Here is a 71,710-nt window from a genome sequence, read left to right on the forward strand (position 1 = left end):
CTGGAGCTAACCCTACACTTGGACTTTGTCCACATTCTCCTGCTGCCTGGCTCACAATGGAAGGGAACAGGTCTGTTTCCCTCTGCTGCTCTGCCAGTGATGAATGTCTACATCCCCGTGCCAAGCTCAACTAGTTTCATTAGCATACTGTTCACAATTACATCAGTTACACAGAGACCAAAGTAGTCTTGATTCAGATTTACAAAGAACTTTTATTTACTTTCAGTTCTAATGGGGTCTTACCACATATTCCATTACTGCACCTGAGGTTATTCCATTGACTTGGACAGTGATTATCACAAAAACAAAATTATTGCCTACTATAAATAGCCTGGGTGGGATTGGATCTTTGATGCTTAGTGACAGTCAGTGGAACAGGGACTGTGTGGAGGATACTGTGGATCAGTTTCCGTCTTTCTTTAATGAAGAGCACAACCAGAGGACAAATAACAGTGATAATTTCAACACTCTGATGGGACATAGAACAGTAGGCTGTAATGTGTCCATGTTACATCAATCAAACCAACTCCTGGGGTTACTAAAGTAGGCTCCAAATGTTACATTAGTTCTAGTGATGTAATAGAAAACAAATCAACCTGCTATATACACTATACAATATGGAGACAATGGATGGATATGTGAGCTATTCCCATGGATTCTTGGCATAACAATACATATTGTGTTTCAGATAATTATTTTCCTGTCCACAAGGGGGCAGCGATTCCCTATATTTCAACACCTCTGCTTAACATTGTCAAATGCTTGGAGACAGAAACGATGCAATATACTGTGGCAGCAATGTAATGGTTACATCCTCCATAAAAAGGGCCAATCAGTAGTTGAAACAAACATAAAATGTCTCCCCGCCACTGTTTCGTTAAAAGGCTGAGAGATGGGGCTGGAGAAATGTAACCAGTCTAAAATTCTACGGATGCAAGGACTGACCATCCATGGAATCAAAATGATAGTTTTAACCATGTTTTGATGCTTTACAGTGTTAATTTACATTTACTTTGTTTACAAACATTGGAGTAAAACAAGCTTATATTTGGGGTTGTGATGGGGAACAACAGTTGAACTAAGCTCCAGGGTTGGGGTCCATTCCATTTCAATTCCAGTCAACTCAGAAAGCAAACCAAATTCCAGTTCCAACTTTTCCTCATTAAAAAACATTGGAGAAAACTGGAACTGGAATGTCATTGGAATTCCTGAATTGACTGGAACTGGAATGTCATTGGAATTCCTGAATTGACTGGAACTGGAATGTCATTGGAATTCCTGAATTGACTGGAACTGGAATGTCATTGGAATTCCTGAATTGACTGGAACTGGAATGTCATTGGAATTCCTGAATTGACTGGAACGTCATTGGAATTCCTGAATTGACTGGAACTAGAATGTCATTGGAATTTCTGAATTGACTGGAATTTTTATGTAATTGACCCCAACCCTGCTAAACTAGGTACTTATAAAGTTATATTCTTACAGAATTAATGGGGACATCCAAAATGTATGTAGCAACTGCTGATTCCCCTTTTTAAAGAGATTCTCTGGTACTTTTGTATACACCTTTGTAGCCAGTAGTGTAGGTGTAACCAGTGGTGTAGGTGTAACCAGTAGTGTAGGTGTAACCAGTAGTGTAGGTGTAGCCAGTAGTGTAGGTGTAACCAGTAGTGTAGGTGTAACCAGTAGTGTAGGTGTAACCAGTAGTGTAGGTGTAACCAGTAGTGTAGGTGTGGCCAGTAGTGTAGGTGTAACCAGTAGTGTAGGTGTAACCAGTGGTGTAGGTGTAACCAGTGGTGTAGGTGTAACCAGTAGTGTAGGTGTAGCCAGTAGTGTAGGTGTAACCAGTAGTGTAGGTGTAACCAGTAGTGTAGGTGTAACCAGTAGTGTAGGTGTAGCCAGTAGTGTAGGTGTAACCAGTAGTGTAGGTGTAACCAGTAGTGTAGGTGTAACCAGTAGTGTAGGTGTAACCAGTAGTGTAGGTGTGGCCAGTAGTGTAGGTGTGGCCAGTAGTGTAGGTGTGGCCAGTAGTGTAGGTGTAGCCAGTAGTGTAGGTGTAACCAGTAGTGTAGGTGTAACCAGTGGTGTAGGTGTAACCAGTAGTGTAGGTGTGGCCAGTAGTGTAGGTGTGGCCAGTAGTGTAGGTGTGGCCAGTAGTGTAGGTGTAGCCAGTAGTGTAGGTGTAACCAGTAGTGTAGGTGTAACCAGTAGTGTAGGTGTAGCCAGTGGTGTAGGTGTAGCCAGTAGTGTAGGTGTAGCCAGTAGTTCTGAAAGTAGCACTCACAAGCCAAAAGTCTCAGAAAATTGACTACTACATCACAAATGTGCAGCTATGTGCACCACATCATTGCTCTCTCTCTCTCTACTGTGTGCACATCTTGCTAGCAATCACTTTCAAACTATGGATTTTGTGGCTAATTGAGGTAAGACAGTAATTCTTCTGATAGATGCATGTATGAACTACACATTGACACATCCAGCACAAAACCGGAGGTTGAAAAAAATACTAGTCACCAAAGTACCTGAGCATGTCTTTAATATTTCACTGGGGGGAAGGAAGTTTGAGGTTGCAGTAATAATGAAAGGAAAATGGTGTGGGCTTCAAGTAGTTTTTATTGCTGTTCTACAAATGCCATAAAGTTAACAAAGTTCTGAAATGTGAAGGCCCTGCAAATTGTTATGATTCCTGACATGTCATAATAACACTGCATTGTTGTGAAGGTGTTTTTTGGGCATCAGTCAGGGGGAAACTATACCTCCCACAAGAGGTTGGTGGCACTTTAATTGGGAGGACGGGCTCGTGGTAATGGCTGGAGCGGAATCAGTGGAATGGTATCAGATACATCAAACACATGGTTTCCATGTGTTTGATGCCATTCCATTTGCTCCCGCCATTATTATGAGCTCTCCTCCCCTCAGCAGCCTCCACTGATAACACCCTATGGCACAATCAGAGAGTAATGGACAAAGGGTAAACATGAACAAAGCCGGTCCCAATACACTCCCTAGCCCTTCTCCTTGGCGATATCCCTGCGATTGCAGGTCTGTCAGGTGGAAGCTCCAACACTACACATAATACCTATCACCCTTCAGATCTGCAAACACATAAGGTTTAATATGGCAAAGGGGAAGGCATGGGGACCCAATTGGGATTGGCTATGTGTGTTGCAATGTATAAAGGGAGTTGTCCTCACACCTTTACTCAATCCCATTGGCTGAACTGATGTTTTGTTATAGGTCACCATGGTGATCTTCCAGAAAGAGCCAATCAGAGCTTGTCTCTATTCTGGTTTACGTCACAGCACTGAGTGAAGAGTGTGTCCTGGCAGTGGTAGGCCATGGTAAGAGAGGTAACACGTTTCCCTTTTCCCCTCATGGTCAATCAAAAGGAAAATGTAGCGATGGAACATAACCTCCGCAACAATTTACAGGTGTACGATAATGTACATTACATACATCATTTGACACCACCATGCCAATTGAAAAACAGAGAACAACTAAGCAGATCTATTCTAGGATTACAGTGAGCAATCATAGCAAATATAGAAAGTACTATGCAAGCTATCAACATTCTTACATCTCATTGAGGCTTTGTTCAGTGCTAGGCTAGCCTGGTTCCAGATCTGTTTGTGCAGTCTTGCCAACTCTTATGGTCACAGATCTGTGACCATGCTAGTGATAGGCTTCCTCAACTTCCATTATGTAAAAGGTAAACAACACTCTCTCAAGGACACAGGTGCTGTAGAGAAACATAATATTATCATATAAATGTACATTTCAAAAACAAAGGAAGGCAGTGTGTGTCGAGTCAACCAAGGCCACATTGATCACTTTGGTACCAAACCAGAGGGCAAAACTGGGCAAAAGGTTCTGGCTGTAATAACGTCAACCCATTTCAACCGGTTTTGCCCACTGGGAAGTGATTCTAACTTTCCTACCCTCTTACATAGTCTCCAAGCCAATTCATTTGGACTTGTCTCTGCAGTCAAGCAACCGTTTTACTTTCCTCGCCATGAAGACTGCTATACAGACACAGACCACCTGCGTGGCTCCATACTGAACCAGATAGATAGTGGCTGCTGCTCCTCTCTCTCCGTGTAGCTGTGTGTAGAGTGGCCGTCGGCCCAGGTAGTCCAGGTGAGAGGCCTGGATCTGACAGAGGGTACAGATCACCAGGAAGACGTGGAACAGCTGGTGGCCCTGTCCCAGGAAATCACAGTGGCCTGGGAACAGACGCTCTGGGAGGGGGTTGGTGAAGAAGAACGCACTGGACAGGAAGAAGGCTACCTGGCCCCCATGGAAGGATATAGCCGGGTCACCGACTACGCCACTGGCCGCGGCAGTGATGTCATCACTGTGCGACGTGGGCCAGAGGAGGAGGCGGTGGAACACCGGGCTAGTATCCCAGGCATAGGCCATAGCCGAGGGAACCACCTGCCCCACCTTCCGGACCCAGACCCGTAGGCTGTGGTTGCGATACTTCCCATAGCAGCAGCCCAGGCAAGACAGGCAGCAGAGGAAGGTGGCAGTGGGCATGAAGACCGAGGAGACCCACTGGTGGTAATCTGGTTCCACAGCATAGTAGAAGTGAGCCACGGCGCTGCCATACTGATACTGAGCCACTCCTACATAATCCAGGAAGAAGAAGCAGTAGTGGTAGAACTCTGATTTGGCGGCCAGGAGGTGGGCTACAGTGCTGCAGGCCATGTAGGCCAGGGAGGACAGGAGGAGGATGAGGAGGGGCCAGGCGTGGGCATCATGGATGAAGTCTACCGTCTCAGCCAGCTGGAGGAACTTGACCAGGACAAGGAGAGACCCCAGCAGGTGGGTCCACACGTTGATGGTCTCGTTGTGACGCTGGAACAGCGAAAGGAAGTAGTACCTGTATCGATAAGGAGACGGGACACCGTTATGTTAGCTTCAGAGATGGGACACCTTTATGTTAGCTTCAGAGACGGGACACCGTTATGTTAGCTTCAGCGACATCGTTATGTTAGCTTCAGCGACGGGACACCGTTATGTTAGCTTCAGCGACGGGACACCGTTATGTTAGCTTCAGCAACGGGACACCGTTATGTTAGCTTCAGCGACGGGACACCGTTATGTTAGCTTCAGCGACGGGACACCGTTATGTTAGCTTCAGCGACGGGACACCGTTATGTTAGCTTCAGCGACGGGACACCGTTATGTTAGCTTCAGCGACGGGACACCGTTATGTTAGCTTCAGAGACGGGACACCGTTATGTTAGCTTCAGAGACGTCTTTAGTATAATAAAACCGGATGTTCTACATGGCATTGTGGGTATTGTAGTACATCCTGTTACAGTACCTCCAGCCCTGGTGGAGCGGTCGGTAGCCGGCGTGGATGTAGCGCTCTCTGAAGAACCCGGGAACTTCGGTGTCCCGTAGCGTGCCGGGCATGGAGGGGGCGACCTCTGTCAGCATCTGAGGCACCGCCCTTACCTGCTGGAGGTTGATGAACAGACGCCCAATCCTATCCATGACAATCGTTGCCATGAGGGATGGTCTGATGGATGGTGGGACCGTTGTTGTTGCTGGCTGGATAGTTTCAGGAGACTGGCAACTGAAAAAGGAGAGCACCATTAGGAAAGCATTTAGCATTCAGAGCTGGTCTACCCTAACACCTAAAAGCCTTCAAAACAATAACTCGGTATAAAAAGAGGTTTCAAATTACTTCATTTATTTTAAAACTGCAGAGCAAGTAAAACTATTTGAAGTAAAAACATCACCTTTGTTGGAGGACTCCCCAAACACATCTGACACACAGGTTAAAAAGACAAGTTTCTTCAATAAATAGAAGCACATCACACTACGTGCTTCAGCAGTCAAATTACTTCAGAATGAGTCTCCAGTCCAAGTGTACGTCTCTCCTTCACAGTTTACCTATAAACTCCTGCCACCTCAGAAGAGAGGACTAGCCTGGTGAGTGAGTGTTCAGTCTGGTTTAACCAGGCAATCAGAGGACATCCTTCATGCTGGCCCTACCTGGCTGGGCAACCAAGGCCCCAGGGACAGGAGGCCAGATTACACCAGACCTGTTCTGACTCCTGCAGCAGACCTGACAATTTATTAGCAGTAGTTAGCCTTAATCTGCAGTTAACCTTGCAGATTAGGCTACTATACTGTCTATGGACCTTGCCCGGAACTTCTAATGCTCCATGTCTGATCCAGTCCCTCTCTCTGTAGTTTTCACTCTAAACAGTGCTAGGCGGGAAAGGAGCGGTGCTATAGGGGATGGGGAGGGAGAACATGAACACTTCAACCTTGAAGATGAAAAGATAAGGATATCATTGTAAGCAGTGTGGTGTATGAACTTTACCCTAATTGCTCCTGTAAATCACTCTGGATAAGAGTGTCTGCTAAATGAATAATATGTCAATGTAATGGGGGTCTAATAACCAAAACACACATCTGATTCAAATGTATACATTCAAGTCACACTTGAAATGCATTTCTAACGCAAGTTTGAATTCATAATACACTCGCCTTCCTCAGGGTGAAAACTCAAACATTGTTCTCTCCTCTCTCTCTCTCTCCATGTTCTTCTGATCATAAGATGCAAGCAAGTTTTTTTATCAAGTAATACAATGTTCCTTTCCTGAACTGGTGAAAGAATGCATTTTCAGATACAGACATACTGTCAGACATGTTTACACAGTAACTTCAACTTTATTATTAGATATTGGCCACATGCCCACATCTGATAAAACAGAGTTGCGAATGAACAGAAATGTAGCTCCACCTTCAAAACGGGATCCTTACATGATAACAAGGCAAATTCAGTCAAATCTCAGCAACACCTATTTCCTATTGTCAACCCTGTCAAGTGTTTGCCTATGGCTAATGTGACTGAGGAATTTACACGGTGGCACCCACTGACTAAATATCGTTGACACAATAATAATTCAATCAAGACCTCACATAAATCTACAGTATAAATCTCTCCCTCCAGCCTCTCCCATATTTGAGTGACAAAGGCTGTGGAGAGAGGCAGGCAGAGCAATCAGTGCGAAATTAATTTCTGACATTGCTCTCTTCCAAAAACCAGAACCTATTTCAAGCCCATCAAATAAACATGTTGACATTCATTCAATTTAATTTTGTATAGGCTATACTTGTGCTCTTTTTTCGTACACTGTTTCACGTGATAAGTAAAAAGTTAGAGAATATTGCACAAGAATAGAGAGGAAATACCAATGCATGTGGGCGTTCTTCTTCCTCTTCAAGGCTACTACTACTGTAGGCGTACTTTATTAGCCTACATCAGACAGCTCCGGAACACTCAGCGCAGCAGGACCCTCCGCGGGATCTTTCACCTTCAGATGTGATGATCGTCCGACTGTGTCCGTCCATGTCCCCCTCGGACAGTAATCGGTCGGTCACGCCTCCCCGACCGGTGACAGCCTTGCCAACCACTCAGATACTGGAGTGCAACAGATGCGCGTCTTAAATGAACATGAGGTGTCCAATGGCAAGTAAGTAGGCGGTCGTTCCAAGCAGAGGGGGGAGAGAGAGAGAGAGAGAGAGAGAGAGTAGAAATGTGGTATTTACCTTGGCTACAGGAAACTTTGGCATGGATGTCTGATCGACTGCGAACTGTCCCTCATACCTTTAGGACTAGTCACCGTGCAACTGTTTCTAGTCAACGTTGGATTTCCCTCTGTTGTTTCACATGACGGTGAAATTGATTAATGAGTTGATACAGTATCAAGGGATGAATACTGAGAGAATAAATAACAATATTTCATTGAAAAACCGCACCTTATTAAACTGGGATATGAAAAAAGTGAGAACTCCAAGAAGTTTCAACACATCAAAAACGAAGTATCCTAGAGTTTAGCCTGCTAAAAAGCTTCTACGTGGAGTCTAAATCATGTAAAATGTCATTTAAGTCCCAATGGTATAAAACGCTACAAATACAACAACAAAACAAACAGAACGTGGGCGGCATTAGGAACATTCTTTTGCATGGATGTGTCCAGAACTTGGTATCAAGGAACGAAGCATTGCACAATCTCAATCTCCTTTGGAAAACTTTCCTTCCTGTGTGTTTAACCGGTTTCAGACAGGGAGAAGCTATGTCAATGGCATAGCATTGACATCATTATTCAAATGTTTGGGGCTTATACAGTATGTGGGTCTCAGTTCCTTTTAAATTAGAAATATTTTATAATCTAGCATTATCAGCGAATTTGATGTACACAATCAGTTTTTAAAAAACTGCCCTATCCAATTTGAATTGCCTGCCTATTAAACCAGATTGGAAACCATGCCAGAGCATATACAACGTACCAAACTAAGAATGAACTGCTTCAGATGATCAACAAAGGTCTGCTTTGTAGCTTGAAAGCTCCCTTCAAAGGGTGCAGACAATTATATAATATGTTGACAGTGCCAATTTGGGCAGTATCCCATTGGCAGTACCCTACTCATTGGGTGTGGAGAAGGGGGGTATTCTCTTCTTCTAATGAAAGACCCACTTTAGGCTATTTTTGATCTATGATAAAGGGTAAAAGGAGTGTTTTTGGCAGCTCCAAGCGAGTTCTTAGAATTTGGTTGAGTTTTCCTTTTTCCCTGGGGTTCCAAGGTTTACTATTTTGCTTCATGGTATCCAGAATATACTGAAGTATCCCTTGAGGGATGTCGTAAAAACATGGGTGGTGAAGTCTAAACTCTGTAGGTAAGTAGGTATGTATACCCCAAAACACTCATCTAGCAGAACAGGTGGGTAAACCCCGAAATGCAAAATAGCATTGAAGGGATAGAGTTTCCTGACCCTGTAAGCAGTCTATGGACAAGGTATGACAGCAATCCATTCTTTGGTTTAGTTTCCCGGTCACTGTTTCCACATGCTAACATTAATCATTTGTGGCACAAAGCCTAAGTAATTGGACCGATATTATTTAATTTAAAAAATATTTATATTTATTCAAAACATACAATATACTTGCAGTGAAGCTGCTCAACAACTACATCATACCAGTCATCCAACAGATGTAAGGGATCTCGTCCTCTTCTGAGGAGGAGAAGCGAGAAGGATCGGAGGACCAAAACAGAGCGTGGTAATTGTCCATAATGTTTATTTTAAAACAAACTGAACACTACGAAATACAAAACAATAAACGTGAAAATGAACGAAACAGTGCCGTGTGGCGACAAACAGTGACACGGAAGACAAACACCCACAACCCAAAAGTGAAACCCAGGCTACCTAAGTATGATTCTCAATCAGGGACAGCAATTGACAGCTGCCTCTGATTGAGAACCATACTAGGCCGAACTCAAAAACCAACATAGAAAAACACACATAGACTGCCCACCCAACTCGCTTCCTGACCATACTAAAACAAAGATAAAATAACAGAACTAAGGTCAGAACGTGACAGTACCCCCCTCCAAAGGTGCGGACTCCAGCCGCAAAACCTAAACCTATAGGGGAGGGTCTGGGTGGGTGTCTGTCCGCGGTGGCTGCTCTGGCGTGGGACGTGGACCCCACTCCACCATAGTCCTTCTCCGCCTCTCTATTCGCCTCCGTGGCCTCTTAAAAGTGGTGACCCTCGCCGCCGACCTCGGACTGGGGACCCTCGCCACGGGTCCCGAATGGACGGGAGATTTCGGCAGCGTCGGACGGACGGGAGATTCCGGCAGCACCGGAGTGAAGGGCGATTCCGGCATAGCCGGCGTGACAGGCGGCTCTGCTAGCTCCTGGCTGACAGACGGGAGACTCTGGCAGCTCCTTGCTGACAGACGGTAGACTCTGGCAGCTCCTGGCTGACAGACGGGAGACTCTGGCAGCTCCTGGCTGACAGACGGGAGACTCTGGCAGCTCAGGACAGACGGGAGACTCTGGCAGCTCAGGACAGACGGGAGACTCTGGCAGCTCAAGACAGACGGGAGACTCTGGCAGCTCAGGACAGACGGTAGACTCTGGCAGCTCAGGACAGACGGTAGACTCTGGCAGCTCAGGACAGACGGGAGACTCTGGCAGCTCAGGACAGACGGGAGACTCTGGCAGCTCAGGACAGACGGGAGACTCTGGCAGCTAAAGACAGACGGGAGACTCTGGCAGCTCAGGACAGACGGGAGACTCTGGCAGCTCAGGACAGACGGGAGACTCTGGCAGCTCAGGACAGACGGGAGACTCTGGCAGCTCAAGACAGACAGGAGACTCTGGCAGCTCAGGACAGACGGGAGACTCTGGCAGCTCAGGACAGACGGTAGACTCTGGCAGCGCTGGAGAGGAGGAAGTCTCTGGTAGCGCTGGACAGGCGGGTGCACCTGTAGGGAGAAGACAGAGAGACAGCCTGGTGCGGGGGGCTGCCACCGGAGGGCTGGTGCTTGGAGGTGGCACCGGACAGACCGGACCGTGAAGGCGCACTGGAGGTCTCGAGCACCGATCCTGCCCAACCTTACCTGGTTGAATGCTCCTCGTAGCCAGGCCAGTGCGGCGAGGTGGAATAGCCCGCACTGGGCTGTGCTGGCGAACCGGGGACACCATGCGTAAGGCTGGTGCCATGTACACCGGCCCGAGGAGACGCATTGGAGACCAGATGCGCTGAGCCGGCTTCATGGCACCTGGCTCGATGCCCACTCTAGCCCGGCCGATACGAGGCGCTGGGATGTACTGCACCGGGGACACCGTGCGCAGGTCTCCTACCTGCCTTCGCCACACTCACAGTGTGCCCCCCCAATAAATGTTTGGGGCTGCCTCTCAGGCTTCCAGCCGCACTGCCGTGCTGCCTCCTCACACCACCGCCTCTTGGCTTTCGCTGCCTCCAGCTCAGTCTTGGGGCGGCGATATTCTCCATCCTGTGCCCATGGTCCCTTGCCGTCCAGAATCTCCTCCCAAGTCCATGAGTCCTGCGATCGCTGCTGCTGCCCGTTACCACGCTGCTTGAAAACATAGAAAAACAAACAGACTGCCCACCCAACTCACTTCCTGACCATACTAAAACAAAGATAAAATAACAGAACTAAGGTCAGAACGTGACAACAGATTCCCGTTCAGAGCGACACACAGAAACATCCAGGGTCAATGCCCTGCTCAAGGGCACGTTGACCGATCTACCACCAGGCCAAAAAACCTGAACCTGAACCCTCCAAGATCCCCCCACAGTTCCCCAATAGCTGTACCTCAACCATTCTAGACCCCTCCCACAGCTCTCCCCCCACGGAAGAAAAATTAAAAGTACAATAAATTCCATTCCCCTCCACCAAGAACCCCCCAATGCACCAACAACCAAGAAAACTAAAGAGAAAAAAGGAAAAGACAGAAGAAAACAGCCAACAACAATGCAAAAAAATTATAAAACAAAATAATACATTTAAAACAAAGGACATCAAGGACAACTAAAATAACAGCAATGCCTACTTTATATGTTTGTGTGCATGTCTGGCACTATTACATGTATGCGTGTGTTCTTGTATGTGTTTATTTGAATGAGAGTGTGTGTATAAGCATGTGTGCAAACACCTGCACGGCATCAGCCTCAGGCAAACCGGCATTAGTTGTAAAAACACTGCCACTTAGTGTCATTCAAATGTACTTTTATTATGTTTTATTTAGACTTTTTTTATTTTTTTATATTTTTTTAACTTTTATCTTTGACCATCATTCTATCTCCCACACAGCAACTCCACTCCCACTTGTCTCCAATACCACATACTAACCCTCAGCCCATTCCATCTATCTCTGCTGGTCACCCACTTCGTGTTTCTACGCAACACATATCTTTCAACTATGCTGTGATGTTTAACGTACAATTTGAATCTATCTAATCGAATAGAATCTACAGATTGCGTGTTGAAGATAAATACTTTTACTAAGAGTATCAGTATATTAGTAATTGACTGACCTGGTCTCTCCAGATCTCCTAACAGTACTATTTCTAGGGTCAATTTTAGATCAATGCTTTGCATTTTCAGCCATTCCTGAACCTGAGACCAGAAACAGGCTACCTGAGGACAATACCAAAATACATGGTCTATTGATTCTGTATCCTCACAACAAAATCTGCAGAGCTTTGATGATTTTATGCCCCAAATATTCAACGTTTTGTTGGTGGCAAGAATTCTACATAATATGTTTTGCTGAAAAGCACAAAGTCTTGAATCTTGCGTTGATTTATATATCAACTCATACACCGTGTGCCGTGGAATCGGTACATCAAAAATCTCTTCCCAACTATTTTGCAACCTGTATGGCACAGTTGTCAACATTATTGGACCGATATTAGCATTTTTTGTAAATCATGTCCAAATCATCTGCAAGGGTCTAAACAATTATTGTAAAACTCAACAAAGTCACTTAAAGATGTTTTGAACACGATAGCCTTAACCAAAATGTATTTTTCTAATTTGGGTGAATATGCCCCTATTTGGGTTCCTGAGTGACGCAGCGGTCTAAGGCACTGCATCTCAGTGCAATAGGCGTCCCTACAGTTCCTGGTTTGTATCCAGGCTGTATCACATTTGGCTGTGATTGAGAGTCCCAAAGGGCGGTGCACAATTGGCCCATCGCCGTCCGGGTTTGGCTGGGATAGGCCGTCATTGTAAATAAGAATTTGTTCTTAACTGATTTGCCTAGTTATATAAAAATCACAACATTAAAAAAAATCCCGTAAAAGGACTGCGTTTTTACTAGAATTTACCATCCATCTGCTTTCAAGGTATTTGTTAATGGTCAGCTGTCAGCAACCTAGAAAACAAACAGGTGTAGGTCACTGTTAGCCGACATTCAAGCTTTTCTGGTTCGCAATTGCTTGGGGCTTTTCAGTTGTTTTTCAGCCTTGTATTTAAGAATTGCGTTAAAATATCTTAAACACCCAAAGAATGAAATTGCATCTGGTCAGACACAAACGCTAACCTGCCCTACTGATTCTACAGTTACATAACTTTTAGGGACAGGTTCACAGATTCAGATTCTCCATTGAGCTTTTTAATCCAGGAGTTGTCTTAACATATGTGTGGAAAACCATTCCTCAGAATAGATTGCTGCATGTATTTTGTGCCAAATGTGAAATAATTAAAAATATATCCACTGTGTGGCACTGTTTCCTTTCACATTGATGTAGATTATGTACAGAAATGTAGGGAGCGCAGAGCCCACATATTTGTATCTCTTCATTTTCTTGGTTGTGAGATCACAATGGAGCTTTGACTCTATACAATGTTATAGAAATGTATGATCCAGATGTGCACAATGTACTCAATTTTTATTGAGCATCAATATTTCCAGCATCTTCTGCAGGGTTGTGCTTTGCTGTCATGAGTTGTAAAAAAAGAGCAGCATGTGGACATTAAAAAAACTATCCAATCAATTTGATCAGACCCCTTTTAATGCACCCCCCCCCCTTTTTGTTGTTGTTGTTGTTGTTGTTGTTGCATTGTTTTCATTTCTTACACTCATCTTTTCTTTTTTTAATGTTTTGCCATTATTTCTTATTTTTGAATATCATGTCAACAATTTATTTACCTGGTAATCAATCAATAACAACAATGTCAGCTAAGATGTTTGAGTCAGAGTGAGTGTAATGGCTATCCATTGTGTATCTACTTCTCAGATGGAAATACTCTATACTTTAACCTTCACTTCCACGAACATCTAGCTTTGTCCCCTTGAGCTTTGCTCTATGTATTCATCTTCCTGACATTACCATCCATGCAGTCACATTCATGACAAAACCTTTGGGACCTTATCAGTCAATATTCCTCATTATTGATGATGTTCAAAACCGTTGAGCTGGTCTGTATTGACAGCATCATCACAAAACGTCTGTCAGTTGTTATACATCATAGACTGTGTGACCTCTTTAGGTAGCCTAGTGGTTAGAGTGTTGAGCTGTTAATCAAAAGGGTGCTAGATCAAATCCCTGAGCTGACAAAGTGAAAATCTGTCATTTTGCTCCTGAAAAGGCAGTTAACCCACTGTTCCCCAGTAGGCATTCCTTGTAAATAAGAATTTGTTCTTAACTGACTTTCCTAGTTGAATGAAGGTTAAATAAAATAAATAAATACAAATTGCAGTGTAAACACAACAAATAGCTGAAGGAAATGAACCTTCCATTCACCCAACTGTGAGGATACTGTGGTCTCTAAGGATTGCTTTGTACTGTCTATTTTCCTATTTCACCGTGTGATATATACAATATGGGTTGTGGTTTCCTTGTGATGTCTATAGGTGTCAACTAGGTAACCTCGTCCCCAGGTTAATTGCCAACAAGCCTTTGCTGGTGGACAAGACTAGGGGTTGGGTGACAGCGGTTGTGTGTCTGATACCTAAACTGAATGATTCATTGTGATTGCCAAAAGCCTCAGTCACTGTCTTATAAAGGTTCAAAGCTCCATGTGCCGTTTATTGGCCAACACATAATCAATATCTCCAACTGAGACAAAAGACAGCAAATCCAATGATGAGTGGGTTTAGTTATGGACGTTGAATGAGATTTGGTTGCAGGGACTCACATATTGCAGGATCCGATGTAAGTGGGGTGGCAGGTAGCCTAGTGGCTAGTGGTGTTGGGCCAGTAATCAAAAGGTCGACAGATCAAATCCCTGACAAAGTAAAAAACCTGTTGTTCTGACCCTGAACAAGGCTGTAGACCCACTGTTCCTAGGCTCACTATAAATAAGAATTTGTTCTTAACTGACTTGCCTAGTTTTAAAAAAATACAGTGATGTTTTCAGATGAGATGAGAGATTTTTTGCCTATGGAGAATTTGCATAAGTTAACTCCACATGCACTCCTGCACAGATGCACAGACACACACACACACATTATACAGACGCACACACATGCTGAAGAGGCTATTGTGAAGTTAACACCAAAGCCTTAATGATTCTTCTCTACATTCTCCCTCAAATCGTTGTCTTTCTTCTATTGGCTTAAAACACATCCCCTAGCCTTCTCTTTAATAATCCCTTCCTGTTCCTCCCCTTCTGAAAGACTTTAAGGCCATTTCAGGGGAATCTTTAAAGCTGGACAGTGTATTAAAATAGAACCTCACCAAACATATTTCTCCAACCAGCTAAACAGGGCTCATCTGGAAAATAGACTTTGGTCTCGGCATTGACTCTCAGTCAAAATGAAGGTGAATTTAAAAAAATGTAAAGGTAATTACAGATAAGAGGGTTGGGAGGATGATAAGTTCACACATTGACATTAAACATCTCAAACCTTTTGACTTGAAAAGGAACCTCAAGCTGCCATGAAGTTCCATCCGGTGCTAGGCTCGACATCACGGGGCCTAATTGGGTAGTAGGGTTGAGGACCAGTGCTCGCTGGATATTGAGGTGGCATTTTGCTGGAGAATTCCCCTGGTTCTGCTAGGACCAGCCCGCTGTTCCTTCCTTCATTTTTCAACGTCTGCCTGCTTTTGCTGAGTAATTTGTTTTGCCCTTCACACAGTATATCACCTGTCATGTCTAATAGAAGGCTGCATGGAGTACACTGAACCCAGCCACGTCCCATGGGTTCCTCTCTGCTTCCAGTTCCACCTATGCATCGCCACAGATATAGATAGATAGCTTCTTTAACAGCTGCGTCTGCCCCTGCTTCTGCCTTCAACCTGCACCCCCACCCCACCTCAGAGTACTTCTCCTCTCTTTGCCTACACTATTTGTGTAATATAGAAAGAGCAAATGTTGATGTATTTGAAGTCCTACTAAACCACCTGAAAGCCATGATTTAGCTGAACTTTAGGGAAATGCTAGTCAGTGCATCACTGGCACTTGATTTCGGCAATGAGCAAAAATATAAACACAACATGTAAAGTTTAGATCCCAGAAATGTTCCATTTGCACAAATTTGTTTACATCCCTGTTGTGAGCATTTCTCCTTTGCCAAGATAATCCATCCACCTGACAGGTGTGGCATGTCAAGAAGCTGATTAAATAGCATAATTATTACACATGTGCACCTTATGCTGGGGACAATAAAAGACCACTCTAAAATGTGCAGTTTTGTCACACAACACAATGCCACAGATGTTTCAAGTATTAATGGTGCCAGAGAATTAAATGGTAATTTCTCTACCATAAGCCACCTCCAACGTCATTTTAGAGAATTTGGCAGTAGGTCCAACCGACCTCACAACCACAGACCATGTGTATGTCGTCGTGTGGGTGAGTGGTTTTCTGATGTCAACATGGTGAACAGAGTGCCCATGGTGATGGTGGGGTTATGATATTGGCAGGTATTAGGTACGGATGACTAACACAATCGCATTTTATCGATGACAATTTGAATGCACAGAGATACTGATGAGATCCTGAGATCATTCCATTCATCCACCACCATCACCTCATGTTTCAGCATGATAATGCACGGACCCATGCTGCAAGGATCTGTGCACAATTCCTGGAAGCTGAAAATGTCCCAGTTCTTCCATGGTCTGTATACCCACCAGACATGTCACCCATTGAGCATGTTTGGGATGCGCTTGATCGACGTGTACGACAGCATGATCCAGTTCCTGCCAATATCCAGCAACTTCTCACAGTCATTGAAGAGGAGTTGGACAACATTCCACAGGCCACAATCAACAGCTTGATCAACTCTATGCGCAGGGGATGTGGCGCTGCATGAAGCAAATAGTGGTCACACCAGATACTGACTGGTTTGCTGATCCATGCCTCTACTTGCTTTTTTTAAAGGTATCTGTGACCAATAGATGCATATCTGTATTCCCAGTCATGTGAACTCCATAGAATCGAGCCTAATGAATTTATTTCAATTGACTGATTTCCTAATGTGAACTCTAAATTAGTAAAATATTTGAATTTGTTGCATGTTGCATTACATTTTTTGTTCAGTATAATTACAAAGAGAAAATTGGGTTTTAGAGGCTGAACATTCAGCATTCTCTCTCCTGGCTGTCTGATTGTGATAGGGCGGATTGGGACCAAAATTTCAGCCCTAGATTTTTGCCACATCAGCCCACATCACTGTGTAATGTTTTGTCTGTATGCATATCTTTCTGCCAAGAAGTGACCAGAATTTCAGCGAATGAAATAGGAGGGAAATAGACAGGATTTTTCAACCTCCTGTGCCTTTGGCTATGTAATGTAACCAGACACCAGAGAGCTCATAAACTAAGACCCATTCGCTGGTTGAAGAGACAGATTCAGGAGTGAATAAACATTGCTATAACAATTAAAATACAGACAGTTCCCAAATGGACTTTTAACGGTGCCCCCCGCCTCCCCTGCAAGACGGTTGAGCTAACGTAGGCTAATGCAATTGAGGTTGTAAGTAACAAGAACATTTCCCAGGACATAGACATATCTGATATTGGCAGAAAGCTTACAATCTTATTAATCTAACTGCACTCTCCAATTTACAGTAGCTATTACAGTGAAATAATACCATGCTATTGTTTGGGGAGAGTGCAGTTATGAACTTGAAAATGCATTAATAAACCAATTAGGCACATTTGGGCAGTCTTGATACAAAATGTTGAAAAGAAATGCAATGGTTCATTGGATCAGTCTAAAACTTTGCACATACAACGCCTGGGCTGGAATAATACATTATGGCCTTACGCTTGCATTTCAAAGAAGAAGGTACAAAAAAATATGTTTTTTTTTCTTTCTATTATCATCCACGAGATCTATTGTGTCTCGTACATTCAATTCACATTTCCACAAACTTCTAACTGTTCCCTTTCAAATGGTATCAAGAATATGCATACAGTGGCTTGCAAAAGTATTCCCCCCCTTGGCATTTTTCCTATTTTGTTGCCTTACAACCTGGAATTAAAATAGATTTTTTTTGGGGGGGGGGGTTGTATCATTTGATTTACACAACATGCCTACCACTTTGAAGATGCTAAATATTTTTTATTGTGAAACAAACAAAAAAATAAGACAAAAAAATTGAAAGCTTGAGTGTTCATAACTATTCACTCCCCCAGCAAAAGTCAATACCTTGTAGAGCCACCTTTGCAGCAATTACAGCTGCAAGTATCTTGGGGTATGTCTCTATAAGCTTGGCACATCTAGCCACTGGGATTTCTGCCCATTCTTCAAGGCAAAACTGCTCCAGCTCCTTCATGTTGGTTGGGTTCCACTGCTGTACAGCAATCTTTATTAAACCACCCGAGTGTTGCTTTAGCAGTATAATTAGGGTCATTGTCCTGCTGGATGGTGAACCTCTGTCCCAGTATCAAATCTCTGGAAGACTGAAACAGATTTCCTTCAAGAATTTCCCTGTATTTAGCGCCATCCATCATTCCTTCAATTCTGACCAGTTTCCCAGTCCCTGCTGATGGTGTTCTCAGGGTGATGAGAGGTGTTGGGTTTGTGCCAGACATAGGGTTTTCCTTGATGGTCAAAAAGCTCCTTTTTAGTCTCATCTGACCAGAGTACCTTCTTCCATATGTTTGGGGAGTTTCCCACATGCCTTTTGGCAAACACCAAACGTGTTTGCTTATTTTTTTCTTTAAGCAATGGCTTTTTTTCTGGCCACTCTTCCGTAAAGCCCAGCTCTGTGGAGTGTGAGGCTTAAAGTGGTCCTATGGACAGATATTCAAATCTACGCTTTGGAGCTTTGCAGGTCGTTCAGAGTTATCTTTGTTGCCTCTCTGATTAATGCCCTCCTAGTCTGGTCCATGAGTTTTGGTGTGCGGCCCTCTCTTGGCAGGTTTGTTGTGGTGCCATATTCTTTCAATGTTTTAATAATGGATATAATGGTGCTCTGTGGGATGTTCAAAGTTTTGGGTATTTTTTTAACCCAACCCTGATCTGTACTTCTCCACAACTTTGTCCCTGACCTGTTTGGAGAGCTCCTTGGTCTTCATGGTGCCGCTTGCTTGACGGTGCCTCTTGCTTAGTGGTGTTGCAGACTCTGGGGCCTTTCAGAACAGATGTATTTTTACTGAGATCATGTGACAGATCTTGTAACACTTAGATTGCACACAAGTGGACTTTAACTAATTATGTGACTTCTGAAGGTGATTGGTTGCACCAGGTCTTATTTAGGGGCTTCATAGTAAAGGGGGTGAATACATATGCACACACCACTTTTCTGTTTTTTATTTTTGAGAATTTTTTGAAACAAGTTATTTTTTTCATTTCACTTCACCAATTTGGACTATTTTGTGTATGTCCATTACATGAAATCCAAATGAAATCAATTTAAAATGCAGGTTGTAATGCAACAAAATAGGAAAAACACCAAGGGGGATGAATACTTTTGCAAGGCACTGTATCCTTGCTTCAGGTCCTGAGCTACAGGCAGTTAGATTTTAGGTGAAAATTGGAAAAAAGGGTCTCATCCTTAAGAGGTTTTTAAGGAAAAACATTTAAATATCTTGGAATGGCCTAGTCAAAGCCTGGACCTCAATCCAATTGAGAATCTGTGCTATGACTTAAGAACAAATTATTTACAATGAAGGCCTACCCCGGCCAAACCCTAACCTGTACGACACTGGGCCAATTGGGATTCCCAGTCATGGCTGGTTGTGAGACAGCCTTGAATCAAACCAGGATCTGTAGTGACACCTCTAGCACTGAGATGCAGTGCCTTAGACCACTGCGCCTCTCAGGAGCCCAAAGGTAACCCATACAAGGTTATTTTGTGTCCCAAAAAAAACAAAAATATGTCCTGAGCTTTCTTAGAAATTCAGCAAAAAAAGAAACGTCCCTTTTTCAGGACCCTGTCTTTCAAAGATAATTTGTAAAAATCGAAATAACTTCACAGATCTTCATTGCAAAGGGATTTAACACTGTTTCCCATGCTTGTTCAATGACTCATAAACAATTAATGAACATGCACCTGTGCAACGGTTAAGGTCACAGTTATGAAAACTTAGGACACTAAAGAGGCCTTTCTACTGACTCTGAAAAACACCAAAAGAAAGATGCCCAGGGTCCCTGCTCATCTGCGTGAACATGCCTTAGGCACGCTGCAAGGAGGCATGAGGACTGCAGATGTGGCCAGGGTAATAAACTGCAATGTCTGTACTGTGAGACGCCTAAGACAGCGCTACAGGGAGACAGGACGGACAGCTGATCGTCCTCGCAGTGGCAGACCACGTGTAACAACACCTGCACAGGATCGGTACATCCTAACATCACACAGGTACAGGATGGCAACAACAACTGCCCGAGTTACACCAGGAATGCACAATCCCTCCATCAGTGCTCAGACTGTTCGCAATAGGCTGAGAAAGGTTGGACTTAGGGATTGTAGGCCTGTTGTAAGGCAGGTCCTCACCAGACATCAATGGCAACAACGTCGCCATCGCTGGACCAGACAGGAATGGCAAAAACTGCTCTTCACTAAGGAGTCACAGTTTTGTCTCATCAGGGATGGTTGAATTCGCGTTTATAGTCGAAGGAATGAGGGTTACACCAAGGCCTGTACTCTGGAGCGGGATCGATTTGGAGGTGGAGGGTCCGTCATGGTCTGGGGCAGTGTGTCACAGCATCCTCGGACTGAGCTTGTTGTCATAGCAGGCAATCTCAACGTTGTGCGTTACAGGGAAGACATCCTCCCTCATGTGGTACCCTTCCTTCAGGCTCATCCTGACATGACCCTCCAGCATGACAATGCCACCAGCCATACTGCTTGTTCTGTGCAGGGTAGCCTAGTGGTTAGAGCGTTGGACTAGTAACCGGAAGGTTGCAAGTTCAAATCCTCGAGCTGACAAGGTACAAATCTGTCGTTCTGCCCCTGAACAGGCAGTTAACCCACTGTTCCTAGGCCGTCATTGAAAATAAGAATTTGTTCTTAACTGACTTGCCTAGTTAAATAAAGGTAAAATACAAATAAAAATGATTTCCTGCAAGATAGGAATGTCAGTGTTCTGCCATGGCCAGCATGTCTGGGACCTGTTGGATCGTACAAGTGAGGGCTAGGGCCATTCCCCCCAGAAAAGTCCGGGAACTTGCAGGTGCCTTGGTGGAAGAGTGGGGTAACATCTCACAGCAAATTTGGTGCAGTCCATGAGGAGGAGATGCACTGCAGTTCTTAATGCAGCTGGTGGCCAAACCAGATACTGATACTGTCACATGTCTGTCGAACTTGTTCAGTTTATGTCTCAGTTGTTGAATCTTATGTTCATACAAATATTTACACATGTTAAGTTTGCTGAAATTAGACGCAGTTGACAGTGAGAGGAAATTTCTTTTTTGCTGAGTTTATCTCTTAGATATAGGACAGACACTTCAAAACCTTATTCCCTATGATGTATTTTTTGCCATTTATGAACATGTTCAGGGGCAGAACAACAGACTTGTCAGCTTAGGGATTCAATACAGCAGCCTTTCAGTTACTGGCCCATCGCTCTATCCACTAGGCTACCTGTCGCCCCTAATATAATGTATAAATGTAAGATAATTCTGAGCAGGATCAGATGGTGACAGGGGTCTCAGCAGGTTCAGGTAGCCAGGGAAAACCAGCCAATTGTACACCCCTCCTCCCCTATGAGACTCCCAATCATGGCCAGATGTGATAGAACCTGGATTCGAACCAGGGACTGAGATGCAGTGCATTAGACCGCTGCTCCACTCGGGAGCCCTGAAAATACTCAAATATATTATGATGATAACAGAGAAATTGCAAAAATGATGACAAAAATCTTAATAAAAAATCTTAACAGGCCTATGGGTCACTGGCTGTTTCCCTTTTTTTTCCACCAGCCCACCCAACAAAAAGATGGTCCATCTGACATTTGTCATAATTGCTAGATGGCCAATCTCATTGTTCTGTCTGTGGAGAAGCTGGTTGCCAGGAAGTTGGGCGAATGAAATTCATTTTTCACAGTTGGTGATGGCGGATGTCGAAATCGACACCATGAAGAATTACCACATAGCCTTTGAAAGAATAAACCCCGATACGAGTCGTTACCCCTACTGTATCGTGTGGACACCTATCCCCGTACTATCGTGAGTTCCCGGAGTAAACTTGCTTGTCTGCTTTGTCGTGTTTAGTGCGTGATTCATAATCAGTGTGGGAGAGTTATTGGTGACAGCTCCGTGGCTAACGTTTGCTAGCTGGCTAGCCAGTTGCTATCAGCTCGCTTATCAGCTCTGTTTAAGCCCTCGCAGTCGGTTATTAATATCGATATGTTCCGAGGACAAAGCTTGTCAAATTTAAAACGGTGGCTTTTCTTTTCCGACATTGACAGTCAGGGACACTTGACAGCATAGCCCAGGGGCGAATTAGCCTTTGCTGGCTTCGTAAAGGCACACAGGCAAGCTAGGTTACAATAACTAGCGAAATAGCTGAAATGTATCCTAATGATTAATCCAACCAGCTGGCTTTGTATCAAAGTGGCTTGACGCAATCTATCAGTTTCAGCGAGGCAACTCGCTACATAGTAACAAAGCCACAAGCTGTTACAGTAGTTTAAAGTGACATCATCCTCACAGACAGGTTGTCGGCATTTTGCATGTTAGACGTTTTTATCAGACTACCAAAACACATTTCTATGGTTTGACTGTTTCATAACAGAAATGTACTTTATTAGCTATATTTAAATCTGATTGTGGTGTAGTGTTGTAGGGAGTGTCTTTTGGATCAAGGAGGAGACAGATACAGGCTGCGTCCTTAATGGCACACTATTCCCTTTATAGTGCACTACATTTGTCTCTGGTCAAAATTAGTGCACGAATGACAATAGGGTGCCATTTGAGACAGTCCTCACTACCCGCTTTCTCCCCAACAACCAACTACATAAAATCTCTCTGCCTAGTATTTAGGTGGGCACTACTGCACAGCACTCTCTATTGGGCCAGACATTATCTAGGATGCCTCCTCTGTGTCCTGCCCCTCTTTCCTGCACCATTTCACTATTGCAAAAGAGCATCTCTTGAATGCATAATATGATGGTATCATTGGTATAAACTAGAGGTCGACCGATTATGATTTTTCAACGCCGATACCGATTATTGGAGGACCAAAAAAGCCGATGCCGATTAATCGGCCGATTTTGATTTGATTTTTTTATTTGTAATAATGACAATTACAACAATACTGAATGAACACTTATTTTAACTTAATATAAAACATAAATAAAATCAATTTAGCCTCAAATAAATAATGAAACATGTTCCATTTGGTTTAAATAATGCAAAAACAAAGTGTTGGAGAAAAGTAATATGTGCCATGTAAAAATGTGTGCCATGCAAAAAAGCTAACGTTTCAGTTCCTTGCTCAGAACATGAGAACATATTGGTGGTTCCTTTTAACATGAGACTTCAATATGCCAAGGTAAGAGGTTTTAGGTTGTAGTTAATATAGTATTTATAGGACTATTTCTCTCTATACCATTTGTATTTCATATACCTTTGACTATTGGATGTTCTTATAGGCACTATAGTATTGCCAGTGTAACAGTATAGCTTCCGTCCCCCTCCTTGCCCCTACCTGGGCTCGAACCAGGAACACATCGACAACAGCCACACTTGAAGCATCTTTACCCTCGTTTCCCATCGCTCCACAAAAGCCGTGGTCCTTGCAGCGAAAGGGGAATAACTACTCCAAATCTAAAAGCGAGTGACGTTTGAAACAGTATTAGCGCACACCCAGCTAACTAGCTAGCCATTTCACATTGGTTACACCAGCCATTAGGCTGATAGGCTTGAAGTCATAAACAGCGCTGTGCTTGCGAAGAGCTGCTGGCAAAATGCACAAAAGTGCTGTTTGAATGAATGATTACGGGCCTGCTGCTTCTCAGTCAGACTACTCTATCAAATCAGACTTAATTGTAACATAATAACACACAGAAATAAGAGCCTTTGGTCGTTAATATGATCAAATCCGGAAACGCTAATTTCGAAAACAAAACGTTTATTATTTCAGTGAAATATGGAACCGTTCTGTATTTTATCTAATGGGTGGCATCCCTAAGTCTAAATATTCTTGTTACATTGCACAACCTTCAATGTATGTCATAATTATGTAATATTCTGGAAAATTAGTTCGCAATGAGCCAGGCAGCCCAAACTGTTGCATATACCCTGACTCTGCGTGCAATGAACGCAAGAGAAATTACACAATTTCACCTGGTTAATATAGCCTGCTAAACTGGATTAGTAGTTATAACTAGGGATTATGATTGATTGTTTTTTGTAAGATAAGTTTAATGCCAGCTAGCAATTTACCTTGGCTTCTACTGCATTCGTGTAACAGGCAGGCTACTCGTGGAGTGCAATGGTTAGAGCGTTGGACTAGTTAACTGTGCGGTTGCAAGATTGAAACCCCTGAGCTGACAAGGTGAAACTCTGTCGCTCTGCCCCTGAACAAGGCAGTTAACCAACAGTTCATAGGCTGTCATTGAAAATAAGAATGTGTCCTTAACTGACTTGCCTAGTTAAATAAAAGGTATAAAACATATATTTTTTCATTAAAAAAATAAATCTGAAATCAACGCCCAAAAATACCGATTTCCGATTGTTATGAATCGGCCATTCATTAATCGGCCATTCCGATTAATCGGTCGACCTCTAGTATAAACCAATTATATGACGATGAATCAGCGAGATGCTCTAGTGGGCTGCCAGATGTATGAGGAAAGAATGTTGTTTTTGCATCCCAAATGGCACACTTTTCCCTATGTAGTGCATTACTTTGGGCCCTGGTCAAAATAAGTGCAATCGCTGTAACTCAATGCAGTTATGCCGCGATCAGACCGACGTCGTCATTGCATCAATGTTGTGTAATGAATTCTGCTGTCAAACTTTTGTAATCCCACATTTTTGGTGGATAACATTCACCTTTTGCTACTATTTCTGTCAAGTCAAGCATACAATTTGATGCATATGTTAGATAAATCCAACGTATGCACCACACAGAATACACTGCAACAGCCTCTGCAACGCAATGCTGCAAGGCAAACGCAGTGTCCCATTGGAGATGAATGGACTTCTGGTGTACCAAAATGCAATGACACTGTCAGTGTGATCGAGGTGTAAGAGAATAATACACTGCCCTGTCTGTCTGTTCATTTGATCAGTTAAGCTACAGTGCCTTCAGAAAGAATTCACACCCCTTTACTTTTTCCACATGTTGTTGTGTTACGGCCTGCATTTTAAAATGGATTAAATGAAGATGTTTTGGTCATTGGCCTACACAAAATAACCCATAATGTCAAAGTGGAATCATGTTCATATAATCTCAGACATGAATTACTGCAGTTTAAGACCATCCATAGAACGTACTACATGCCAGTGAAACTGAATTAGATGCACTCAGAAATGTTGTTCCTCTGCTGGAGTTTTAAAACACAAAAGGGAACATAGTTCCAGATGCTATGGTCTTGGGAAGGCTGGCTGAATTCTGGCAAAGTGTATGTTCTTTTGTCTCAGCATGTCTACAGATTCTCCCTTCTCCTTGTTTTTGTTTGCTTGGAAATGTTGATACTGGAGACTGTTATCAGAGGAAACTGTAACCTAGGATTTATAGTGGCTAAGAAATGCATTGCTATTATTTGGAAGGTTGGTTTTCCTCCAACAATGTCACAATGGATGGCAGAAATGTCAAGTTATGTATCCCTAGATTTGATTTATTACAAGATTAACGGTATACTGGGCAATAATTTTCATAATTGTCTGGATGCCTTATATGGAATACTATATGACAAAAGGATTCTCTATTGAAAACATGCCCATGTCAGGGGAGATGTCTATTTAGACAATCCCTACTTGCTGGGCTACTCAGTCCTGGCCCTGGGGGTCTGCCTTACTGTGGGTTGTCACCCTGGCCTTGGTCTAACACACCTGAAACCAATAATTAATGTTTCACTTAAATCCTAAAGCTGAGTGGGGTGTGTTGGGTTGGGGTGCTGCAGGGCCTTAGACCCCTAGGGGCAGGACGGGCTACCCAGCTATATTGTGTGCAAGTAAAAAGAGCTCTACAATATTATTAGGCCTATGAGATGAATTATAAGGAGGATGTGCTGTTTCTGTGTGTTAATGTGTATGTGTTTTCTTTGTATGTTTTTGTTTACTTTTGTTTCCAAGCCTTTACCTTGGGGGGGAAAAAGTGGGAAGGAAATTGTGCTGGGAGAGTTAAGTTATTGAGTAGACTGGTGGGGGTTGGATGTGCAGGCGGCTCAGGCTGGCTAGGCGGTCTGGCTGAAATTTGATATAAAGTATGTCTCAGTAAAGACAATCAAGTCTTTTTACTTAATTTTTTAAAGAGTTGTTCATTTGTTAGGCTAGTGGTTAAAGTTGCAACACAATAACGTTGTTCTAAATAGAGACGGCTAGAAGGGCTGTCATATTGGATTGTGTAGAAATGAGCTTTTAGACCCACCCCCACCCGGTTTTGTCCCCACCACTACTAAAACCAAAGTTGCACCCTTGCAGATGGCTGCTACCATTCATTGGACACATGGGAATCTGCACCTCTTCTGGTATCATCCGGGACTTTGCTGGGCCCTACTTTGTCTCTGTGAGTACTTGTGTTCTTCCTCTCCTTTCTTCTGTTTTTTTACTACCCTCTTTTTCTGTTCTTTCTCTCAAGCGGCAGAATAAAATAGACCTTTATCATTCATCTGAAATCCTGATAGGCCTAGACACACTACACACACTTACATAGATTTAGGGCCCATTTCCCAGACCCAGATTAAGCCTACTCCTGTAGATTAATCTTGGTCGGGGGGAAACCGGAGTTCTCTGTTCCAGGATATTGAGCTTTGTCTGTAATACTTGTATAAGTATTGTTATAAGAGTTGCCAAGACAGCACAAACAGATTTGGGAACAGGCAAATATAAATTGGAAGAGCTGGCTTTAAACCACATTGAAATACCTATTGGCTGCCTGTAGAGGTAGTGAACTATAGATCTATATAACTAGATCTGCAAGCAGAACCTTATATTAAAGTCGTATGTCAAGTGCTGCTCCTTGCAGTGATTGATATATATATATATATCATACTTATTACTGCGGGCGCTGCCTTGGGACTGGACTGGGGACTAGGTTTCAAGAGAAGAAGAGTCTAAATAGCAGTGTGTGTGTGTGCTCACTATTACATTGGCCTTCCTGGAAGAACTTGTCAGGGAAATACATGTCCCCTCAGGGATCAATAAAGAGTTCAATATGGTCTGTTAACTCCCTGAAGCTCCCCAACAAGTACACTGCTACTAGCACACTGCTACAAGCACCCTGTGTTGGCCCCAACTATAAACTCCATTCTTTGGGATTGCTAAATTGAATAAGAAAGACTATCTATACACCCTACAGTAGGATTTCCCTGGACTGTAAGAACTAGAGACTAAATGTTTGTTCTAGCTCAGGGAAAGGCACCGGCGGCCGCGTCCCCCCTTTTGTAGGGGATCAATTTCCCTAAACAAAACTCAGTCGGGGTCTCAGTTTACTGTTGAGAGTTAGAATAGTTTCAGTTTCAAGATTTCATGTCACATGCACAAGTACAATGAAATGCCTTTCTTGTAGTGGTGAAGTTTACATTAAAACTCGTTTTTCAACCACTCCACAAATTTCTTGTTAACAAACTATAGTTTTGGCAAGTCGGTTAGGACATCTACTTTGTGCATGACACAAGTAATTTTTCTAACAATTGTTTCCAGACAGATTATTTCACTGTATCACAATTCCAGTGGGTCAGAAGTTTACATACACTAAGTTGACTGTGCCTTTAAACAGCTTGGAAAATTCCAGAAAATTATGTCATGGCTTTAGAAGCTTCTGATTGACTCAAATTATGTCAATTAGCCTATCGGAGGTGTACATGTATTTCAAGGCCTACCTTCAAACTCAGTGCCATTTTGCTTGACATCATGGGAAAATCTAAAGAAATCAGTCAAGAACTTTGTAGACCTCCACAAGTCTGGTTCATCCTTGGGAGCCATTTCCAAATGCCTGAAAGTACCACGTTCATCTGTACAAACAATAGTATGCAAGTATAAACACCATGGGACCACGCAGCTATCATACCGCTCAGGACGGAGACGCGTTCTGTCTCCTAGAGATGAACATACTTTGGCGTGAAAAGTGCAAATCAATCACAGAACAACAGCAAAGGACCATGTGAAGATGCTGGAGGAAACTGGTACAAAAGTATCTCTAGCCACAGTAAAACGAGTCCTATATCGACATAACTTGAAAGGCCGCTCAGCAAGGAAGAAGCCACTGCTCCAAAACCTCCATAAAAAAGCAAGACTACGGTTTGCAACTGCACATAGACAAAGATCGTACTTTTTGAAGAAAATGTCCTCTGGTCTGATGAAACAAAAATAGAACTGTTTGGCCATAATGACCATTGTTATGTTTGGAGGAAAAAGGGGGAGGCTTGCAAGTCGAAGAACAACATCCCAACCGTGTAGCACGGGGGTGGCAGCATCATGGTGCACTTCACAAAATAAATGGCATCATGAGGGAGGGAAATGATGTGCATATATTGAAGCAACATCTCAAGACATCAGTCAGAAAGTTAAAGCTTGGTCGCAAATGGGTCTTCCAAGTGGACAATGACCCCAAGCATACTTCCAAAGTTGTGGCAAAATGGCTTAAGGACAACAAAGTCAAGGTATTGGAGTGGCCATCACAAAGCCCTGACCTCAATCCCATAGAAAATGTGTGAGCAGAACTGAAAAAGCGTGTGCGAGCAAGGAGTCCTACAAACCTGACTCAGTTACACCAGCTCTGTCAGGAGGGATGAGCTTGTTGTGGGAAGCTTGTGGAAGGCTACCCAAAACGTTTGACCCAAGTTAAACAATTTTAAAGGCAATGCTACCAAATATTAATTGAGTGTATGTAAACTTCTGACCCACTGGGAATGTGATGAAAGAAATAAAAGCTGACATAAATTATTCTCTCTACTATTATTCTGACATTTCACATTCTTAAAAGCAAGTGGTGATCCTAACTGACCTAAGACAGGGAATTTTTACTTGGATTAAATGGCAGGAATTGTGAAAAACTGAGTTTAAATATAGTTGCCTAAGGTGTATGTAAACTTCTGACTTCACCTGTACATCTTGGTGGGGCAAAGTTCCCACCCCAAAAATTGGGATGCATGCCAGCAAAGCCTCTATACAACTCAGCACTAAATAATACATTAATTGCACGACAACGGTGACAAACTGTGCCCACAAACTGTTAGGGCTTACATAAAGCTGTCTGGATAAAGAGTTTTCTTTTCAGCACCATGGAGTGAATCCTTACCACCACTACACCTGGCTATCAGCGGAGCCTTGTCTGGCAGTGAAAAGTTCATTCAACCTCCTTTACTGCCTTAAAAAAAAAAACAGCTGATATGGCTGACTTGCTTAAACTAATGTGGTTTCTACTGACAATTGAGATGTACAAACTATGGCATAAGGGGACGACGAGTGGATAAGAGGCTATCCGTAATTTCCATTAAGACATTAATGAGCGAGCTTGGAAGGGACGTAGTCAATATGACTATTTGTTCAGCACTTTTGAAATATACAGCGACAGAATTCAGAACATTGGCCATCCTTACAGTATTCTCCATGTACATCAAGTCACTGCTTTCTTGCAAGCTCTAACCCCAACAATGCAGTCATTAATAACAACTGTAATACAAACAATAACAAGGTAGAACAGAAACAGCATACTATATACAGTGTCAGTTCCAGTACCATATTTACAATATGCAGGGATACTGGATCGATAGAGGTAGATATGTATAGAGCTAAGGTGACTAGGCGTCAGGATTTATGATAAACAGAGGAGCAGCAGCGTATTTGATGATTAGATGTGTGTATAGTCAGCAGAAATGTATTAGCATTTTATGTGTGTATGAGCAACTGATGGCGTTTGTATGTGTGTTGGAGTATCAGTGTGCATAGTGTGTAGGGCCCTGTGAGTGTGCATAGAGACAGTGCAAGAATAAGATACAAAGGTCAACTCTGATAGTCCGTGTTAGCTTTTTAGTTAGCTATTTAGCAGTCTTATGGCATGGGGATAGAAGCTGTTCAGGAGCCTGTTAGTACTGCTTGCCGTGCTGAAGCAGAGAGAACAGTCTACGGCTTGGGTGGTTAGAATAGTACAATACACAAGGTGCAATTTGGACATTTGATTGTGAATCAGCAGTTTTTCTCTTGCCATGTCAGTCACTGACAGTAATTCAATTAGCCATGTCAGCTAGCAATTTTAGATTGGTAAGTTAGTCTAGCCAGCTATCTAAACTTGCAGTAATCATGGTCGAGTTACGCCAGGGGGGGCCCGTTTTGTTAGTAACTTTCACTCTGATATCATATTGCAAACATTTCTCTCCACCCTATAGCAAAATGTGTAGAATTGCATGAAATTAACTCTAAAACAAAACTGAAGCATGCTGACACCTTCACACACACACACACACACACCAGTGCCAGGCTGACACCTGCTGGGTAGTCTTTATCTATCTGCTTCCTGTAGCACTTCAACACCTTATATGGTTTGTTGTTGATATCTGCTGAATTTCAGAAAATTCAGAGACCCCAAAAAGTGAGCTTCAGGGTGATTTGACGTTGTCACTCAATTAGGTTTGATATTATGAATGCATTACCAATTATATTGGTTATTTTCTTTGTGATTTATTGCAGGAAGACAACATGGCCTTTGGGAGACCAACAAAGTAAGTAAACTAAATGTTCTGGGGTGTGTTTAGTCTTATCCTGATGACTGAAATGTTTATTGTCTTCTTCATGGTCTAATCAGTAGAGGGATATTAAAATCTCAGCATCTTTTCTCAACATGCAGTCGGGTCCCAAATTATTGACACCCTTGATGAAGATGAGCAATAATGACTGTATAAAATCGACTTTTTTATGCTAGTACAATTGCTCAGAGAAAGACATTTTGTTTAACAAGTAAAACATACACGTTTTCCTCAAAAATGTAGGTGTCAAAATGATTGACACCCCTAAAGATTCTTATAAAAAAGTAGTCAAAAGTCCCATATTCCTAGAATGCAATGAACACATCAAGCTTGTGACTCTACAAACTTTTTGGCTGCTTTTGCAGCTCATTTTGGTTGTGTTTCTGATTATTTCTTGCCCAGTAGAAATTACTGGTAAATAATGTATTGTGTGATTTTTGGAGTCACTTTAATTGTAAATGAGAATATATGTTTCTAAACACTTCTACATTAATGTGGATGCTTCCATGATTACAGATAATCCTGAATGAATCATAAGTAATGATGAGTGAGCAAGTTACAGAGGGCCCCAATTTATTTTAATTTTAATTGAACCTTTTATTTAACTAGGCAAGTCAGTTAAGAAAATTTTTTTTATTACAATGACGGCCTTGGAACGGTGGGTTAACTGCCTTGTTCAGGGGCAGAATGACAGATTTTTACCTTGTCAGCTCAGGGATTTGATCTAGCAACCTTTCGGTTACTGTTCCAACGCTCTAACCACTAGGCTACCTGCCACCCCAAAACATGTTCTTGGTGATGGTGAGAGGTTAGCATGTCTTGGGGTTCTGATCTTTGACCCTCTGTAACTTGCTCACTAATCATTATTCACGATTAATTCAGGATTTCATTCATTCTAGATTTGTTGACTACTTTATTCATAAGAATCTTTAGGGGTGTCAATAATTTTTTATGTGTGGAAAAAATATATATTACTTGTTGAACAAAATGTATTTCTCTGGGCAATTGTATTCGTATAAAGTAATATAAATTCAAAAATGTTTGCGCATTCAATGTAAATTTGTATTTTCATTATTTTATGCAGTCATTATTGCTCATCTTTATCAAGGGTGTGAATGATTTCGTACCCCACTGTATCTTGAATGAACGCACTTGTGCAGAGCAGTTAGCTTGGTCCCAGATCTATTTGTGCTGTATACCCAACTCAAGACAGCACAAACAGATATGGGACCAACCAGGCTACAGAGTAGTAGTAGCTTCAGGTTCTGATAGATTCTCTGTGTATTTGAAGATACTGGATGCTGGACGTAGCCAGGGTGTATGCTAGTGGCTCCAACGCCTGGGACACAGCAGTGCAAGACGCCTCAGAGGAATACAAAAACAGAATGGTAAGGAATTGTTGGCGGAAGGTTCCAACCGGAAGGTCATCGGTTTGAATCCAAATTCCGAATGAGGGGGATCTGTTGGGATTCTATGTACACTACATGACCAAAAGTATGTGGACACCTGCTCGTTGAACATCTCATTCCAAAATCATGGGCATTAATATGGGAGTTGGACACCCCCCCCCCCACCCTGCTGCTATATCAGCCTCCACTCTTCTGGGAAGGCTTTCCACTAGATTGCTGTGGGGACTGATGTTGGGCGATTAGGCCTGGCTCGCAGTCGGTCATTAAAATTCATCCTAAAGGTGTTCGATGGAGTTGAGGTCAGTGCTCTGCAGCCCAGTCAAGTTCTTCCACACCAATCTCGACAAACCATTTCTGTATGAGCCTTGCTTTATGCACTGGGGGATTGTCATGCTGAAACAGGAAAGTGCCTTCCCAAAACTGTTGCCACAAAGTTGGAAGCACAGAATCGTCTAGAATGTCATTGTATGCTATAGCGTTAAGATTTCCCTTCACTGGAACTAAGGGGCCCGAACCATGAAAAATAGCCCCAGACTATTATTCCTCCTCCACCAAACTGGCAGTTAGCTTTCTCCTTGCATCCGCCAAACCCAAATTAGTCCGTCGGACTTCCAGATGGTGAAGCGTGATTCATCACTCCAGAGAACACGTTTCCACTGCTCTAAACTTTGTGGCGGTGAGCTTTACACCACTCCAGCCGACGCATGGTATTGCTCATGGTGATCTTAGACTTGTGCGCAGCTGCTCGGCCATGGAAGCCCATTTCATTAAGTTTCGACGAACAGTTATTGTGCTGATGTTGCTTCCAGAGAAAGTTTTGAACTCGGTAGTGAGTGTTGCAACTTAGGACACAATTTGTTACGCGCTATTCGCTTCAGCACTTGGCGGTCCTGTTCTGTGAGCTTGTGTGGCCTACCACTTCGCAGCTGAGCCGTTGTTGCTCCTAGACATTTCCACTTCACAATAACAGCACTTACAGTTGACTGGTGCAGCTCTAGCACGGCAGAAATTTGACAAACTGACTTGTTGGAAAGGTGGCATCCTATGACGGTGCCATATTGAAAGTCAATGAGCTTTTCAGTAAGGTAATTCTACTGCTAATGTTTGTCAATGGAGATTGCATGGCTGTGTGCTTGATTTTATACACGTCAGCAGCGGGTGTGGCTGAAATAGCCGAATCAACTAATTAGAAGAAGTGTCCACATACATTTGTGTATATAGTGTACCATATACCATTGACCATACAAATGTTGATTGTACCTCTCCCCCCCCCCTCCACAGCACAACCTCTGCTGTGACAACTGTCACTCCCATGTGGCCATGGCTCTGAACCTGATGCGCTATGAGAACAAAACCTCGTGGAACATGATCAACCTCTGTCTGCTCTCCCTAGTCCACGGAAAACATGTCAGGTACTGAGATACTGCTGCAGAAAAGGTTAAAAGAAACTCCTCCAGACTGCATTTGCATTGATGTTGTTAAGATTTACAGCACTGTGACTTAACTTTGTTAGGGCCTGTGGGGTAGGGCTGGATATTGTTATGTGTATGCTCTGTACTCTGGGTCCCAGGGGCTGATAGATATGTCACTGAATTTCCTCTGAAAACAGAGAATAAATCTGAGGGACAGACAGACAGAGGGCCTCCTGATGATTCTATGGAGATATTAGGATTGAGTCTGATGAAACAGTGGTATGTTTTGGTTGATGGAATGTGACAGCTCGTCCCCATGCCCCTTCCTGTGAAGGTGGTAGCGGCAGGAGTCTTCCCACTAGCATACTATCTAGAGTGAACCCATGTATCCAGTCAATCTGATTGGTACTCATCCTACCATGGACATTGTAGCGTAGCTATGTTGGTGGGTTGGTTGGACAGACGTGTCACATGACCTTGGCCTGGCTGGATCTGGAGAGGTTGTCATGGCAACCACTTGAGCCTCTGTAATTAATTATGTGCGTGCAATCTCAGGCGTGTGCTGTCAAGACTATAGGGGAAATTAGGTGAAGAATTAGATTTTCACTCAGTCACTCCTCAGACCTCATATGATCGCTTACGTCTTCTGCTATATTTGTTGTTCCAGAAAGCCAATGCATCTCTCTCTCTCTCTGTCTCTCTCTCTTTGCTCTGTCTCTCTCTCTCTCTCTCTCTCGCTCTCGCTCTCCCTTTGCTCTGTCTCTCTCTGTCTCTCTCTGTCTCTCTCTGTCTCTCTCTGTCTCTCTCTGTCTCTCTCTCTCTCTCTTTGCTCTGTCTCTCTCTCTCTCTCTCTCTCGCTCTCTCTCTCTCTTTGCTCTGTCTCTGTCTCTCTCTGTCTCTCTCTGTCTCTCTCTGTCTCTCTCTGTCTCTCTCTCTCTCTTTGCTCTCTCTCTCTCTGTCTCTGTCTCTCTCTCTCTCTGTCTCTCTCTGTCTATCTCTGGCTCTCTGTCTCTCTCTCTCTCTTTGCACTCTCTCTCTCTCTCTCTCTCTCTCTCTCTCTTTGCCCTCCCTCTCTCTCTCTCTCTCTCTCTCCCTCCCTCCATCTCTGTATCCCCTTTCTAGCTGTGCAGGGTTCCTGAAGACCTGGCTCCCCTTCCTCATGTTGCTGGGTATCATCCTAACTGTGGCTCTGACCATTAACCTGCAGTGACCAGCCAACCAGGTGGGAGGACACAGCTTACAGGGTGGCCAGGGGGCAAGGAGCAGAGGGGGGAGTGGGATGGACTCCCTGCAGAAGGTGGGCGAAGGAGATTGGGGGGGGGGGGACAAACAGGGAGGGAGGGAATGGGAACCCTCTGCAGGTTGAAAGTGACTGTTGAGGTGGGAGATGTCACACCTACTCAACTCTGATTGTGAGGGTGGAGAGGGAAAAAGACATGGAACTGTGACAACCCAGCAACATACAAACCAATGAGAGGACAATGAAGAGAAGGCCAAAAACATCCTCCACTCAACTAAGCACAAAGCCTGTTTGTTTGTAGGACCAGGCAACCTGGCTTTCACTGGTGGTGTGGCCCTACTGAAGCTGGAATACATTTGGATGGCAATTTTAGTTGTTTGTTTATTTTGGGGTTGAGAGTAATTGTTCTTGATGGACGGTAGCTTACTTTTAAATATTTTAATGCCCTCCACAAACATCCCAAGTCCATAAATGTTTATGCAATTTTCAAATGTTTTGATTTTCAATGAAGGCCTAGTATATGGTTATAGACCATCATAACCATCCATTACCTAGGAATGTGGAGGAGGATGTTGCCGGCTCTGTAGATTACAGTAGCGATGGTAGTGGTGGAGGGGGTAGGGGTTGTTCTTTCTTTCAGGGGTAGTAGTCTTGTCTCCCACAGGGACAGCAGCATCCTTGCCTTTCTCTCTCTGCCATGCTGAAACCAACACCCACCATCCATTTGAATGACATGGGACTATGATGATGATCCACTGACTCAGTGCTTCCCATACTCTGATATAAATCAAATACTCCATCTTGATATTTCACTTTAATGCCTTTCAAGGAATGTGTTATTGCGTTGGCATGGTACGCTTGGTTTGATACAGTTCCTATTACTGCAACTTTTAATAACCTGTGATTCACCAAGAGTGTGTTTGTTGTTTCAATGAATTCTACCTATCTACTACTGTGGACTGTATCCAGGATAACAACTCTCAAAACGCTGCTATTAGCAAGTGATGCCTCATCTTGTGTGATATCAATGAGCACAGTTGAACTGCTTCTGTCTGCATCTTATTTAAATATTAGTATTTTTCTTAACCCATTGACATTTGTATGTTTAGACCCATTTTAATGGTGGCTCTTTTCAAAACGGGATTACAGATGATAGATTTCAGATAATCTCATTAAGTGTGTTGGATTATTTGGATACTTCATACAGTGGCCATGGTAACCTCTGTGGAACCCTGGACTCATAACTCTGGACTCCACCTGCAGATGGGAATGGAATGCATGATGTTCTGGAATGCTGCAGAGTTCATTTGTGTTCTGTGTTCTAGGATGTGAGTGTGCTAAATGGAGATCTTCCCAGTCCCTACAGGAGAGGGATCACCGCTTTCTGATCCTGAACACTCAAACTCCAACATCAACATGTGCCCTAGAAGAAATAAGTACCTCTGACTCCTAGCTCTGACTGGGTTCTTCAAAGAATTAAATGAATTCATATAGTTGGTGCCTGAAATCAATGGTCTTCTATCATGGGTCTTCCTGGATAATGTGTATGTACATAAATGGCTCAATTTATATCAAACTACATTTTTAGACTATACCATCTATATTGATTTTGTATGTAGTATCCTACTTTCAAACACTGGCTAATCCTAGATGATGGTTGGCACACAAAATCCATTGCCATGGCTTCCTTCTGCGGTGGCAGGTTCAAATCCCCTCATTGTTTGGAGTGAAACCACAAAGCGCTGAGCCTTGAGCTTTCTCTCTTTAGCCATGGAGCTGCCAGAAGCAGCAGGTAGCCTGCTGGGTCCTCCAGGTTGAACACACCAATATCCTTGTCACACTACCGAGCTGGACTGAACCGATGTACTGAGCTGGCTTGGTTACGCATCCAGCATAATGTGTAACCGCGCTGAAAGGAAAAAGGTCTGAGCCAGCACAGCTTGGTTTGGGTCGGCACGATAGTGTGAAACGCAGTCAAGTCTTTGGCTTAATATCCTGGGGTCTCCTCTCCTCCTGTGCCAGAGTGCCACTCCTGCTGTCTCAGATGAGATTAGAAGGACATTGTGAAATGTCAATGAATCGCCATGCAGCCCTTTTCACATTCCTGCTTTCTCTCCTGTCGGACTTCATTCTTTAAAATTCCCCCAAATGTGATCGATGTTGATCTACTACTGCAATAACCCCACATAACGTATATATTGGTGTAGGTTTTTAAAGATCCTTCTGTTGTTTTCCATGACATTCACAGTCAAGGCAGTTTTACACTATTTCTGTAGCTGTTTGGCGATTTTATGCCAAGATACCAATTGTTTCTAGGGTATTTACACTCCTTTGGTGTGCTTATGCCTAGAGGTACCATGGCTTCTTTCTCATATGTCACGTATTAACAAGGTAGGTGGAATCAAGCGCAGAGAGCAGGTGCAGTGAGTCGATAGTTTATTCTCCGGAACAAACACTGAAAACCCGAAAACAGGGTGAAATAATCCAACACAGGATTAAGATATATCGGAGCAAATAACACAATACGTATTCACTAAAATACATGAAACCAAAACAATCCCGCACGAAACAAGGGCGGGACAACCTACTATAAATAAGGACGTCAATAAACTAAAATACACACAGGTGAAACTAATAAGACAAAACCAACAGACAAACGAAAAAGGGATCGATGGTGGCTAGTAGGACGGTGACGACGACCGCCGAGCACCGCCCGAACAGGCAGGAGAGCCAACTTCGGCGGAAGTCGTGACAGTACCCCCCCCCTGACGCGCGGCCCCCGCAGCGCGCCGCCACCGTCCTCGAGGACGACCCGGAGGACGAGGTGCTGGGCGATCCGGGTGGAGGCGGTGGAAATCACTCAGGAGAGAAGGGTCCAAAATGTCCCTCACCGGAACCCAGCATCTCTCCTCCGGACCGTACCCCTCCCAGTCCACGAGGTACTGTAGGCCCCCCACCCGGCGTCTCGAATCCAGAATGCCCCGAACTGTGTACGCCGGGGACCCCTCGATGTCCAGGGGGGGCGGAGGGACCTCAGGCACCTCACCTTCTTGCAGGGGACCAGCCACCACCGGCCTGAGGAGAGACACATGAAACGAGGGGTTAATACGGTAATACCTAGGAAGTTGTAACCTGTAACACACCTCGTTTATTCTCCTCAGGACTTTAAACGGCCCCACACACTGCGGCCCCAGCTTCCGACAGGGCAGGCGGAGGGGCAGGTTCCGGGTCGAGAGCCAGACCCTGTCCCCCGGTGCAAACACGGGGGCCTCACTGCGGTGTTGGTCAGCGCTCCTCTTCTGCCGTTCGCCCGCTACCCGTAGTGAGTCCTGAACGGCTTTCCATGTGTCCTTGGAGCGCTGTACCCATTCCTCCACCGCAGGAGCCTCGGTCTGGCTCTGATGCCATGGAGCCAGGACCGGCTGGTAACCTAACACACACTCAAAAGGAGACAAGTTAGTTGAGGAGTGGCGTAGGGAGTTCTGAGCTAGTTCAGCCCAGGGAACATACCTTGCCCACTCACCAGGCCGGTCCCGGCAATAGGACCGCAGAAACCTGCCCACCTCTTGATTTACGCGCTCCACCTGCCCATTACTCTCGGGGTGAAAACCTGAGGTTAAGCTGACCGAGACCCCCAGTCTCTCCATAAACGCCCTCCATACTCTGGACGTGAATTGGGGACCCCGATCAGAAACGATGTCCTCAGGCACCCCATAGTGCCGGAAGACATGGGTAAACAAGGCCTCAGCAGTCTGCAGGGCCGTAGGGAGACCGGGCAACGGGATGAGACGACAGGACTTAGAAAACCGATCCACAACGACCAGGATTGTAGTACTTCCCTGGGACGGGGGAAGGTCGGTAAGAAAGTCCACCGATAAGTGTGTCCACGGCCGTTGTGGAACGGGGAGGGGTTGTAATTTCCCTCTAGGCAAGTGCCGAGGAGCCTTGCTCTGAGCACACACGGAGCAGGAGGAGACATAAAATCTCACGTCTTTAGCTAGCGTGGGCCACCAGTATCTCCCTCTCAGACTCCGCACTGTCCTCTCGATGCCAGGATGACCCGAGGAGGGGAGAGTATGAGCCCACCGAATCAGCTTGTCCCGGACCCCCCTCGGTACGTACTGGGTTCCTACTGGACAGTTGGGAGGGGCCGGCTCTGACCGTGAGGCCCCCTCTATCTCTGCGTCCACCTCCCATACCACCGGTGCCACGAGACATGACGGTGAAATGATGGGAGTTGGCTCAACGGGCCGCTCCTCGGTATCATAGAGGCGGGACAGCGCGTCGGCCTTGGTGTTTTGGGAGCCGGGCCGGTATGAGAGGGTAAACCGGAATCTGGTAAAAAACATGGCCCATCTAGCCTGACGTGGATTCATTCTCTTCGCTGCCCGGATATACTCGAGATTACGATGGTCAGTCCAGATGAGAAAGGGGTGTTTAGCCCCCTCAAGCCAATGTCTCCACACCTTCAGAGCCTTGACTACAGCTAACAACTCCCGGTCCCCCACATCATAGTTTCGCTCCGCTGGGCTGAGCTTGCTCGAAAAGAAAGCACAAGGGCGAAGTTTGGGTGGCACGCCCGAGCGTTGGGACAGCACGGCTCCGACCCCAGCCTCGGACGCATCCACCTCCACTATGAACGCTAAAGAGGGGTCCGGATGCGCCAACACGGGTGCATTGGTGAACAGCTCCTTCAAACGAGTGAATGCTCTGCCCGCCTCTGCTGACCAGCGCAAGCGCACCGGTCCTCCCTTCAGCAGCGAGGTGATGGGAGCAGCTACCTGACCAAAACCCCGGATAAACCTCCGGTAGTAATTGGCAAACCCTAAAAACCGCTGCACCTCTTTCACCGTGGTCGGAGTCGGCCAATTACGCACGGCTGTAACGCGGTCATCCTCCATCACCACCCCTGAGGTGGAAATACGATATCCCAGGAAGGAAACGGACTGTTTGAAAAACTCACATTTCTCCGCCTTGCAATACAGATCATGCTCCAGCAGTCGCCCAAGTACCTTACGCACCAGAGACACATGCGCCGCGCGTGTGGCAGAATAGATCAAGATGTCATCGATGTACACTACCACTCCCTGCCCGAGCAGGTCTCGGAGAATCTCGTCTACGAAGGATTGGAAAACGGCTGGAGCATTCTTCAACCCGTATGGCATGACGCGGTACTCATAATGACCAGATGTAGTACTGAATGCAGTTTTCCACTCATCCCCTCCCCGGATACGCACCAGATTATACGCGCTCCTCAGGTCCAGTTTTGTGAAGAAGCGCGCCCCGTGAAATGATTCCACCGCCGTGGCGATGAGAGGTAGTGGGTAACTAAACCCCACTGTGATGGAATTTAGACCTCTATAATCAATGCACGGACGCAGACCTCCATCCTTCTTCTTCACAAAAAAGAAGCTCGAGGAGACGGGTGATGCGGAGGGCCGAATGTACCCCTGTCTCAGTGATTCAGTAACGTATGTTTCCATCGCTACCGTCTCCTCCTGGGACAATGGATACACGTGACTCCTAGGAAGTGCAGCGTTCTCCAGAAGGTTTATCACGCAGTCCTCTCGACGATGAGGTGGTAATTGGGTCGCCTTCTTTTTACTGAAGGCGATAGCCAAATCGGCATATTCAGAGGGAATGCGCACGGTGGAAACTTGGTCTGGACTCTCCACCGTAGTCGCACCAACGGCAACTCCTCTACACCTACCTGAACACTCCTCTGACCACCCCTTAAGAGCCCCCTGTCGCCAGGAAATCACCGGGTTGTGTTGAGCTAACCAGGGAACCCCCAACACCACCGGAAACGCAGGTGAATCTATAAGGAACAGACTAATCTGCTCCTTATGATCCCCCTGCGTTACCATGTCCAGTGGCACCGTAGCCTCCCTAATCACTCCTGACCCTAATGGTCGGCTATCTAATGAGTGCACGGGGAAAGGTTGATCTACCGACACCAGGGGAATCCCTAGCCTTAACGCAAGCCCACGATCCATGAAATTCCCAGCTGCGCCTGAATCGACTAGCGCCTTATGCTGTAGAGAGGGAAAAAACCCAGGGAAAGAAATCAAAACATACACATGACCGACAGGAGGCTCTGGGTGAGTCTGGTGCTTACTCACCTGGGGTGATCGAGCAGTGCTCCGCCTGCCCTCCCGACTCCCAGACGAGTTCCTCCAGCACCGGTCTGACGTGTGCCCTCGTCGACCACAACTGGTACAGGAGGACACTCCTCCTCCGGTCTCCCTCGAAGCTGCCCCTCCTAATTCCATAGGGATAGGGGCAGGAGGGCTGGGAAGTGGAAACGACAGGGCCTGATCCGAACGCCCGCGAGCAGCCAGCAGATTATCGAGACGGATAGCCAAGTCAATGAGCTCATCCAGTGTGCAGGTGGTGTCCCGACATGCCAGCTCCCTGCGGACGTCCTCCCTGAGACTGCATCTGAAATGGTCGACCAAGGCCCTGTCGTTCCATCCTGCTCCTGCGGCCAAGGTCCTGAACTCCAGAGCAAAGTCCTGAGCGCTCCTCGTCTCCTGCCGCAGGTGGAACAGCCGTTCACCCGCCGCCCGACCCTCTGGTGGATGGTCAAAAACAGCTCGGAATCGGCGGGTGAACTCTGGGTAATTATCCCTCGCCGAGTCCGGGCCATTCCATACTGCGTTGGCCCACTCGAGGGCTCGCCCAGTCAAGCAGGAGACGAGGGCGCTCACGCTCTCCTCTCCAGAGGGAGCAGGACGCACGGTAGCCAGGTATAGCTCCAGTTGAAGGAGGAAACCCTGGCACCCAGCCGCCGTTCCGTCATACTCCCGTGGGAGTGTCAACCGCAGAGCCCCGGAGCCAGATGTGGTCGTAGGAACAGGAGGTGCTGGAGAAGGGGGTGCTAGCGATGATGTGGGAAGACCACTCCTCTCCCATCGATCCATCCTCTCCATCATTTGGTCCATGGCAGAACCAATCCGATGGAGCACGCTGGTGTGGTGGAGGACTCTCTCCTCCATCGATGGGAGAGGAGACGCGGCTGCTCCTGCTGATTCCATGGGTGGGTGCGGGATTCTGTCACGTATTAACAAGGTAGGTGGAATCAAGCGCAGAGAGCAGGTGCAGTGAGTCGATAGTTTATTCTCCGGAACAAACACTGAAAACCCGAAAACAGGGTGAAATAATCCAACACAGGATTAAGATATATCGGAGCAAATAACACAATACGTATTCACTAAAATACATGAAACCAAAACAATCCCGCACGAAACAAGGGCGGGACAACCTACTATAAATAAGGACGTCAATAAACTAAAATACACACAGGTGAAACTAATAAGACAAAACCAACAGACAAACGAAAAAGGGATCGATGGTGGCTAGTAGGACGGTGACGACGACCGCCGAGCACCGCCCGAACAGGCAGGAGAGCCAACTTCGGCGGAAGTCGTGACATCATATTTTTCCTTTCATGTTCATGCGCAAATATTAGACCGTGATGTCTTAAGTAACATTGTATAATCTCAAATATCCTGTTTTAATTTATATTTATATTGTAAATGAACTATCCTCCTTAGTTCCCTTAATTTTCTACATGCAATACCAAACCATACTATATTATATCAAAACTCATCACTGTTCTGCTATGAAGCAAGTTTGTGCCTGAATGCATGAGTGAGTGTGTCTGTCAGTGGATGTGTGAGTGTGCATGTCCTGGCTGCATGTTCTATGTCTCTGTGGACATAAATATTTTCTTGAATCCTGTGGCTTTTTGGGGAATTGCTGATAACTGAATATCGTAGCAGATGACTACCTATAACAATACATTTGGATACACTTACTTATTACCACAAAGGGTTTTCTAAAATGATGTAAATTGTCAATGACAGTATGTTTGATATACAGTTGAAGTGGGAAGTTTACATACACCTTAGCCAAATACATTTAAACTCAGTTGTTCACAATTTCTGACATTTAATCTGAGAAAGAATTCCCTGTTTTAGGTCAGTTAGGATCACCACTTTATTTTAAGAATGTGAAATGTCAGAATAATAGTAGAGAGAAGGATTTATTTCAGCTTTTATTTCTTTAATCACATTCCAAGTGGGTCAGAAGTTTACATACACTCAATTAGTATTTGGTAGCATTGCCTTAAACAATTTAAACTTGTGTCAAACGTTTCGGGTAGCCTTCCACAAGCTTCCCACAATAAGTTGGGTGAATTTTGGCCCATTCCTCCTGACAGAGCTGGTGTAACTGAGTCCGGTGTGTAGGCCTCCTCGCTCGCACACGCCTTTTCAGTTCTGCCCACACATTTTCTATAGGATTGAGGTCAGGGCTTTGTGATGGCCACTCCAATTCCTTGACTTTTTTGTCCTTAAGCCATTTTGCCACAACTTTGGAAGTATGCTTGGGGTCATTGTCCATTTGGAAGACCCATTTGCGACCAAGCTTTAACTTCCTGACTGATGTCTTGAGATGTTGCTTCAATATATCCACATCATTTCCCTCCTCATAATGCTATCTATTTTGAAGTGCACCAGTCTCTCCTGCAGCAAAGCACCCCCACAACATGATGCTGCCACCTCCGTGCTTCACGGTTGGGATGTTGTTCTTCGGCTTGCAAGCCTCCCCCTTTTTCCTCTAAACATAACAATGGTCATTATGTCCAAACAGTTCTATTTTTGTTTCATCAGACCAGAGGACATTTCTCCAAAAAGTATGATCTTTGTCCCCATATGCAGTTGCAAACCGTAGTCTGGCTTTTTCTTCCTTGCTGAGCAGCCTTTCAGGTTATGTCGATATAGGACTTGTTTTACTGTGGATATAGATACTTTTGTACCTGTTTCCTCCAGCATCTTCACAAGGTCCTTTGCTGTTGTTCTGGGATTGATTTGCACATTTCGCACCAAAGTACATTCATCTTTAGGTGACAGAATGCGTCTCCTTCCTGAGCGGTATGACGGCTGCGTGGTCCCATGGTGTTTATACTTGCGTACTATTGTTTGTACAGATGAACGTGGTACCTTTAGGCATTTGGAAATTGCTCCCAAGGATGAACCAGAATTGTGAAGGTCTACAATTTATTTTCTGAGGTCTTGACTGATTTCTTTTGATTTTCCCATGATGTCAAGCAAAGAGACACTGAGTTTGAGTAGGCCTTGAAATACATCCACAGGTACACCTCCAATTGACTCAAATTATGTCAATTAGCCTATCAGAAGCTTCTAAAGCTATGACATAATTTTCTGGAATTTTCCAAGCTGTTTAAAGGCACAGTCAACTTAGTGTACGTAAACCTCTGACCCACTGGACTTGTGATACAGTGAATTATAAGTTAAATAATCTGTCTGTAAACAATCGTTGGAGAAATGACTTGTCATGCACTAAGTGGATGTCCTAACCGACTTGCCAAAACTATAGTTTGTTAACAAGAAATTTGTGGAGTGGTTGAAAAGCGAGTTTTAATGACTCCAACCTAAGTGTTTGTGAACTTCCGACTTCAACTGTAAGTATTGTATATAATACACTAGACTTTATTAGACCTTTTAAATGATCCATAGTTAACTCTGTTTACCAGACTTTCCCAGAAAAAGGGTTCTTCAGCTGTCCCCGTAGTAGAACCCGTTTTGGTTCCAGGCTGAACTCTTTCTGGTTCCACTTAGAACCCTCTGTGAAAAGGGTCTTACATGGAACTCAAAGGGGTTCTACCTGGGACCAAAAATGGTTCTTCAAAGGCTTCTCTTATGGGGACAGCCAAATAACCCTTTTAGGTTTTTTTCCTATGAGTGTAGGTGCCATATAATAGAAAGGTAGATTAAAACTAAACAGCAGAAGGGTTGTCCCTCCTTCCCGAAGTCAATGACTGATATTGTCGGTGAGTGATGAACATCATCTGAGATGCAGGAGAATAGCTCTGCTTCTTGTGAACAAACAGTGGGGCTTGTAGTTAAAGATGCACTCTCAAACTTGTGTATAATTCCAGTCAGTAGTTTTGAAAATGGTGCAACGGGCCTAAAGTGGCTCTGTTTGTGTGTACTACGTCAACCATTTTGTATGGTATGTCCAAGCCTGGTCCCAGATCTACTAGTGCTGGCATGCCAATGGCCATAGGAGTTGTCTGTCCAGAACAAACAGGTCTGGGACCAGGCTAGGTGGCCTTTTTTATTGTTAGTAGCATCCTTGGACAATGTCTATGATAGATGATCATTCTCATAGCACTAGAGGTTGACTGAAGCAATAGTATTTTTTGAATTTAGAGGCACGATTGGATATAAATTGTAGCCTTGATTCCATTTGAAAACCTATAATTTGTATTTTATTTTTATTTAACCTTTATTTAACTAATGGAAAACAGAGGAGCCATACATGTTTTTGGGCAATGGAACCCCTCATTTTCCCATTCTGTTATGTTCTAGAATCAGTAACACTCTTCAGAGTAGTTGAATTCATATTAGATGTTCTTTCCCCCTGGTTGTAACCAGAAGCTGGGTTGTGGAATGTGGACACCTGTGGTTTCTCACATTGTCTTGCTAACAAAAGACAGTTGGGATGCTATTATGACTGAGGGCCAATAATCATATAAAGTTATAAACACCAATACCCTTATTTTGTTATTTTAATCCCTTGAAGATTAGAGTTCAGTTTTCCTATTAAATAATCTGCAAGGGACTGAGTGAACTATGATTGTATTTAAATAACCTATGTACCTATGATACCAATAAAGACATTTATTATTGTAACTATTTGTTGGTGATTTAATTTCTAAAGAAATAATGCATACATTATGCTAGTATTGGATCATATTACTTATGCCTACTCGGACAGCATAGGTTTAGTACTACATGTGCTCAACATTATAGTTAGCCTCATTTGTGTCAAGGAGAAAAGGCGAATTAATTAAACGCTCAATTTCAAGTGAATTTCACCACTGATCCAACCATTCGTATCATATTTCTGAGTAAACACTTGGCTGTGAAAAGGACAACCTCGGATTCAATTACCATTTGTCATCATTCTGCAAACACCCTCGATGCTCTTTCTCTCCCTCTTTTTCTGTAGAGAGCATTGGGGGAGGAGGGGTGGGCAGACAGAGGCTCCGCTCCCCCTCTGTCTAAAAAGCATTGTTGATCTAATATCACAGTGAGAGAGGAGGGCACTTCTACCTCAAATCAAATTTTATTTGTCACATACACATGGTTAGCAGATGTTAATGCGAGTGTAGCGAAATGCTTGTGCTTCTAGTTCCGACAATGCAGTAATAATCAACAAGTAATCTAGCTAACAATTCCAAAACTACTACCTTATAGACACAAGTGTAAGGGGATAAAGAATATGTACATAAAGATATATGAATGAGTGATGGTACAGAGCGGCATAGGCAAGATACAGTAGATGGTATTGAGTACAGTATATACATATGAGATGAGTATGTAAACAAAGTGGCATAGTTAAAGTGGCTAGTGATACATGTATTACATAAAGATGCAGTAGATGATATAGAGTACAGTATATACATATACATATGCGATGAATAATGTAGGGTATGTAAACATTATATTAGGTAGCATTGTTTAAAGTGGCTAGTGATATATTTTACATAATTTCCCATCAATTCCCATTATTAAAGTGGCTGGAGTTGAGTCAGTGTGTTGGCAGCAGCCACTCAATGTTAGTGGTGGCTGTTTAACAGTCTGATGGCCTTGAGATAGAAGCTGTTTTTCAGTCTCTCGGTCCCAGCTTTGATGCACCTGTACTGACCTCGCCTTCTGGATGATAGCGGGGTGAACAGGCAGTGGCTCGGGTGGTTGTTGTCCTTGATGATCTTTATGGCCTTCCTGTGACATCGGGTGGTGTAGGTGTCCTGGAGGGCAGGTAGTTTGCCCCCGGTGATGCGTTGTGCAGACCTCACTACCCTCTGGAGAGCCTTACGGTTGTGGGTGGAGCAGTTGCCGTACCAGGCGGTGATACAGCCCGACAGGATGCTCTCGATTGTGCATCTGTAGAAGTTTGTGAGTGCTTTTGGTGACGAGCCGAATTTCTTCAGCCTCCTGAGGTTGAAGAGGCGCTGCTGCGCCTTCTTCATGATGCTGTCTGTGTGTGTGGACCAATTCAGTTTGTCTGTGATGTGTACGCCGAGGAACTTAAAACTTACTACCCTCTCCACTACTGTTCCATCGATGTGGATAAGGGGGTGTTCCCTCTGCTGTTTCCTGAAGTCCACAATCATCTCCTTAGTTTTGTTGACGTTGAGTTTTGTTGACGTTGAGTGTGAGGTTATTTTCCTGACACCACACTCCGAGGGCCCTCACCTCCTCCCTGTAGGCCGTCTCGTCGTTGTTGGTAATCAAGCCTACCACTGTTGTGTCGTCCGCAAACTTGATGATTGAGTTGGAGGCGTGCGTGGCCACGCAGTCGTGGGTGAACAGGGAGTACAGGAGAGGGCTCAGAACGCACCCTTGTGGGGCCCCAGTGTTGAGGATCAGCGGGGTGGAAATGTTGTTGCCTACCCTCACCACTTGGGGGCGGCCCGTCAGGAAGTCCAGTACCCAGTTGCACAGGGCGGGGTCGAGACCCAGGGTCTCGAGCTTGATGACGAGCTTGGAGGGCACGATGGTGTTAAATGCCGAGCTGTAGTCGATGAACAGCATTCTCACATAGGTATTCCTCTTGTCCAGATGGGTTAGGGCAGTGTGCAGTGTGGTTGAGATTGCATCGTCTGTGGACCTATTTGGGCGGTAAGCAAATTGGAGTGCGTCTAGGGTGTCAGGTAGGGTGGAGGTGATATGGTCCTTGACTAGTCTCTCAAAGCACTTCATGATGACTGAAGTGAGTGCTACGGGGCGGTAGTTGTTTAGCTCAGTTACCTTAGCTTTCTTGGGAACAGGAACAATGGTGGCCCTTTTGAAGCATGTGGGAACAACAGACTGGGATAGGGATTGATTGAATATGTCCGTAAACACACCAGCCAGCTGGTCTGCGCATGCTCTGAGGGCGCGGCTGGGGATGCTGTCTGGGCCTGCAGCCTTGCGAAGGTTGACACGTTTAAATGTTTTCCTCACGTCGGCTGCAGTGAAGGAGAGTCCGCATGTTTTAGTTGCGGGCCGTGTCAGTGGCACTGTATTGTCCTCAAAGCGGGCAAAAAAGTTATTTAGTCTGCCTGGGAGCAAGACATCCTGGTCCGTGACGGGCCGGTTTTCTTTTTGTAATCCGTGATTGACTGTAGACCCTGCCACATGCCTCTTGTGTCTGAGCCGTTGAATTGAGATTCTACTTTGTCTCTATACTGACGCTTACTTAGCTTGTTTGATTGCCTTGCGGAGGGAATAGTTACACTGTTTGTATTCGGTCATGTTTCCGGTCACCTTGCCCTGATTAAAAGCAGTGGTTCGGGTTTTCAGTTTCACGCGAATGCTGCCATCAATCCACAGTTTCTGGTTTGGGAATGTTTTAATCGTTGCTATGGGAACGACATCTATCGACACAGTTCTATCCGCATTTTCTGTAATATTTTCCATATTATAACATACCGGTGGAATACTGGTGCTGCGGCACCCCCTGATAAATCACAATCATATTATAACATACCGGTGGAATACTGGTGCTGCATTACCCCCTGATAAATCACAATCATATTATAACATACCGGTGGAATATTGGTGCTGCATTACCCCCTGATAAATCACAATCATATTATAACATACCGGTGGAATACTGGTGCTGCAGCACCCCCTGATAAATCACAATCATATTATAACATACCGGTGGAATACTGGTGCTGTAGCACCCCCTGATAAATCACAATCATATTATAACATACCGGTGGAATACTGGTGCTGCAGCACCCCCTGATAAATCACAATCATATTATAACATACCGGTGGAATACTGGTGCTGCGGCACCCCCCATAAATCACAATCATATTATAACATACCGGTGGAATACTGGTGCTGCAGCACCCCTGATAAATCACAATCATATTATAACATACCGGTGGAATACTGGTGCTGCGGCACCCCCCGATAAATCACAATCATATTATAACATACCGGTGGAATACTGGTGCTGCGGCACCCCCCGATAAATCACAATCATATTATAACATACCGGTGGAATATTGGTGCTGCATTACCCCCTGATAAATCACAATCATATTATAACATACCGGTGGAATACTGGTGCTGCAGCACCCCCTGATAAATCACAATCATATTATAACATACCGGTGGAATACTGGTGCTGCAGCACCCCCTGATAAATCACAATCATATTATAACATACCGGTGGAATACTGGTGCTGCGGCACCCCCCGATAAATCACAATCATATTATAACATACCGGTGGAATACTGGTGCTGCGGCACCCCCTGATAAATCACAATCATATTATAACATACCGGTGGAATACTGGTGCTGCGGCACCCCCTGATAAATCACAATCATATTATAACATACCGGTGGAATATTGGTGCTGCATTACCCCCTGATAAATCACAATCATATTATAACATACCGGTGGAATACTGGTGCTGCGGCACCCCCCATAAATCACAATCATATTATAACATACCGGTGGAATATTGGTGCTGCATTACCCCCTGATAAATCACAATCATATTATAACATACCGGTGGAATACTGGTGCTGCAGCACCCCCTGATAAATCACAATCATATTATAACATACCGGTGGAATATTGGTGCTGCATTACCCCCTGATAAATCACAATCATATTATAACATACCGGTGGAATACTGGTGCTGCAGCACCCCCTGATAAATCACAATCATATTATAACATACCGGTGGAATATTGGTGCTGCATTACCCCCTGATAAATCACAATCATATTATAACATACCGGTGGAATACTGGTGCTGCAGCACCCCCTGATAAATCACAATCATATTATAACATACCGGTGGAATACTGGTGCTGCTGCACCCCCGATAAATCACAATCATATTATAACATACCGGTGGAATACTGGTGCTGCGGCACCCCCCGATAAATCACAATCATATTATAACATACCGGTGGAATACTGGTGCTGCGGCACCCCTGATAAATCACAATCATATTATAACATACCGGTGGAATATTGGTGCTGCGGCACCCCCTGATAAATCACAATCATATTATAACATACCGGTGGAATACTGGTGCTGCGGCACCCCCTGATAAATCACAATCATATTATAACATACCGGTGGAATACTGGTGCTGCGGCACCCCCCGATAAATCACAATCATATTATAACATACCGGTGGAATACTGGTGCTGCGGCACCCCCTGATAAATCACAATCATATTATAACATACCGGTGGAATACTGGTGCTGCAGCACCCCTGATAAATCACAATCATATTATAACTATATTTTTGGAATATTTTTATTTCCCGACAAAATTAGTGAACTAGGACTGTATTACTCCTGTTTGAGTGGAGGGGAGTGACCATATGCAGGAACGCCCCAATTGCGGGTAGTAATTTCACCCTTCTTGTTAGAGTGGGAGAGCAGAAAGGCTCTGGACAGGCTGAGTGGAAAGCTGGAAAGCCCCTCCCTGGTGATTGTAGCTTACGACGCGATGGTGCTTTAATGTCATTGTTTGAGTGGAGCTGCGCCCCGCTTGCATCCGCTGGGATCAAACAACCCCGACAGCGAGATCCCTTTTTGCCATAGAAATCAGACACTGCCTCTCAGTCACACGTGGGCTTCCGAAATGCTAAAAAGTTGAACATCCAGCCAGGACTTGTAATACAGAACGGATCAAGGAGATGCTGAGGACAATCTGAACAGTGTACGACAGGACTCTCTCCACGCTTCACTCTCATCGGCAGTAGGATACATATATTTGTATATAGCTGGTGTGTATATAGCTGGTGAGCTACAGTGCTCTGTAGCCTAAAGCATATGCATAACTTTTGTCGCGCTTAGAAAAGTAGGCAATAGGGGCGAGTTTGTTCTTCGTTTGAAATGGCAATCAAGTCAATTTCCGTGAGTGTCGCTCAGTAGAGTTTTTTTTGTTTTGAATGTACAAAAACTAGCATAGCATATTTGTAAAAAATGCCGGATTTGGCCCCACTAATTGTTTTGTTTGCGTTGCTCTGTTCAATCTCTGGGCGCGCATCCGGATGCCCTCTCCGGTGCGAATGCTCAGAAGCCGCGCACACCGTCAAGTGTGTTTCCAAATACTTGCGGAGTGTCCCGTCCGGGATACCAGGGTACACGAGGAATCTGTTTATAACGGGAAATCAGATCAGCAGAATTGGACCGGAATCGTTCAAAGGGCTGGACAATTTAACCACGTTGTCGCTGAGTAACAACAGGTAAGATAAACATTGTCCCCCCCCCCCCCCCAAAAAAAAAGACTTTTTTTTTACTTTTATTAGACTCACTTTCCCAAGTGTATATTTCCCTCATGATTTGAAATATCAATGTGTTATTATAGCAAACAAGTCATAGAGTTTGTCTATATATATATTTGTTTATATTTATATTTTTTCACACTTTTGAATGTGTCTTAGCATGAAACATTTGATGAGTAGTGTCCTGTTGTGTTGGGTAGTCTTGAATCAACCATGTGCCTACTATTGTGTTACTCATGGTCTATAATAACAGTAATGACTATATATCCTCTGCTCCCACTGTCCCTCCCTCCCTGCAGGATAACAGAGATAGAGTCTCAGACGTTTTCCGGACTGCGTTCCCTCCGCTCTCTGGACCTGAGCTCCAACCAGCTGACTGTCATCAACCCAGAGGCCTTCACTGTCCCGGGCCACACCCTCAGGGAGCTCAACCTCAGCCGAGCTCTCTACAACCACTCCTCTGTCATGGACCTGGCTATGTCTCTTCGCTGGTCCACCCTGGGGGAGATCCGGACCCTGGACCTGTCAGGGAACAGCCTGATCTACCTGCCCTCTCACACCTTCTCCTACCTGGGGGGCCTGCGGAGGCTTATCCTGGCCAACAACTCCCTGGTGGCCCTCTACAATGGCACCTTCTCTGGGCTGGACTCTCTGGAGCAGCTGGATCTGACCTTCAATGCTCTGCGGACCGTCCAGGAGGAGGGCCTGGCTGAGCTGGACTCGCTGTGTCCCGGGGCGAGACTCATTCTAGGGGAGAACCCCTGGACCTGTATCTGTGGCATGGAGCCCTTCGCTGCCTGGCTCAACTCCTCCCAGGGACATGTGGGGGACGCAGAGAGCCTGGTGTGTGCCTTCCCCCCAGACATGAGGAACATCTCTCTGCTGAGGCTGGCGGCTGGGGTGGCTGGACAGGCTGGGGTGGGCGGGGACAGGGTGGCGCTGGGGTGCCACAGGGTGGATGAGGGGGCGGACCTGGCCCTCCAGACTTCCTATGTGTTCCTAGGGATCGTCCTGGGCTTCGTGGGACTAGTCTTCCTCTTGGTCCTCTACCTCAACCGGCAGGGCATCAAGAAGAGGATCAATGACATGCGGGAAGCGTGCACAGAGGTGTTGGAGGGATACCACTACCGCTACGAGCACGACACCGACCCCAGGCTCTCACAGGTCTCCACCACGGCAGACATTTGATGATATCAAGACACTCAAGGGGCTTCCATGATCCTTCTTTCATAATTGAAAACATTTGACTTTTTTTCTATTGCATTTATAGGGAAGATAATGTAGAAACTGTACATATGAATTGTCTGTAAATATAAACATACAGTAAGTATATAACTGGGCATTGCTATTGTTTTCCCAGTAGCTGTGTCCATGACGAAAGCATGCACCGTCTGTCTGATCTGTAGTCCTTCTCAACCAGTCCTCCCTTCCAGTCCACACATGGTCTGAGACTAGGGATAACCCCTGGCTAACCGATAAAGGGGCGTGGGCTGTGAAAGAGAACTGGTGTATGGATGGGGGACGGACTGACTGTTCTTCTACATAGATTTTCCCCTCTTAAAAGAGGTGCTTCTCTGTCTGTCCTCGAGTGAAGTGTCACGTGAAGGAGTGAAACGACAATTGGACAATATCATTCATGTATGTTTTGATTCTTGGAACTGAGAACGGATATGGATGAATATACTTAATTCATGAAGCTGAAGTAATAAAACTGAAGACTGATCTTATACATTTCACCTGCTATGACTTTACTTGAATGTTGTTCTTTGAGGAGAGATCTTGTAAATGTATATACTATCTCTACCAAGCGCAAGTAAAGCCAAGTTAATCAGCCCATAAGATGCAGGTTGTGTGACACCAACCCCTGTGAAACTTGGGCAAAATGGCTGTGTCTGAAATTGCACCATATTTCCTGTATGGGCCCTGGTCAAAAGTAGTGCACTTATAAAAGGAATAGGGTACCATTGGGACACAGACAATCTCTCATTGAGCTTTGAGGGCCAGCTCACCCCAGGACTGAGGAGCAGTTCTTTGGTCTTCTGTCCCTCTGCCCCAGGGTGCCTGAATGGAATCCCAGCAGATTAGTCTCCATAGCATTCCAAAGGAAGGAGAACCTCTCCTCTTAGCTCTCCTAAAATCAACTCTCTGTCTCTGTCTCTCTGTCTCTCTCTCTCTGTCTCTCTCTCTCTGTCTCTCTGTCTCTCTCTCTCTCTCTCTCAATTTTCACAGAGATGAATGGAAAAAGGAGGATTGTTCACACTGCACAGCCACAGTCATACAGCAACGGAAATCTCCAGACCCTCTTTCATGAAAATGTGCTTTGTTTTAAGATCTCTAGTTTTATTTTCAAGATGATGAGAACCAGGACGAGCCTGGGGCTATAGGGCTGAGGCAGGGGCTATAGAGCTAGGGCTGGAGCTATAGGGCTGATGCTGGGGCTATAGGGCTGAGGCAGGGGCTATAGAGCTAGGGCTGGAGCTATAGGGCTGATGCTGGGGCTATAGGGCTGAGGCAGGGGCTATAGGGCTGATGCTGGGGCTATAGGGCTGAGGCAGGGGCTATAGGGCTGATGCTGGGGCTATAGGGCTGAGGCAGGGGCTATAGGGCTGGGACTATAGGGCTGGGGCTATAGGGCTGAGGCTATAGGGCCGGGGCTGAGAAGGGCTATAGGGCTGAGGCTATAGGGCTGGGGCTAGAGGGCTGTGGCTATGAGGCTGGGGCTATAGGGCTGAGGCTATAGTGCTGGGGCTATAGGACTGAGGGACTGAGGCTATAGGGCTGGGGCTATAGGGCTGAGGCTATAGGGTTGGGGCTCTGAGGCTATAGGGCTGAGGCTATAGTGCTGGGGCTATAGGGCTGGGGCTATAGGGCTGAAGCAGGGGCTATAGGACTGAGGCTGGGGCTATAGGGCTGAGGCTATAGGGCTGAGGCTGGGGCTGGGGATGCATGGGGCTGAGCCAAAAGCGATCCCTCCTCGAAGACAACAGCCGTTCCCTAAAGGAAGGAAAGCCTGGGTGGAGCTGAAGCTGTTTCTGTTCAGGGGACTTTTCAGTGATAGGATACAGATGAGCCTGGAATGCCAGCAACAGAGCAGGCAGCAGCAGTTTCATTCAGACGCCGAGTGCAGTGAAGGAACTGTTGTTGCCTTCCTTCTGTTGTTGCCTTCCTTCAACAGAAATATACTTAAGCAATTAGGCCAGAGGAGGTGTGGTATATGGCCAATATACCTCAGCTTAGGCACAACGCAACAAATATAAATTAGCTGTGGTATATTGGCCATATAGCACAAACCCCCGAGGAGCCTTCTTGCTATTATAAACTTGTTACCAACATAAATAGAGCAGTAAAACAAAATGTTTTGTCATACCCATGGTATACAGTCTGATATACCATGGCTTTCAGCCAATCAAAATTCAGGGCTCAAACCACCCAGGTTAAAGTATTTGTTATACACTTCAATTATAATTCATTCCTCTGCTGTTATCTGTTTTTTTTTAACCAATTTGTGAAGAGATAGTTGACCTAAATGGGATGTGTTGGGCGTACATATGAAGGAGGTTCTCTTTTATATGTGATGTTTCTGTCATGATGTCTAAAGTCACAGTGAGAAACCTAACCTTGGTAATTGGTACCAGGCTAATGTTTAGTCTGGTGTGTGAAAACTAGAGAGGGAGAACATAGCAACAAAGAACACATTACTTATTTATGTCTCCATTTGAAGTTAAACATTTTTATTGCATGTTTTTTTAGTTGAATATAAAGCCTGGACATTGTGTAGAATCCTTTCAACCAAACTTGAAATTCTAATAGCATATTTGAATGAGGTTTTTCGTTTTTATATGTATATTTGAATAAAAGCCTATGTGTCAGCTTGGTTTTGCGGTGGTTTGCTGCTGGTAGAGAGAATAGAACAAAACTCAATGGCTTGGTCTGAAATGCACCCTATTTTCTATATAGTGTACTACTTTTGACCATAGCCCTGGTTAAATGTAGTGCACTATGTAGGGATTAGGGTATCATTTCAAACAGACACAATAACTTCATAAAACAGGAAGGTGCTCTACTCTGCTGTGGTTGAATTGAACAGAGTTTGACTCTCTCATTACTCTGACTCAACCGGCCCCCATCACCGTATTGTTCCTCATTATCCTCTTGCAGAAAAGCTGACTCAATCCCTATGTGGCCGTGGTGATGTAGGACGTGTCACAGAGAAAGACCTAACTACGAGCAAAGCTCCACCACTAATTGCATTGTTCTGCTCGCCAGAGAGAGAGACAGAGAGAGAGAGGCTAAGATGCCTTGTGACGTGATAGTAGCTAGCTCCTCCCCTCATCATGACAAGGGTGTGTCTGAAGTGGCACCCTATTCCCTACAGTACACTACTTTTGACGCCTATTCCCTATATAGTGCATTACATTTGACGAGGGACAGTGCACTATATAGGGAATAGGGTGCCATTTTGGACACAGTCGAAATTTGTCAATCTGATGCAGCAGCCATTATCAGTGACGTGTCGTCATTCTTATTAACGGCCACTGGGAAGGAAATCCATCAGAAGTGGGCCTATTTCCTTTTGCCTTTATGCAATGTGTCACGACGAGCAGAACATGAGGTTTAATTTCGTATGTGCACTATAAAGCGAATAGGGTGCAATTTGGGACTAAGATAGAAGGACTGAAGAGATTAGTGACTGCTGGTCATTACTTACTCCTCAGGTTATTATTGGGTGGATCTTGTGACTGGGTTCGATTAACATACTTATGAGGTCTGAAAAATGAATGGTGTCAGTTTTCAATAGGTTGGGCTGCAAGGTTGTCACGGCAGGGAAGGAAGAGCAGAGAGAGTGTTAGATAGCTAGAGAGAGTGTTAGATAGCCACAGTGTTAGATAGCTACAGTGTTAGATAGCTAGAGAGTGTTAGATAGCTAGAGAGAGTTTGATAGCTAGAGAGTGTTAGATGGCTAGAGAGTGTTAGATGGCTACAGAGTGTTAGATGGCTAGAGAGTGTTAGACGGCTAGAGAGAGTTAGACGGCTAGAGAGAGAGTTAGATAGCTAGAGAGAGAGTTAAGATAGCTAGAGAGTGTTAGATAGCTAGAGAGTGTTAGATAGCTAGAGAGAGTTAGATGGCTAGAGAGAGTGGTAGATGGATAGAGAGTGGTAGATGGCTAGAGAGTGTTAGATAGCTACAGAGTGTTAGATAGCTAGAGAGAGTGTTAGATAGCTAGAGAGAGTTAAGATAGCTAGAGAGTGTTAGATAGCTAGAGAGAGTGTTAGATAGCTAGAGAGAGTTAAGATAGCTAGAGAGTGTTAAGATAGCTAGAGAGTGTTAGATAGCTAGAGAGAGTGTTAGATAGCTAGAGAGAGTGTTAGATAGCTAGAGAGAGTTAAGATAGCTAGAGAGAGTTAAGATAGCTAGAGAGAGTTAAGATAGCTAGAGAGTGTTAGATAGCTAGAGAGTGTTAGATAGCTAGAGAGTGTTAGATAGCTAGAGGTAGTGTTAGATGGCTAGAGAGAGTTAGATGGCTAGAGAGAGTGTTAGATAGCTACAGAGTGTTAGATAGCTACAGAGTGTTAGATAGCTACAGAGTGTTAGATAGCTACAGAGTGTTAGATAGCTACAGAGTGTTAGATAGCTACAGAGTGTTAGATAGCTACAGAGTGTTAGATGCCTAGAGAGTGTTAGATGCCTAGAGAGTGTTAGATGCCTAGAGAGTGTTCGATAGCTAGAGAGTGTTAGATGGCTAGAGAGTGTTAGATAGCTAGAAAGAGTGTTAGATAGCTAGAGAGTGTTAGATGGCTAGAGAGTGTTAGATGGCTAGAGAGAGTTAAGATAGCTAGAGAGAGTTAAGATAGCTAGAAAGAGTTAAGATAGCTAGTGTTAGATAACCAGAGCGAGTGTTAGATGGCTAGAGAGTGTGGTAGATGGCTAGAGAGTGTGGTAGATGGCTAGAGAGTGTGGTAGATGGCTAGAGAGTGTTAGATAGCTACAGTGTTAGATAGCTAGAGAGTGTTAGATAGCTAGAGAGAGTTTGATAGCTAGAGAGTGTTAGATAGCTACAGAGTGTTAGATGGCTAGAGAGTGTTAGATAGCTACAGAGTGTTAGATAGCTAGAGAGTGTTAGATAGCTAGAGAGAGTTCGATAGCTAGAGAGTGTTAGATAGCTACAGAGTGTTAGATGGCTAGAGAGTGTTAGACGGCTAGAGAGTGTTAGACGGCTAGAGAGTGTTAGACGGCTACAGAGTGTTAGACGGCTAGAGAGTGTTAGACGGCTAGAGAGTGTTAGACGGCTAGAGAGTGTTAGATAGCTACAGAGTGTTAGATAGCTACAGAGTGTTAGATAGCTACAGAGTGTGAGATAGCTAGAGAGTGTTAGACAGCTAGAGAGTGTTAGACAGCTACAGAGTGTTAGATGGCTAGAGAGTGTTAGATAGCTACAGAGTGTTAGATGGCTAGAGAGTGTTAGATAGCTACAGTGTTAGATAGCTACAGAGTGTTAGATAGCTAGAGAGTGTTAGATAGCTAGAGAGAGTTTGATAGCTAGAGAGTGTTAGATAGTTAGAGAGTGTTAGATGGCTAGAGAGTGTTAGATGGCTAGAGAGTGTTAGACGGCTAGAGAGAGTTAGACGGCTAGAGAGAGTTAGACGGCTAGAGAGTGTTAGACGGCTAGAGAGTGTTAGACGGCTAGAGAGTGTTAGATAGCTACAGAGTGTTAGATAGCTAGAGAGTGTTAGACAGCTAGAGAGTGTTAGATAGCTACAGAGTGTTAGGTAGCTACAGAGTGTTAGATGGCTAGAGAGTGTTAGACGGCTAGAGAGTGTTAGACGGCTAGAGAGTGTTAGACGGCTAGAGAGTGTTAGACGGCTAGAGAGTGTTAGACGGCTAGAGAGTGTTAGACGGCTAGAGAGTGTTAGACGGCTAGAGAGTGTTAGACAGCTAGAGAGAGTGTTAGATAGCTAGAGAGAGTTAAGATAGCTAGAGAGAGTTAAGATAGCTAGAGAGTGTTAGATAGCTAGAGAGTGTTAGATAGCTAGTGGTAGTGTTAGATGGCTAGAGAGTGGTAGATGGCTAGAGAGTGTTAGATAGCTACAGAGTGTTAGATAGCTACAGAGAGTGTTAGATAGCTAGAGAGAGTGTTAGATAGCTAGAGAGAGTGTTAGATAGCTAGAGAGAGTGTTAGATAGCTAGAGAGAGTGTTAGATAGCTAGAGAGAGTTAAGATAGCTAGAGAGTGTTAGATAGCTAGAGAGAGTGTTAGATAGCTAGAGAGAGTGTTAGATGGCTAGAGAGAGTTAGATGGCTAGAGAGAGTGGTAGATGGCTACAGAGTGTTAGATAGCTACAGAGTGTTAGATAGCTACAGAGTGTTAGATAGCTAGAGAGTGTTAGATGCCTAGAGAGTGTTAGATGCCTAGAGAGTGTTAGATGCCTAGAGAGTGTTAGATGCCTAGAGAGTGTTCGATAGCTAGAGAGTGTTAGATGGCTAGAGAGTGTTAGATGGCTAGAGAGAGTTAAGATAGCTAGAGAGAGTGTTAGATGACTAGAGAGTGTTAGATAGCTAGAGAGAGTGTTAGATAGCTACAGAGAGTGTGAGATAGCTACAGAGAGTGTGAGATAGCTAGAGAGTGTGAGATAGCTACAGAGAGTGTTAGATAGCTACAGAGAGTGTTAGATAGCTACAGAGAGTGTTAGATAGCTACAGCGAGTGTTAGATGGCTACAGAGTGTTAGATGGCTACAGTGTTAGATGGCTACAGAGTGTTAGATGGCTACAGAGTGTTAGATGGCTACAGAGTGTTAGATGGCTACAGAGTGTTAGATGGCTACAGAGTGTTAGATGGCTAGAGAGAGTTAAGATAGCTAGAGAGAGTTAAGATAGCTAGAGAGAGTTAAGATAGCTAGAGTGTTAGATAACCAGAGAGAGTGTTAGATGGCTAGGGAGAGTTAGATGGCTAGAGAGTGTGGTAGATGGCTAGAGAGTGTTAGATAGATAGAAAGAGTGTTAGATAGCTAGAGAGAGTTATAGCTAGAGAGTGTGCGTGAGAGAGAGAGGAGATAGAGAGAAATATATTTAATATAAACTGGCCCTCTGTAACAGCATTCCTCCTCCTCCTCTTCTGAGGAGGAGAAGCGAGAAGGATTGGAGGACCAATGCGCAGCGTCGTAAGTGTTCTTAACGTTTATTTTAAGATATAAACTGAACATTATGAAAATACAAAACAATAAACATGACCGAAACAGTACCATGTGGCAACAAACACCCCACCACTCAAAAGGGGAACCCAGGCTACCTAAGTATGATTCTCAATCAGAGACAACTAACGACACCTGCCTCTGATTGACAACCATACTACGCTGAACTCAAAACCCCAACATAGAAAAACACACATAGACTGCCCACCCCAACTCACGCCCTGACCATACTAAATAAAGACAAAACAAAGGAAATAAAAGTCAGAACATGACACCCTGTCTCTCTCAATGTCATCCTCTGCACCAGAGGAACACAGGCTAGCTAGTTATAACCAATATACAAATTAAACAAATTGTTTTGTGTTGTATGATGATGAAAAATCATGTTTACATCCCCCACATAGAGATGGTTGCCACAATTACAACACTGAATGTGGCAATCAAAAACTGCAATGTCTCTCTCTCCCACATGGACAGTTCCTGCTTCAGAGAGACAATCCCTGGTTTATAATTGAATTTTCATTTATTATTTTCCTATTCCAGCAACAAACTGTTTTTTTTTTTACTTCTTGAATGGTACAAAAGTTTTGCAAGACCACTGGGCAGCTTTTGAAGAGGCAACTTTCCTATTTTATTGTATTCACAAATCTCTGCTATGCAGTTTGGCTATTAAATAGAGAGAGAAAGAAGGGGGGAAGTATTTTGATGGTTCTAAGTTACTTTTGAAAACCTTCCTCTCAGGCAATTAGCCATTTATATGAGCCCTTTCATTTGGGGAACATCTTGGCGCCATTCACTGGGTTTAATCACCATGATAGAGAATATGGCTTAAAAGTGAATCCCACATCTGTGAGAAATTGAACATGTAAAAAAAAGACCACAACAGTCAGCGGCATGATGACAAAGACAAAATGGCATCCACTTGGCCGCAGGCTATGGTATGGCAAACAGACAGACGGAGCTCTGGAGAAGGAGGAGCGACTGTCTTTGTCTTTCTCTCTCTTTCTGGCCCTCTCTCTGTCTGGCCTTCTCTCTTTCTTTCTCTCTCTGTCTCTCTGTCTGTCTCTCTCTGTCTCTCTCTCTCTCTGTCTCTCTCTGTCTCTCTCTGTCTCTGTCTCTCTCTGTCTCTCTCCGTCTCTCTGTCTCTCTCTGTCTCTCTCTCTGTCTCTGTCTCTTCGTCTTTCTCTCTCTGTGTCTCTCTCTCTCTGTCTCTCTGTGTCTCTCTCTCTCTGTCTCTCTGTCTCTGTCTCTGTCTCTCTCTCTCTGTCTCTCTGTCTCTCTCTCTCTGTCTCTGTCTCTCTGTCTCTCTGTCTCTGTCTCTCTGTCTCTCTCTCGCTCTCTGTCTCTCTGACTCTCTTTCTCTCTCTCTGTCTCTGTCTCTGTCTCTGTCTCTGTCTCTCTCTCTCTGTCTCTCTGTCTCTCTCTCTGTCGCTCTGTCTCTGTCTCTTCGTCTTTCTCTCTCTCTGTCTCTCTCTGTCTCTGTCTTTGTCTCTCTCTCTCTCGCTCTCTCTGCCTCTCTCTCTCTGCCTCTCTCTCTCTGCCTCTCTCTCTGTCTCTCTCTCTGTCTCTCTCTCTCTGTCTCTCTCTCTCTGTCTCTGTCTCTCTGTCTCTCTCTCTGTCTCTGTCTCTTCGTCTTTCTCTCTCTGTGTCTCTCTCTCTCTGTCTCTCTGTGTCTCTCTCTCTCTGTCTCTCTGTCTCTGTCTCTGTCTCTCTCTCTCTGTCTCTCTGTCTCTCTCTCTCTGTCTCTGTCTCTCTGTCTCTCTGTCTCTGTCTCTCTGTCTCTCTCTCGCTCTCTGTCTCTCTGACTCTCTTTCTCTCTCTCTGTCTCTGTCTCTGTCTCTGTCTCTGTCTCTCTCTCTCTCTCTCTCCGTCTCTCTCTCAATTCAATTCAAGGGCTTTATTGGCATGGGAAACATGTGTTAACATTGCCAAAGCAAGTGAGGTAGATAATACATAAAGTGAATATATAAAGTGAAATAAAAAATAAAAATGAACAGTAAACATTACACATACAGAAGTTTCAAAACAATGAAGACATTACAAATGTCATATTATATATATATACAGTGTTTTAACAATGTACAAATGGTAAAGGACACAAGATAAAATAAATAAGCATAAATATGGGTTGTATTTACAATGGTGTGTGTTCTTCACTGGTTGCCCTTTTCTCGTGGCAACAGGTCACAAATCTTGCGGCTGTGATGGCACACTGTGGAATTTCACCCAGTAGATATGGGAGTTTTTCAAAATTGGATTTGTTTTTGAATTCTTTGTGGATCTGTGTAATCTGAGGGAAATATGTCTCTCTAATATGGTCATACATTGGGCAGGAGGTTAGGAAGTGCAGCTCAGTTTCCACCTCATTTTGTGGGCAGTGAGCACATAGCCTGTCTTCTCTTGAGAGCCATGTCTGCCTACAGCGGCCTTTCTCAATAGCAAGGCTATGCTCACTGAGTCTGTACATAGTCAAAGCTTTCCTTAATTTTGGGTCAGTCACAGTGGTCAGGTATTCTGCCGCTGTGTACTCTCCGTGTAGGGCCAAATAGCATTCTAGTTTGCTCTGTTTTTTTGTTAATTCTTTCCAATGTGTCAAGTAATTATCTTTTTGTTTTCTCATGATTTGGTTGGGTCTAATTGTGCTGCTGTCCTTGGGGCTCTGTAGGGTGTGTTTGTGTTTGTGAACAGAGCCCCAGGACCAGATTGCTTAGGGGACTCTTCTCCAGGTTCATGTCTCTGTACGTGATGGCTTTGTTGTGGAAGGTTTGGGAATCGCTTCCTTTTAGGTGGTTATAGAATTTAACGGCTCTTTTCTGGATTTTGATAATTAGTTTGTATCGGCCTAATTCTGCTCTGCATGCATTATTTGGTGTTCTACGTTGTACACGGAGGATATTTTTGCAGAATTCTGTGTGCAAAGTCTCAATTTGGGGTTTGTCCCATTTTGTGAAGTCTTGGTTGGTGAGCGGACCCCAGACCTCACAACCATAAAGGGCAATGGGCTCTATGACTGATTCAAGTATTTTTAGCCAAATCCTAATTGGTATGTTGAAATTTTGATGGCATAGAATGCCCTTCTTGCCTTGTCTCTCAGATCGTTCACAGCTTTGTGGAAGTTACCTGTGGTGCTGATGTTTAGGCCAAGGTATGTATAGTTTTTTGTGTGCTCTAGGGCAATAGTGTCTAGATGGAATTTGTATTTGTGGTCCTGGTGACTGGACCTTTTTTGGAACACTATTATTTTGGTCTTACTGAGATTTACTGTCAGGGCCCAGGTTTGACAGAATCTGTGCATAAGATCTAGGTGCTGCTGTAGGCCCTCCTTGGTTGGTGACAGAAGCACCAGATCATCAGCAAACAGCAGACATTTGACTTCGGATTCTAGTAGGGTGAGGCCGGGTGCTGCAGACTTTTCTAGTGCCCGCGCCAATTCGTTTATATTTATGTTGAAGAGGGTGGGGCTTAAGCTACATCCCTGTCTAACCCCACGACCCTGTGTGAAGAAATGTGTGTGTTTTTTGCCAATTTTAACCGCACACTTGTTGTTTGTGTACATGGATTTTATAATGTCGTATGTTTTACCCCCAACACCACTTTCCATCAGTTTGTATAGCAGTCCCTCATGCCAAATTGAGTTGAAGGCTTTTTTGAAATCAACAAAGCATGAGAAGACTTTGCCTTTGTTTTGGTTTGTTTGGTTGTCAATTAGGGTGTGCAGGGTGAATACATGGTCTGTTGTACGGTAATTTGGTAAAAAGCCAATTTGACATTTGCTCAGTACATTGTTTTCATTGAGGAAATGTACGAGTCTCCTGTTAATGATAATGCAGAGGATTTTCCCAAGGTTACTGTTGACGCATATTCCACGGTAGTTATTGGGGTCAAATTTGTCTCCACTTTTGTGGATTGGGGTGATCAGTCCTTGGTTCCAAATATTGGGGAAGATGCCAGAGCTAAGGATGATGTTAAATAGTTTTCTCTCTCTGTCTCTCTGTCTCTCTCTCCCTGTCTCTGTCTCTCTCTCTCTCTCTCTGTCTCCCAGAAGTGGACCAAGTCTGACACCTTTGTAGCGAACGGCAAAAGAAGTCCATCACCCCCCCCCCCCCCCCCCCCCCTTACGTGACCAGCACCTCGACGGAACCACAATCAGTTAGAATCATCATACCAATAACATACAATATGTTACTGTAAGATTCCCGTAATTTACATTTGGTGGCTCTCAAATATATCACAGGCCATAGTTCCACCAATTGATTAAAATTGAAGAGCAGGCTCTCCTCCTCCCTCTACCCATTTAACCATCCCTCCATGGACATATCATATTTACCCAGCCGTATCTGTATCTATATAGCCTGGTGCAACAATAATAGGAGTTGGCTATACATACAAACAGATCTTGGACCATGCACACTAGTGTCTCCTGTCCAGCATGTCAGTTCTGAGACAATAGACAGCTAGAGAACACCGAGGGTTTGACCCGTCTATTGTTCTGGTGCTCACTTGATCAATTGGCATCTAGTAGTGTTTGCCAGAGGGTGGAAGAGCAGGGAGAGGTGGGAGAGAAGTTGGTACAGCTGAAGCAATACACCCATTAAAGCAGGGCAGCCTCCCACTCATCACTTTCAGAAGGGCCTGCTGTATCAGCACACACAAAGGCTGCATACACACAGGCAGAACAATTCACATTTTTTGCCAATTATTTGCATATCTGATATCTATCGCTAATGTGTAAACAGCAACAACAACAAAAAACACATGGAATCTGATTGTTTAACTTCAGATTTATACCACATCCATATGTGGATCTGAATCCTGATACAAACCCGACCCTCCATATGCAACTTCTGTCTGGATGCTCAAATCAGATTTTTTTTGCTCTGAAATAGTTTTTTTTGCACATGACCTGTCATTACCATGACAACCACCCCAAAATGTAAAGGAATTGTGACAGGAAATGAGAATTGCAACTGTGTGCTTCTTCAGTGTTAGTTAATGCGCAAATCTGATATTGGTCACATGTAAAACCGAGTGTGGACACTCAGAAAAAACATTGGATATAGAAAGAAAATCAAATTTGGGTTGTGAGGGTGGCTGTGTAAACAAAATCTTATACAGGCACGCACAGGCACGCACACACACAAGCTCTGGTTGTTCCTGAAGTGTTCAGACCTCCTCTCTCCAAAGAAGGGTCTGGATAAACGGCGAGGTCAATGTAAATTGTCCAGGTGGTCCAGGTGATTAATTGTTCATCAGTCTTATGGCTTGAGGGTAGAAGCTGTTAAGTCATCGGGTCCTTAGCTTACTAATGAGCTTTGTGGGCACTGTGGTGTTGAACGTTGAGCTGTAGTCAATGAACAGCATTCCCACATAGGTGTTCCTTTTGTCCAGGTGGGAAAGGGCAGTGTGGAGTGCGAGTGAGATTGCGTCATCTGTGGATCTGTTGGGGCGGTATACGAATTGGAGTGTGCCGAGGGTTTCCGGCATGATGGTGTTGATGTGAACCATGACCAGCCTTTCAAAGCTACCGACCGGAGTGCAACGGGGCGGTAATCATTTATGCAAGATACCTTCACTTTCTTGGGCACAGGGACTATGGTGGTCTGCTTGAAACATGTAGGTATTACAGACTCTGTCAGGGAGAAGTTAAAAATGTAAGTGAAGACACTTGCCAGTTAGTCAGCACATGCTTTGAGTACATGCCCTGGTAATCCGTCTGGCCCTGCGGATTTGTGAATGTTGACCTGTTTAAAGGTTTTGCTCACATCAGCTACAGAGAGTGTGATCACACAGTCATCCGGAAGAGCTGGTGCTTTCATGCATGCTTCAATGTTGCTTGCCTCGAAGCGTGCATAAATGGCATTTAGCTCGTCTCATAGGCTTGCGTCACTGGGCAGCTCGCGGCTGGGTTTCCCTTTGTAGTCTGCCACATCCGACAAGCATCAGAGCCAGTGTAGCAGCGACAACTGTCAGGTGAAGCAGCCACAACTGTCAGTACGAGTAATAATAATAGTGCTATCTACCCAAAATTGATAGAACACCTCTTGTATCACAAGACTTCCATCCACTACAGATTGTTCGACTAGGGGATTGAGCTCTCATAGAAGTAGAAACAAAGGCATTTGGTAAAAACAAAAACAGTCATTTGAATGAGAGAGAAAGAGTCAAGTAAAATACTGCAACCACGCTAATGTGGCTTCCCTCTGAAGTCGTCACAAACACATCACCATCGATCTGAGAAGTGACAACAACTGTAAATGCACCACCATTTCTGCAGACTCTTATAAATCCTTCTCCAGCCCTTCTCCTCACGGCCTCTGTAGCATAGCACAGCTGTGACCAGCTTCAGGCTCTGTTGTGGGCATAGCCCTCTCCCAGCTAAGTGTGCGTGTCTGTCCGTCTGTGTGTGTGTGTCTGTCCGTCTGTGTATGTGTGTCTGTCCGTGTGTGTGTGTGTTTGTACGCGCGTGTGTATTTGTGTGACGGCCCCTGTCTGTCCATGTGGCTTGTAAGAAGTTCTGTTCTGTTCTAGTTATTATTTAGACAGTCAGTTTTTCCCTCTCTGTCCTCCTAACTCTCTCACACACACACAAGCATGGACTGACGCACGCACACACGGCCATCCGTCTCTCTTCATCTCTGCCAGTTTCCTTACAGACTAGAGGATCTGCCATTGCAATTCATACCAGGCTTTTTGCTCTCTGTCCTACGTACCATGACCGTCGAGTCTGGTGTCATTTGATCTGATCATATCCTTTCTATTGTGTTGCTGTGGAAGGATTGAAAATGATAGCATTATGGTGGAGGAGGAGGATTGGTTCCCGTTTGTTCTCCCTAAGAAACATGGTTTCTCTTTTTAAATATGGCATTTTCCAGGAAGGAGGAACACAGTCTGAAGATGAATTGGTCGTTTGGAGCTAAAACACAATCAAGCCAACGATTGATCGGAGCAATCCAGCGCTAAGCCATTATACAATTCATCATCTAGAGGAAAAAATCCTGCCTCTCGCAGCACAGACAATGTACCTTCAGAAAGTATTCATACAGCCTGAATTGAATTATGTTTTTCGAAACTTTTACAAATTAATTAAAAATGAAAAGGTGAAACCCTAACCCCTTTGTTATGGCAAGCCTAAATGAGTTCAGGAGTAAAAAAATGTTATTAACAAGTCACATAATAAGTTACAGTTGAAGTCGGAAGTTTACATACACTTAGGTTGGAGTCATTGGAGTCAACAAACTTTAGTTTTGGCAAGTCGGTTAGGACATCTACTTTGTGCATGACACAAGTCATTTTTCGAATTATTATTATTTTTCATTATTTCACTTATAATTCACTGTATCACATTCCAGTGGGTCAGAAGTTTACATACACTAAGTTGACTGTGCCTTTAAACAGCTTGGAGAATTACAGAAAATTATGTCATGGCTTTAGAAGCTTCTGATAGACTAATTGACATTTGAGTCAATTGGAGGTGTACATGTGGATGTATTTCAAGGACTACCTTCAAACTCAGTGCCTCTTTGCTTGACATCATGGGAAAATCAAAAGAAATCAGTCAAGACTTCAGAAAGAAATTGTAGACGTCCACAAAAAATTGTCCACAATACAACATCTCCAGATGTTGCTTCCAGTCAGTCAGGAAGTTAAAGCTTGGTCGCAAATGGGTCTTCCAAATGGACAATGACCCCAAGCATACTTCCAAAGTTGTGGCAAAATGGCTTAAGGACAACAAAGTCAAGGTATTGGAGTGGCCATCACAAAGCCCTGACCTCAATCCCATAGAACATTTGTGGGCAGAACTAAAAAAGGCATGTGCGAGCAAGGAGACCTACAAACCTGACTCAGTTACACCGGCTCTGTCAGGAGGAATGGGCCAAAATTCACCCAACTTATTGTGGGAAGCTTGTGGAAGGCTACCCGAAATGTTTGACCCAAGTTAAACAATTTAAAGGCAGTGCTACCAAATACTAATTGAGTGTATGTAAACTTCTGACCCACTGGGAATGTGATGAAAGAAATAAGAGTTGAAATAAATCATTCTCTTGTCACACCCTGACCTTAGAGATCCTTTTTGTCTCTATTTTGGTTTGGTCAGGGTGTGAGTTGGGGTGGGCATTCTATGTTTTGTGTTCTATGTTTTCTATTTCTTTGTGGTTCGCCGGGTATGGTTCTCAATCAGGGACAGCTGTCTATCGTTGTCTCTGATTGGGAACCATACTTAGGTACCCTTTTTCCCATTTGTGTTTGTGGGAGGTTGACTCTGTTTAGAGCACTTTGTTTTTGAGCGTCACGGTTTGTGTTTGTAGTGTTTAACGTTTTGTTTGGCATCATTTTGATTAAAATAAAGAAAATGTATGCTCACCACGCTGCACCTTGGTCTTCTCCTTTGAACAGCCGTGTCATCGCTCTACTATTATTCTGACATTTCACGTTCTTAAAATAAAGTGGTGATCCTACCTGCCCTAAGACAGGGAATTTTACTTGAATTAAATGTAAGGATAAATGTATTTTCCTAAGCCTAACTTCCGACTTCAACTATACATGGACAGTGAATTTCAAACATACTTTCAACTCACAAATAAGGGCACTTGCTGTAATGGTAGATGGGCAAAAAGAAAATATATTAGCTATCCCTTTGAGCATGGTGAAGTTATTAATTACACTTTGGATGGTGTATCAATACACCCAGTCACTACAACAACACAGGTGTCCTTCCTAACTCAGTTGCCGGAGAGGAAGGGAACCGCTCAGGGATTTCACCATGAGACAAATGGTGACTTTAAAGCTGTTACAGAGTTTAATGGCGGCGACAGGAGAAAACTGAGGATGGATCAACAACATCGTAGTTACTCCACAATACAGTACTAAACTAAATGACAAAGTGTCACGCCCTGGCCTTAGTATTCTGTGTTTTCTTTATTATGTTGGTTAGGCTAGGGTGTGACGTGGGTGATTTTTGTGTCTTGTTTTGTCTAGGGGTTTTGTAGTCTATGGGGTTGTGTTCAGTTGAGTGTTCTATGTAAGTCTATGGTTGCCTGGAGTGGTTCTCAATCAGAGGCAGGTGTTTATCGTTGTCTCTGATTGGGAACCATATTTAGGCAGCCATATTCTTTAGGTATTTTGTGGGTGATTGTTCCTGTCTCTGTGTTTTGCACCAGTTAGGACTGGTTCGGTTTTTCCACGTTTTCTTATTTTGTATAGTGTTCATGTTTTCATCTTTCATTAAATATGTTCATAAATAACTACGCTGCATTTTGGTCGTCCTCTCCTTCCCAGGAAGAAAACCGTTACACAAAGTGAAAAGAAGGAAAGCTGTACAGAAAAAAATATTTGAAACACGCATCCTGTTTGCAAAAGTAATACTGCGAAAAATGTGACAAAGCAATCAACTTTTTAACCTGAATACAAAGTGTTATGTTTGGGGCAAATCCAATACAACACATTAATTAATACCACTCTCCATATTTTCAAGCATGGTGGTGGCTGCAACATGTTATGGACAACGGTCCCTCTAAACTGCGGGCGTGCAGTAGACGCTAGACTGCCAAGCAGATCCCCAGGACTGCCATGCAGGGCAATTCAAGCAAAGCTAATACGCAGTGATAGTGTATTGGGCCTTTAGCTTACTGCACAAACCTCATTGCTACAGTACTGTTTTAATTGGTTCATGTTGTATAGGCTTGTGTTTTTTAAGTCATGCTAAAACAAATCTGAGCCGTAGATCACGGCTTGCATTTTGATTGAGAAAGTGATCTTGACTCAGAAAAGGTTAGTCACTACTCTTCTATTTTTCCTGTTAACAAAGTCAACGTTTCCATTTACTGTGGCAATTGTGATTGAATCAACGCAATATTAGCTACTTTCAATGTAACATACCGAAACAAAACGAAATATGCAAGAGATGTTGTTGTAGACAGAACGCATCGGAGTAGGACAGAACGCATCGGAGTAGGATTCTAATGCATTGGCAGCACTACTCTGCCCCTACTCTACACAGACCGGTGCGGCATAAACAATCAGAGCTGCAGTATGCCTATATGCAAATAGACCATTGCCATATATAGATCTGTTCCATTTACTTTGAAGTGGACTGCATGAGGGGTCATGAGTAGATGCGATTGTTTTGAGATCCATGCGAGAGCTGCATGTAGCCACATGTGCACGTTTTGTTCATATCCTTTACTAGTAAGTTATTGACCAGTTATAGATCATTTGTAGTCAGCAATAGGGGAGGGATTGCTTCCTACAAGAGCACAAAAAGTGTACATTTCCAGACATCTTAGAGAAGAAAGTCAGGTAAAGAGCTTTTTTTTGTCTTAAAGAGGCAGTGTTGTATTTTGAGACAGGCTTGAATAACCTAAGTAGCTAATTGGCAGAGGGTAGCATCATTTGTATGATTATATGTAATAACGGTTTGAGAATGATAATGCATTTTATTTTGTAAAGTGTTTTTTTTCACAACAGCATTTTCAGTCACCTCCTTCTCTGAAGGACATTTGGATAAACAGGTTAATGTAAAGCCCTGCATGTTTTGTTTTCAAAAGTCTCATAGAATGTAGGCCTACATTGAACACCACACATTGGCTGCTACTGTAGGCTGACTGATAGAACAGCTATTTCTATGTTAAAATGCTAGGGGATGCATTTACTCCATTGTTTTTGATGGTAGGCCACTCTGGTATGCCTACATTTGGATCAAATAGCCACAGTAGCCTACTTGGCCACTGTGAAAACTGTAACTTAAAGCAGGTACAGCCTCAGTGTTCACAGTAAACACTCGCTGGAAGTTCCCCCAAATATTAACAATGTTCAAGTTTGCTCTCAGCTGACCGGAAATTTGCTCAGTGCCAGAAGAAATTTGAGGGAACATTGGTTATGGGTATGCTTGTGATCGTTAAGGACTGGGGAGTTTTTCAGGGTAAAAAAGAAACAGAATGGAGCTAAGCACAGGCAAAATAGTAGTAGAAAACTGGTTTAATCTGCTTTCTACCAGACACTGGGAGATGAATTTACCTTTCACCAGGACAATAACCTAAAACACAAGGCCACATCTACACTGGAGGTACTTACCAAGAAGACAGTGAATGTTCCTGAGTGGCTGAGTTACAGTTTTGACTTAAATCTGCTTGAAAACCTATGGCAAGACCTGAAAATGGTTGTCTAGTAATGATCAACTGTTACGTTCTGACCTTTATTTCCTTTGTTTTGTATTTATTTAGTATGGTCAGGGCGTGAGTTGGGTGGGCAGTCTATGTTTGATTTTCTATGATTTGGGGATTTCTATGTTTCGGACTAGTATGGTTCTCAATCAGAGGCAGGTGTCATTGGTTGTCTCTGATTGAGAATCATACTTAGGTAGTCTGGGTTGCACTGTTTGTTTGTGGGTGATTGTCTATGTTGATTGCTTGTTTCAGCACAGTTCGCATTAGCTTCACGGTTGTTATTTCGGTTATTGTTTTTGGTAGTGTTTCAGTGTAGAGTGTTTTCTTTATTAAAATTCATGATGAGCACATACCACGCCGCATTTTGGTCCTCCGATCCATCTCGCCTCTCCTCTTCAGATGAAGAGGAGGACGACCGTGACATCAACAACCAATATGACAGAGCTTGAAGAGTTTAGAAAATAATAATGGGCAAATGTTGCACAATCCAGGTGTGGAAAGCTCTTAGAGACTTACCCAGAAAGACTCACAACTGTAATTGCTGCCAAAGGTGCTTCTTATAAACTTGCAAAAATGTTTACAAACATGTTTCCACATTGTCATTATGGGGTATTATGTGTAGATGGGTGAGAAAAACAATCAATTTAATCCATTTTGAATTCAGGCTGTAACACAACAAAATGTGGAATCGGTCAAGGTGTCACACGCTGACCTGTTTCACCTGTCTTTGTGCTTGTCTCCACCTCTGCCTGCCCTGAGTACTGAGCTCTGCCTGACCTGAGCCTTCCTGCCACTCTGTACCTTACAGACTCTGCCCTGTACTACCGATCTCTGCCTGCCCTTGACATGTCGTTTGCCTGCCCACTGTTTTATATAAACGTCTGCTATTCGATTTGTCTGCATCTGGGTCTTATCCGGAGTCGTGATACAAGGGGTATGGATCATTTCTGAATGCACTCCTGGCTAAATTACTGTGTTGTCTGTGAGTAATATCATGGTCTTGACCGGTTTTTAAAGTAAAGAAAGAGACAATTGTAAACTCCTAGCCCACTTTATCATCTAATTCATGCAGCAATGGCCTGGTATCTGCTATTGAGTTGAGCCGATAGGACACAGGGCCAAAGACAATACAAGAAATGAATCTGGAAACAGCAGTCATCTCAACACATCAGGGATCAATTCCCCTTCCCTCTCATTAAAGGTCCAATGCAGAAGGTTTTATCTCCATACCAATTCATTTCTGGGTTACAATGAAGTACTTTACTCTTGATTCGTGATGGACTTACATTTCCTATGTAGATATCAATTTACCAGTATGTGTAGTCAATCGGGACCTTTTAAATGCACAAATA

General features: G+C 44.2%; 3 protein-coding genes and 1 long non-coding RNA gene across 6 annotated transcripts; 2 read left to right on the forward strand and 2 right to left on the reverse strand.

Moving 5' to 3' along the window:
* Positions 1-2,598: 2,598 nt before the first annotated feature.
* LOC110496387 (membrane progestin receptor alpha-B) lies at positions 2,599-7,992 on the reverse strand. 2 transcript variants are annotated; one of them, XM_036952952.2, is made up of 3 exons: positions 7,219-7,992; positions 5,333-5,587; positions 2,599-4,885 (listed from the first exon to the last, which is right to left on the reverse strand). In XM_036952952.2, the coding sequence occupies exons 1-3, from the start codon at positions 7,224-7,226 to the stop codon at positions 3,967-3,969; spliced, it is 1,182 nt and encodes a 393-aa protein (XP_036808847.1). In that variant the 5' UTR covers positions 7,227-7,992; the 3' UTR covers positions 2,599-3,966. The 2 variants fall into 2 exon arrangements, with proteins under 2 accessions (XP_036808847.1, XP_090064931.1); XM_090208805.1 differs by having other exon boundaries at positions 5,467-5,587; positions 7,219-7,497.
* Positions 7,993-21,710: 13,718 nt separating this feature from the next.
* On the forward strand, positions 21,711-36,153 carry LOC110496388 (transmembrane protein 222). Of its 2 annotated transcripts, XM_036952953.2 has the most exons (7): positions 21,721-21,912; positions 26,338-26,422; positions 30,544-30,575; positions 31,891-31,987; positions 33,290-33,420; positions 34,543-34,642; positions 35,986-36,153. In XM_036952953.2, exons 1-6 carry the CDS (start codon positions 21,797-21,799, stop codon positions 34,628-34,630), a joined length of 549 nt encoding a protein of 182 aa, XP_036808848.1. In that variant the 5' UTR covers positions 21,721-21,796; the 3' UTR covers positions 34,631-34,642; positions 35,986-36,153. The 2 variants fall into 2 exon arrangements, with proteins under 2 accessions (XP_090064932.1, XP_036808848.1); XM_090208806.1 differs by having other exon boundaries at positions 21,711-21,912; positions 34,543-36,153.
* LOC149975597 (uncharacterized) lies at positions 35,512-45,382 on the reverse strand. Its single transcript, XR_016488551.1, has 2 exons — positions 42,094-45,382; positions 35,512-37,028 (listed from the first exon to the last, which is right to left on the reverse strand). It is a non-coding gene; the product is annotated as an uncharacterized LOC149975597 (long non-coding RNA).
* A 4,745-nt stretch (positions 45,383-50,127) lies between these two features.
* On the forward strand, positions 50,128-52,738 carry LOC110496389 (trophoblast glycoprotein-like). The gene is made up of 2 exons (XM_021572259.3): positions 50,128-50,969; positions 51,308-52,738. The coding sequence occupies exons 1-2, from the start codon at positions 50,707-50,709 to the stop codon at positions 52,194-52,196; spliced, it is 1,152 nt and encodes a 383-aa protein (XP_021427934.2). The 5' UTR covers positions 50,128-50,706; the 3' UTR covers positions 52,197-52,738.
* Positions 52,739-71,710: the final 18,972 nt, after the last annotated feature.

Source organism: Oncorhynchus mykiss, chromosome 18 (assembly GCF_057628025.1).
Source record: "Oncorhynchus mykiss isolate SJ-2025 chromosome 18, ASM5762802v1, whole genome shotgun sequence".
Classification (NCBI taxonomy): domain Eukaryota; kingdom Metazoa; phylum Chordata; class Actinopteri; order Salmoniformes; family Salmonidae; genus Oncorhynchus; species Oncorhynchus mykiss.

Coding starts and splice junctions, on each gene's coding strand:
- LOC110496387 (XM_036952952.2), bottom strand. Junction 4,886..5,332: donor CCGCTCCACCAGGGCTGGAG/GTACTGTAACAG, acceptor TTATCGATACAG/GTACTACTTCCTTTCGCTGT.
- LOC110496388 (XM_090208806.1), top strand. CDS start 21,797: ATGGCGGATGTCGAAATCGACACCATGAAGAATTACCACATAGCCTTT. Junction 26,423..30,543: donor CTGGGCCCTACTTTGTCTCT/GTGAGTACTTGT, acceptor GATTTATTGCAG/GAAGACAACATGGCCTTTGG. Junction 31,988..33,289: donor AGGAATACAAAAACAGAATG/GTAAGGAATTGT, acceptor CCCCCTCCACAG/CACAACCTCTGCTGTGACAA.
- LOC110496389 (XM_021572259.3), top strand. CDS start 50,707: ATGCCGGATTTGGCCCCACTAATTGTTTTGTTTGCGTTGCTCTGTTCA. Junction 50,970..51,307: donor TTGTCGCTGAGTAACAACAG/GTAAGATAAACA, acceptor CCCTCCCTGCAG/GATAACAGAGATAGAGTCTC.